We start from the raw sequence: 68,940 nt of genomic DNA, 5'->3' as shown, positions 1-68,940 counted from the left end.
TGTGCAGAGTTGAGCACCTACAGCCTCAAGTGTTTGTGCAACTGCAGCGGTGGGAGCACTGCCCTGACAGGCTCCGGAGCCATCGGAGCATTCCAGGAGGCTGGTGTGCCAGTGGGAGCAGCTGGATTTGGCCGTGTCACGCAGATATGCAGCTTTTCTTCCTTCCAGAGTTCTGAACCTTGCTGAAGAAAATTAATCCTCCCTCATTAGTGTCACATGGGGCAGAGCTTTGAGTGCTCTTTGTCCCTCCAGATGCCGCAGCTTTCCCGTCTGCACTTCAGGGTCGGTTACCTGTGGCCAGTGAACCAAGTCTTGCTTTATCCTGAAAGGAAATTTTCCTGCTGGCTCAGGTTTGGGCATGTTGTGTTGGGCTGTGCTTGCCTGACTGATCTAAAACTGGTTTTGTTTAGTCTAGAGTCATGTGGGGAAGCAGCAGGGCTTTGCCTGGGTGGGTGCCTGTGGTCTCTTCCCTTTCTGAGCTGGGGAACTGCCCAGTGGCAGGACTTTGTTGACAGTGACATGGTTGTTGAAGTTGCCAGTGGGAGACTTACTGACATCCAGGTGGGATCTGCAGCTCTGAGAGTTACTTGGGATTGGAAAACAGGCCGGGGTGAAAATGATACACCCATTGTATGTGCTCTGTGGGGTGGAGTCACGTGCATCCAAGGTGTGTATCTGACAAGATCTGCTCACATCCCACAGGTGTCAGAAGTGACACCTGACCACTGTGGCCTGGAGGAGGTTTAGGGATGTGCTGCAACGAACCTGCTCGGCTCAGTCAGCAGGAGCTGTGGGAATGGGAAACTGCATCAGCTTTCCCTTCCCTAGGCTGCTCCTCATCTACTCCCCTCAGCAGAGACTGGCAGGTGCTTTAGTGTGGGTTGAGGTACAGATACAACTATTCATTTTGGAAATTTTACCGTCCTTCGAACTGGCTTCGCCTGCAGGGATTAGGCTGCCCAGGGCAGTGGGGAGTCACCATCCCCAGAAGTGGTGGATAAACAAGTAAACGTGGCCTTTAGTGCTCTCTTTTAGTGGTGTTTGTTCAAAGGTTGGACTTGATGATCTTGGAGGTCTTTTCCAACCTTTAATGATTCCGTGATTCTGTGGTAGCCATTCTGATAGGAGAGCTACCCTGAGTAGATTCCTTGCAGGAATTTATTGTACCTGAGATTGCAAATAGCTTTCCTGCTGGTGTTTGTCTGCAGTGCTGCGTGTGTTGTATCTTAGCTCTACGGCCTTCTAGGGGAGCTCTTGAGGAGCAGGTCGCTTGGGTGTAGAAGATAGGCAAGGCAGGCTTCCTGGAAGGAGAACATCATCAGTAACTTCTAGTCTTGAAGCACACAGAAAAGTCTGAGTGTGACCGTGGGGAGAGCTGGATGGAGCATAGCTAGTAGGTGAGTCAAGGAGATGAAAGAAGAAATGGAGAAGACTCTGGTTTCCAGGATTTTTTTCTCTGGAGGGTGATGCCAGAGGTGAAAACTAGGCAAAGAAGAGGTAAAAGGCAAGAGGTGTTGAGCGTTCAGTTGGGTGGCTTAGCTGGGAAGACCCCTGAAGGGCAGGGTGGGATGGGATTCTCTTTGAGGGCAGAGGACAGAGTTGTTGGGAGGACTTCAGATGGAGAAGGGCTCTGAAGTGAAGAGTAGGATCAAATCACGGAGAGAAGAGAAAGCTGAGAGCCAACAGTGGTTCATCAGTGATGGTTTGAGAGCTGTGGAGGTGCTAAATCAGGGATATGCAGGGCAGCTGGAAAGCAGTACTCGGAGGACAGCTGCTCCAGGATATTTCTGTGGAACTCAAGGGACACACCTGGGAGGATCAGAGTGCTTGTTGTCTTGGCCAGCCTCAGGCTCAGGTTGTCCTTTGTTTCCCACTGTAACTGTCTCCAGATTTTCAGCGAAGGGCGAGGCTGACATGGCAGAAGAAGCTGTGAATGAAGATGGTTCCGTTCATTTCCTCTGGAGGTGACCTTGTTTTCTTGAGTTATTTGTTTGGCACTGGGAATCATCACCCCACCCCAGAGGGTTCAACAACCTTTGTGCTGGGATCTGAGAAGTCTTTCAGCTATTTTGCCTGGAAAGACACGTGTGTGGTGTGCTCTAAACTACCTGCATGGCAAGGTCAGCGGGTGCTTTTCAGAAGCGAGTGGAAGTACTGCCAAAACAGTGGAATTCCTGTGAGGGCATTGAGGAGTAACATTTTTGTGGTAGCTGATGGATATGAATCATTTTGAAGAAAAGGAAGATTAAAAAAAATGAGGAGAAGTAGTCCTTGTGACAGGAGTGGTAAGAGTGTGCACCAAGCTCGTGTTGGGGGAGTACATTCCTCACAAGTAGATCTGTGCACTTGGGCCAGGGGGATTTGTCCACCTTCTGCAGGTCAGTCCCAAAGCTCCACAGTGCCAGCTCCCAAGTATTTCTCTTGGAAAACATCAGATACACACTCCACACACCAATCCAAGTGCCAGTGTTAAAGCCCTCACCTGGCACGCGAAGGGTGTTCACACAGCCCTTGGGAAACAGCCCTTGGTGTGTTTGTACCTCACAGCAGGTGTATTTTTTCAGCACAACAGGTGGCTTGTAGTGCAGATGATCTCTGAACCACTGATTCTGAATGTTCAAGAAATCCCTGTCTGTCAGGTGAACTCCTGTTGGTGCTGGCAGATTGTTATCCCAGGATGCCAGGTGAGTCCAGCCATTGCCTTTGATCTCAGCACAGGAATTTTAATGAGAAGCCACTGGAAGAAATTAAAGAAACCTGTTTAAAATAAAATCAGCTCTGAGAGCTGGTGTGGGGGATCCAAATGACTCCACCAGGGCCATCGAGTGCCCGGTGAGGAGCCAGCCTGGCAGCTGGAATCTGCAGAGCTGCCACTGGGGGAGTCAGGAGTTCACACCCTGGCACATCCAGGTCCTTTCAACCAGATAAGGACATTCCTGCAGCCATCCATGTGCCCCACACGGTGATGCTTCTGGTAATTGCTGCTCCCTCCCGGGTGAGGAGAACATGTCATTGCTCTGGGGTACACCTTGCAGACATCAGATGGCAATGGCATTGCAGGGAGGGAGGATTTTGGGGGTGGGGGAAACATGTTTTTTTCTGGTGACTCATCTCATTCCTGTAGGGAATTCCTGGGTGTGTCCTGACCTTGAGCCTTGGAGCAACATCTAAGTGCTGCTGAGAAGAGGCTTGTGCTGCTGTGCAGCAGCTCTGTAGCAGGAGGCAAGGTTTGACTGTAAGATTTGGTGGGTGTTTTGGGTCATTTATTGGCCTGATTAGGGCTGTGTGTTGGCTTAGGACTCAGCAGACCTTGGCATGTTCTCACAGGACTTAACTTGATGTCCTGCAGCCAGACGTGGTGGCTTTGCAAAAGCTTCCAATAAGAAGGTTTTTCCATTAAGAGACCCAAGAACTAGGCAGAGTTAAACAAAATAACTCCCCCAAGTGTGTTTCTGCTCCATCTGCCAGCTTCTGTGCTTTCCTAGAGTGGGAGAGGCTGGAGGCACCAACCCCATCTCCTCCTCTCCATCCCTCCTGCCCCCCAGCCCCTTCTGCAGCTCAGGCTCATCCATACTCTCAGCTTCCACCCCGGTTTCTCAAACAAGATGACTTAGTTTAGTTTATTCCAGCTTTTCTTTTTGCTTAGGAAGTTTTAGCTCAGCCCCTTCTGTTGTGTTCCAGTCCCATAGCTTTGGACCTGACAAGCTGGATTATCTCTGTGAGAAACCCTCCAGGATGCAAGAACCCTTTCCTTATCTTGTATCCATGTGGAGCCAAACCACAGAGCAAGCAACCAAACTCCCTGGCTGCAAGTGATCCCCCAGCTGAGAACTTGGTCTGGGGAGATGAAGTCACCTTGCTGAGACCAGTTGGTAAGAGGAGGATCTGTGTGGTTCTGCTCATGTCACCCTGGAGACGACAATGAAGACACCTGGGACCTCTGTCCTGATGTGGGAGAGACTTGGAGCAGAGGCCTCAGCTCTTGGAGCTGTCCAACACCCTCAAAACAAGCATCTTCACTATTTTAATGGTATTTAGGACCCAGGTCTGTGCAGGTCCTAGGCTTGCTCGCCCTACAAAAGCCAATTGCTCTAAGGGTGGAGGCTGGGAGAGGTGGCTCCAATATGTTTGTGATGCTTCAGCGTCTGGAATAGACTTGGAGAAGGCTGGAAGTTGAGTGTGTTTCTGCTGTAAAGCTTGGATGAAAGCAAGCAGGAATCTCCTCTGGGTGTGCCTGAGATGCAAATCCAGTGCTGCAGCCAGCATGTAAAAGCTGTTTCCAAGCTCACCTTGCCCTGGGAGTGCTCAGCCACCTGCCCAGGCCCTCTGTGTCCCACCTCTGTCCAGGCAGCCTTGGGCTGGCGCTGCTGGGAGCACATCTTGGTTCTCCTTGCCCTCAGAGAATCCAGCTGTCCCCTAATCCTTCCTCTCCATCCAAATGGAGCAGAGCTGGTGGGACTTTAAATAAAACTGCCCTCCAAGCCTTGCTTTTGAGCCAGGAAAAACCCAGAGGTAGATACAGCTCTGGATAAACCTTCCCTATGGAGACGGGCTGAGAGAGCTGCGGCTGCTCAACCTGGAGAAGAGAAGGTTATGTGGAGGTCTCAGAGCACCTTCCAGGATCTGAAGGGGCTACAAGGGAGCCAGAGAGGGACTGTTCATCAGGAACTGGAATGACAGAATGAGGAGTAATGGATACAAATTGAAAGAGGAGAAATTTAGGCTGGATATTTGGAAGAAATTCTTCCCTGTTAGGATGGGGAGGCCCTGGCACAGGTTGCCCAGAGAAGCTGTGGCTGCCCCTGGATCCCTGGAAGTGTCCAAGGCCAGGTTGGATGGGGCTTGGAGCAACGTGGGCTAGTGGAAGGTGTCCCTGCCCATGGCAGGGGGTGGAACTGGATGGGCTTTGAGGTCCCTTCCAACCCTTAACATTCTGTGATTCCATGTAGAAAAATTGCCTTGCTGGGGGTGATTTGTGCTCTACAGGGAAAAATAAACTAATTGTCTGTCCTCGATGATACAAATGGGACAGAGGTTGGGAACAGCTTTCTAGGAAATGCTGAAGGACAGAGTGAATAATATGGTTTGATGAAAAGGGCTTGAAGGAATAGGGAAGTGGAGTGACTAAACATGTCTTTGTAGACATGTCAGAAGTCTGAGGAGGGGGGGAGAAAGAAAGCTAGCATGGAAAGAGGATATTGATACCATGGGCATGAGGAGGGAGGATGGTATTGAGCAGGGAGATAGTCAAGTATTAGGTGAGAACAGGTAGGTTGGCCTGACAGGAGGCTTCAGGTTGGTTTTGGGTAAATGTCATGTTTGAAGCTTCTCTTTTTGATGTCTAATCAGCTGTTCCAGGGAACAGCTGGACAGGACACCCCTCAGAAGGAACCCAGGCTTGGTCCTGGCTGATGCACAGGACCATGTATGGACTTAATGGAGAGCTGCTCTGTGCCAGTGACCAAACTGGGCTTGGATCTGCAGTCCTGCTGGGCAGGAAAAGAAAAAGAGCAAAGGGAGGGGGGAACAGGAAAAATCAACCAAGCAAAACGCAAAGCAACCAAAAAAATCCCATGACCTTATTAGTATTTAATCTTGAAAGAGGAACTGTGTGGAAACAAGGGCAGTTTACGGAGAAAAAGCAAAGGGCTGGCAGGTGATGGAGGACAAGCTGTTCCTGGGGTTGCAATATTTGGGCTCTTCAGAAGCAGCAGTCACTAGGGGCAAGGTTGTGTTAAAAACTCCTATGTGTATTTTAAATTTTACACAGGAAGAGAAAGAAATGGCTGAGGCTGCCTCACTGAAGGATTTATAAGAGCAAGGCCAGGGCAGGTTTAGGTTGGATACTAGGAAAAATTTCTTCACCAGAAGGGTGGTCAGGGATTGGAACAGGCTACCCAGGGCAGTGGTGGAGTCCTCAAGGCTGGAGGGATTTAAAGCCATGAGGATGTGGCACTTGAGGACTTGTGGTGGCCTTGGCAGTGCTGGGGGAATGGTTGGACTCGATGGTCTTGGAGGGCTTTTCCAACCTAATCAGTAACAGCACAGGGAAACGTGAGAGGGAGTTGCTGACACCTTCTTTGGGACTCATGGGAGTGGGAAACCTGTGCCACATCCCCAAGGGACCCTTCCATATGGTGCCAGTATAGATTAGCTACCAGATTTTGCCTCCCAAACAAAGGCTATTACAGGACTGAGACAACTGGCCTTGATTCGTTACACCACCACACTGGGATGATGAAAACCCATTGACAATTTCTCTAGTGAAATGATTGTCAGCTAAGTCCATCCTCTCTCCAGGCAGGATGGTGCTGGCAGCTGAGTTAGGGGTCCAGCTGGTCTAGAGAATGCCACTTGTAGCTTGGGTGATGGCAGCAGCTTGGGAGAGAATCAGGGCTATCTCCATGAGAAGCACTCTCAGTGCCAGTGTATCCAGCAGAAATCCCAGCTGCTCATAGCTGTTGGTCTTGGAGAACAAGTGAAGCTTCAGGCGACTTCAGGTCAGTCTCCTTTCCTTCTCTGATGTTATTTTACCTCGGGGGATCTTGGTCCTGTCTGCAGAGACCATTCCCAGCTTTGTTTTGGCACGGCTGGAATATAACAAAGGCTGTGGGTTCTGGGCATAGCTGTGAGTGCCAGCCCTGCTCAGCACTTGGGGAAAACACTTCTCTCATACGTCAGAGCCAGGTTTGGGTGTCTGAGGGAGCTGTTGTGCCCCGGGGGATCCGGAGGGTGCGTGCCTGACTCCTCTGTGCCTGGGATGTGTTGGCTGCTCCCCAATCTCCCCGTGGTGCCAATGTTGGACTGCGCACGCGACTGGAGCCCTGGCTTTTGGGCTGTGGCCTCTGAAGGCTCTCAGCCAGAAAGCTGTACCTGAGAGCAGCAGGAATGCTGCTTCCAAGAAACAGCAGCACTTCCTGGGACAGAACAAACTGCCCTTGTGCTGATGCTGCTCATCGTGAGGTGTGTGGTCGTGTGGGCTGGGACCATCTTTCAGGCACTGGGTGTGACTCTTGGGGATGGTCCTGTGCAGGGTTAAGGGTTGGACTGGATGGTCCTTGTGGGTCCCTTCCAACTCAGCACATTCTGTGGTTCTGTGATCTCTGGGGATGATTTCTCCTCTTTCCAGTGGCCCCCCAGTGTGGTTCATGGACCCGCAGACTGGACGCTGTTTTTCTGCTCCTTGTTCTAACTGAACTCATCAAATACAATCCTGTTCCTCATACCTTAAAAATCACTGCCCAAGGAACTCTTAGAGCACAAGTCTGATGAGAAGCAGCTGGGGGGGGACTCAGCCTGGAGAAAAGGAGGCTCAGGAGGGACCTTCTGGCTCTGCAACCCCCTGACAGGAGGGGGGAGCTGGGAGGGGTCAGGCTCTGCTCCCAGGGAACAAGGGACAGGAGGAGAGGGAACGGCCTCAGGTTGTGCCAGGGGAGGGTCAGGTTGGATATTTGGAAAAATGTCTTCACTGAAAGGGTGGTCAGGCATTGGCAGGGGCTACCCAGGGCAATGGTGGAGTCCCCATTCCTGGAAGTGTTCAGAAAACATGTGGATGTGGCACCTGGGGACATGGTTAAGGGGTGGCCTTGGCAGTGCTGGGGGAACAGTTGGACTTGGTGGTCTCAGGAGGCATTCCAACCTAAAGGATTCTGTAAAAGATTTTGGAACAGCCATCCTGGGGCAGCTCCAGGGTCCTGGTCTCCTCCCCAGCCCTGGTCAGAGCAGGTTCCTGGAGCAGAGGAAGAGCAGGGCAGGCTGGTGCACATCCTTTGATGTCGCTCTTGCAGCCTCCAGCCCTTTCCAGCTTGAATGAAAATTTTCCAAGCCAAATAGTCCTTCTGTTTACCAAGACAGGAATTTCTCTTGCCCAGTGTTCCTTTGAAACCCTTTGTGTGTTCAACGTCCCCAGTGTCCTGAGCTCTGCAGCTCAGCCATTGAGTGAGGATCCAGCTCTTTTTTTAATTTATTTTTTTGAGGTTTTGTTCCTTTTTTGCTCCAAACCTGCCTTCTCATCTCCTGTGACACCCTGGGACATCTGTGTTGGAGGAGGCTGTGGACACAGTCCCCTCTGGAGTGTGAAAAGCTCTGGATATCCCTTGTAGGTCCCATTTTACATGAGGAGCGCCCCACATCATGGACAATTATCTGTACTGGAAAGCCTCAGTATGACTCCCAAACAAGTAAAAAAAAGACTTTAATAATAAAAAGCTGAATGCCTTTGGTTGCACACGCAGAGCCCTGAGTTTTGCTGCAAGAAGGGACTTGTGGATATTGTCTCTGAGTCTATAGAAACACATAATTCTCTCAGAGCTCCTTTGTTCCTCTGGATAGCCTGAGCCATGCTGGGTGTGTTTCCCTAATCTTGAAATCTGTGAGCTTTAAGGAAAAATATTGAGTTAATTAAAACAGTTTTTACATGTATTCTCCCCCCGAGTGTGGGACTGAAGCAGCGCTCACCGAAGGAGCAGCAATCTTTGGCCCATTATCCCCTCCTGAAATCTCTGCTTAATTTGGACCAGAGCGGTTTGAAACTCCGGTGTTTAGGGAATGAATATCCTATTTCTCAATGTGTCTGCTCAATTGACACAAATCCCAGCGGGGAAATCGGGAGCCATAGGAAGGAGAGGTGGGTGGGAGCAGCCGCCACTCCCACGAATATGTTTCCTCTCCGGGAGTCGTTGATGAGATGCTCTGCAGTTGCAGGAAGCTTGAATGCTGCCACTTCTTTTTTATGTTCTTCCTGTGTCCTGCCAGAGTTCATCTGACATTAATTGGCGACAGGTTTGTGTTTTCCTCCAACTCCCTGGAGCAGAAACTCTCCCTCCCCTCCTCTGCTGGTGGCAGTGAAGATGTGGCTCCAGGGGCCTTGGTGGTTGGACCCCCACATGGAGCTGGTTGGACCCTCATGTCCAGCCTGTCGTGTGCCTGGGGCAGATCCCTCCATGTCCAGCTTGGCCTGTGCCTGGGGCAGACCCGCAGCTCCCTGGCTGCCCCAGCCCAAAGTCCATGTCTGGACTGTGCCCAAAGCTGGGATTCGGTGGTATGTGGACACCTCCTCCTCCACGTTCATCCTGGCTCAGCAGCAACCTAGTTCCTCAGCCAGGAGCAGCATCTTGTACCACTAAGTTGGGCTTCTTTCACCTGGCATTGGCATCTGGCAGGTTTCTGTGGCTCCAAAACCTGAGGGTTTCCTGGTTTTCCCATCCCTGTGGGGTCAGGTCACTCCAGAGCCCAGGTTTGGTGAGCTGGTTTTGCTGCCTGTGCCATCCCACCACAGCATGGGTGCAAGGTCTGCAGAAACAGCGCAAAACTGCCAAATGGGGCTTTTTTAGCATTGCTTTTAGTCTACTCCCTTCAAAATCCCGAGGTCTGGAGTCTGGTCCTTATGTGAACACCTCAGTGAGATGCCACAGCAAATTCCAGCCCTGAAGAACTGAAAAAAAGAAAATGAGTGGGCTCTAATAGAGCAAATATCTCAATGAATGTAATTAACAGGCTTTAATGAGTTTGGGGATTTTTTCCATGTTGGAGGGGAATTGTTTTCCTTCACGCGTGGCGCAGATACCGGGAACACGTCAGTCCTTGAGCATCGCCCGGTGCTTGGACAGCCCTGGCACAGGAAATCAGGAAATTGTGTTTGACTGCAAAAATACTGTACTCTCGGATACCGTTAAGTGGCGATTGTTTGGTTTTGATTTCCCAATCTCAAGTTTTCATTCTTTCCCCAGGCAGTCCAGAACCCCCGTGCCCTGGGATGATCCCCCAGCGTGGGCAGCAGGGCAGGGGGGGATTGTGCCCCTCTGCCCCTCAGGGGAGACCCCCCTGCAGAGCTGCTGCAGCCCTGGGGAACAGCACAGGGAGGACATGGAGCTGCTGGAGACAGTCCAGAGGAGGCCCCAAGGTGGTCAGAGGGCTGGGGCAGCTCTGCTGGGAGGAAAGGCTGGAGAGTTGGGATTGTTCAGCCTGGAGAGGAGAAGCTCTGGGGTGACCTGATTGTGGCCTTGCAGTGCCTGAAGGAGCTACAAGGAGGATGGAGAGAGACTATTTCCAAGGGCCTGGAGTGAGAGGAGAAGGGGGAATGTGCCACCAAAGGCACAGGAACTTGCTTGATGTCTTCAAATTGTGTTTCCCCACTGCAGTTTGTCCCTTTAGGTGGCAGCTCCACCCCCTGAGCCTCCTTGCTTTGCTTGCTCAAACAAAGGCAGGTGGCTGATGGTAGGTGAGGGAAACACGAGCGATGTCAGAGTTCAGCCTGAAGGAAATCCATGGATGGGAGCTGAACCCTTTGTGGTGAGGCCCTCCAGAAACAAACCAGCTCGTTTGCCAGGCTGAGACCTGGGCAGGGCTGGGAGAGAGGTTGGAGCCCCTGGCACAGCTCCAGTGACCCTGGGGCAGTTCCTCCACACCCCAGGACGGTGCCACGTGCCCTGGCCAAACAAAGCAGCACCTGTGTGGCAGCACCTGAGATAACACTGACAGGGAGGGCAATGTGGGGACAGCAGAGCAGCGTGGGGTCAGGAGGGAAAGCAGGTTGAAGGCACTTGATTTCTAAGCTTCCAGGAATGTCAGAACCTGGAACAAATCTTGTCTCTTGTCTGCATCACCTGCCGCCCCCAGGTGAGGTGTGGGAGTCCCCAGAGGTGACCTGGCTTTGCTTCCTTGACATCCCTCAGGCTTCCAGTACAGCATTGGGTTGCCTGTCCCTGCTGCTGTATCTGGGGCTGTTCCATTAGAAGGCACTAGATTAGATACTAGGAAAAATTTCTCCATGAAAAGGGTGGTCAGGCGTTGGCACAGGCTGCCCAGGGCAGTGGTGGAGTCACCATCCCTGGAAGTGTTCAAAAAACATGCGGATGTGGCACCTGGGGACACGGTTTAGGAGTGAACGTGGCGCTGAGTTAATGGTTGGACTCGATGATCTTGGAGGACTTCTCCAACCTTAGCAATTCTGTGACCACAGGGAGCAGGACAGTGAGGATGGCTGCAGGATGCTCCAGCCCAGCAGCATTAGGGACAGGCACACCTGGGCTGGGAAGAGCAGGCAGGTGTCACCTGCATGGCCGGTCCATCCCTGGGGACCTCCCTGATGCTGCAGGGGGCCAGGACGCCGTGCCCTCCTGGCATCCCTGGCTGAGGGATGGGCTCACGTCAGCGGGATGGTTTCACGTGCTCAAGGACAAGGCAGAGCTGCCCAACATCCTCCCCATTAAGTTGTTTGGTGATGGGCTGGTTTGTTTGCTGACCAAGATAAGTGTGGAGTGAGCTCAGCAGGGCGAGCACAGCCCTGCACGTGGGGCTCCAGCTGCTGTTGTGCAACCCCGTGTGAATGAAAACAAACTATCCCTTCCTTCTGCTTCATCCCTGTCTGCACCATTTAGTAGAAATGCTGATGGGTCTATTTGGTATTTTTGTGTTTGTTTCTCGGTTTCTTTCTGGCCAAAGTCCGCGTTGCTGCAGACTGTTGGTTAAGCTTTTTCCTGGAAAGCTGTGCCTTTGGGAGAAGAGTGCCTGGAGACAGCTTGGGCTCTGTGCAGGTGTTTCAGAGGAGGCAGCGGTGGGATGCACTGACCAGGGCTGAAATAGGTCCATCTCCTAGGGCCAGCAGGAAAACTTCACCCTGGAAGGCAGAGGAAAACCTAGATGAGCAAAAAACCCTTGTATTTTTTGAAGATGGCAAACCCAGAGGGGAATGGTTTGGGTTTGTAAGGGACCTTTAAAGGTCAGTCCTCCTGCAGTGAGCAGGGAGTTGGACCTGGGAGAAACTCAGGTGCCACTGAGGGTATGCAGGGAGTGCTGGAAATGTTGGGGCTGTGACACGGCACCAGGGTTGGGGTGGCTGCCACCTGCCTGCACCGCGCCCTGCACCACAGCATCGTGTTTGCTGAGCTGCTATGCCAGGATGGGGCAGCTGGGCCCTCCCTGCACCCTGTCTTCACAGGGAGGGACCTCCATCCAGGGAGCCACAGGGGCATGAGAAGACCCTCAGCAGCAGAGGTGAAGGTAAAAGGTTGTCTGCTGGAGTGTGAGGACCTTGCAGTGACCCAAAGCCAGGAGGGCAGAGCTGGGCTTTGCATGGTGGCTCTGTGGGTCCCAGTAGATCTTTCCTTGAAAAATATCACTCTGGATTTTTCACAGAATCATGGAATGGTTTCGGTTGGAAAAGAACTTAAAGATCATCTTGTTCCACCCCCTGCCATAGGCACACCTTCCACTAGCCCAGGGCGCTCCAAGCCCTGTCCAACCTGGCCTTGGACACTTCCAGGGATGGGGCAGCCATGGCTTTTCTGGGCAACCTGTGCCAGAGCCTCACTACACCAGAGCCTCACTACACTTTGAGTAAACAATTTTTTCCTAATATCTAATGTAAATCTCACCTCTTTTGGTTTAAAATCATTGCCCTTTGTCCTATTGTCACTATTTGCTTGTGTAAAAAATTCTCTCTCTTTTTTATACACCCCCTGTAAGTTCTAAGAGGCTGCAAGAAGGTCTCTCTGGAGCCTTTTCTTCTCCAGGCTGAACACCCCCTGCTCTCTCAGCCTGTTTTTGGCAGCTGCTGCTCTTCCCAGCGCTCTGATCCTCTGCTCTTGTCCTCCTCCCATGCCAGGCATTGGTGGCCCGCAGCCCTGGTGACGTTCCTGTAGAGAGAAGAAGGTCTGGCTCGTGTTGAGTCGTGTTGAGTCATGGCATTATCCATCCCTGTTGCCATCCCAGCTTCTCAAGGGAACTGTGAGTGATGTGAAGCGTTTTAGGTGTCTTGTCAGCTGTGGGCAGGTGCTCCAGGTGGGTGGGTGTGATATGGTCGTGGTTGTCTGGGCTTTTGGGTTGGATGTTCCATCTGGGCCTCTCTGGTCAGACCCTCCTCCTGGAGCAGTTTCCTTTTTCCTTCGGCACAGCCCCTCCTAACATGAGCCGTGCTGGATGCCCTGGTTGGATCAAAATAGAACAATGACTTCAAGGGTTTTCCTTTGAGAGTGTCTTGAGGGAGAACAAATGGGAAGGACTCGGATGGGCCATCAGCTCCCCTCCCATCCGGCCGTGTTGGGCCGGGCCCTGTGACAAGGTTGGGTGAAGGGTGAGGTGTGCCAGGAGGTTTAGTGTGAAGGGCATGAGAAGGGGCAGCACACAGGGGCCTCTTGAATCCCACCCCACCAGGGACCACTCGTAGGGAGGAGAAGTCAACAGAGCCCATGAGAAACTGCTGTTCCTCCCATCCTGCTGCCCCGGGAGCAGCTCCTGCCCTGGGCGTCTCTGCTTTGTGCCGTCGGTGGACCTCCTGAAGTCCACCCTGGCTGGGCTGGAGGGCGGATACTCCAGCAAACACAGCCAGTTTGGACTGGGCCTGATCTGGTGCCTGGAGCTGCAGAAGGGAAGCCTGGGAGAGGGATTCCTCTCTTGAAACCCAGAGACCAGCTGAGCCAAGTTGTGGGGAGCAGCAAGCCTCAAACTGGTGGCTCCTCATTAAACCCCAATGTGTGAGGGCACTGCGACGTTCAGGGATGTGTCCTGAAGGGCACGTGCTCCTTCTGAAGAACTTGGGGTCTTCAGGGCAGGATGTTCTGGTTTCGGTCCAGCTGAGCTCCTGTGGGCTCTGCCCTGCTGCCCTCCCATCCTCCTCCTCCTCAGGGAAGCGTAGGCCAGCCTGTGTCACTCTGCACTGTCACCATCATTAGTGGCAGGACCTCACCAAGGGGTGTTCCCGTGGGCAGAGTGAGTTACAGTAGCTCTGGCCAGCACAAGGAGACACCAGCCTGGTGTGGAGGAAGGGGGCAGGACCTGTGGGGCAGGACGCTGTGTTCTTTCCCCAGGCAGTGACGTTTCCCCTGGATGAGCCAGGTGCTTTTCTCCTGCACCTGGCGAGACACAGCTCGCCAGTGGGATCCTGCTGCTGGAGCAGGAGGCACACCAAGCTGGGAGAACTTCCCAGCAAGCAGGGCACGAGCCCAGCAGGGTTTTTAGCTCGTGCTGGAACTGTCACATCCCTGTGTGTTCATATCTCTGGGCGTTGTCAGTCATGTTTCTTTAACCTCAGGTGCCCTCCTGGCTCTGTTTGTTTGGTGAGGAGTGAAGGCTGGGAGGAAGGCTGGTGCCCTGCTGGTGCCCTGCTCATGGCTTTGGCTCAGCTCTGCTCACAAGGATGTTTCTGCATCTCCTCTGTCCCTGATGGCTCCCAGGTCCATGTCAAACCCAGCCTAGGAGCCGAGTGGTGAGGAAAGGAGTTACCATTGGTAGTGCTGGGTGAACTTGGTGTTTGCAGTTCTCCCACCTTTATTTTGGCAGAAGACGGGTCCTGGCAGTCCTGCTGGCAGTGGGACACTTTGTGCCTGCAGCAGGAATGGGAAGGTTAGTGTGCAAAGCCAGGACCATGGGAGGGTCAAGCATGATGACTAGAAGCAGCTCCCTTCCTGTTTTCCAGGAGTCTTTCCAGCTGCTCCCCCAAGCTGGTGCCAGCTTGGCCATGTCCCAGGCTTTCCCTGGTGCCCAAGTTGGGACTGACTGTTCTGCAGATGTTTGTCTGCCCCAGGAGAAACCCCAGGGCTGAACCTCCCGAGGTCTGTGAGACCTTGGCTTGGGCTGCGCTGCAGCTCTGCATGAGGCAGCACGTCGTGGCCTCTGTCCCTGTGCTGGGCAGAACAGGGAGGGATGTGCCCCGGGCCTGTTCCCGGCACTGCACATCTCTTGGCATGCAGGATAACCCTCCTCATGGGCTGGAGCCACAGCCAGGGCTCTGCCTCCTCCCAGCCCTGCACAGGGACTGGGTGCCCTCACCATGGCGGGTCCCGCTGGGCCGAGCCCCAGCAGCTGCCTGGGCATGGCTTGGGGCCACTGGGGATTGCGCTGGGCCTCGTGTCCAGGTGCCGCAGCCAGGGTGCTGCAATGTGCCTGTTCCTGCTCGGCAGGGAATGTTGCTCACCTGCCTGGGGAGGCACAGGCACTCGCCCGGCTTGGCACCGCCTGCCAAGCCTTAATCTCCATTGTTTGACAGCTGGCGCACTGCTGACGTCAATGCCATGGCTCAGGGGGCTTTTGGGGAGGAATGGGCAAGTCTCCGCACACGTGAGCTTGTGGGCTTAGCAGGAAAACATCCCACTGAAACCACAGCAGGAGAGTGGGAGAAGAAGGAAGGACGAGCGGGTGCAGGCCGAGGGAAGACATCGCTCCTTTGGGGCACAGCCCGGCCTCGAGAGTGCCACTGGCTCATGGCTTGGTCGGGGGAAATGCCACCTTATGTGTCCAGCTTGTTGGGAATCACTGCTGGATTCCCTTCCCCTGCCCATGCCAGGGGTCCGTACGTGCCCCGTAAGCATCTCGCCTGCCTTGCTGATCCCTCTCCTGATCCCATGGGACCGGCTCGTTCCGCTGACGAGGGCAGCTGGCTGTTGTCTGTACAGCTGGGTGACTGCTGCTTTGCTCTCATCCCTGTCTCAGAGCCTAGGGAAGAGGTGTGGTTCTGTCCCTTCCTTTATTATGTATCATTAAAGAAGCTGCTCATCCCTGTCCTGATTGCACCAGCTTCAGACATCACTGTCCTGCCTCAAGGGACCCTTTCAGGATGCGCCCTGGAAGCTGTGCCCACGTCACTTTTGGCATCGGCCAACTTATGCTCAGCTCTGCTGCCTTCTTCATGGAGAGCAACATTATGGGAACAACACCTGTATCTCCTGTGGACTGATCCCTCCTCCACACACCCACAGATGCCAAGGGCGACCTGCGTGGGTCTTGCTGCTCTGGGCAAGGCTGAGCATCCATTTTTGCTCCTTGGAGGAGTGGTCCAGGCCCAGCTCCTCTGTGTCTGTCTTGCAAAGCCTCGCTTATCTTTGGAGCCTGGATGTTGCTCTCTGGGGAGTCTTGGCATAGAGATCACGGCTTCCAGGCTGAGCCTCCGGCACTTCTGCTTCCACTCATGACCTTAACGATGCATCCTGATGTCAATTGTTCTCTGAGCTGGAAATCCTGCCCGCTCTGCCATGGGACTCATGCTCCCCAAGCAGTTTGAGGTCTTCAGTCAAGGCAGTCAACCCTTCCTGCAAGGGAAATCACTCTCACCTCGTGGCACGGTGGCAGCAACCCCTGGCACGGGCTGCTCCACTCCCTGGGCTGGGCTGCTCTGCTTTAATGTCCTTAAATATTTTTCATAATATTTTTCAGAGAAAGAAAATAAAAGCAGCAACTCAGGGAATGAGGAGACAAAAGAAGAGGAAGTCAGTAGTAGCTTCGAAGGGATTTTTTTTCCTGGGTTAGAAAGCAACTTGTTGGAAACCGTGCTGAAGCTTAACCTGGGTCACACCTGGGAAGTGGAAAACCATGAAAGCCACCCCAGGTCCTGAGCTGAAAGCCAGGAGGGTCAAAGGACTCTGTAAATCTGCTGCTTCCACTTCTCAAATGTTAGTTGTTTTCCCTCACCCTGCACCCCTGCACACTGCGAAGGAACGTAAGTAACCTTGGAGTAAATTACTCTGTGTCTTGATTAACTTGCCTTTGGTTATGTTTGCACCACTGGCATGGGGCTGTGTTCCTTCCTGAGCACATAGTTTTGAGGCCTTGGAAACTGAAAGTTGGATAACATCCACCAGGCAAGAGTTTTAGCAAAGTGTTTGAGTTTTCAGATCTCTGGGGAAACATATTGACTATTTCTTGGTCCAGAGGAGGGGAAGTAACAGAAGTTGTGCCATGGTGAGTTTTTCTGGGGAAAGCTAGATTTCTTGATGTGATTAGTCAAACACTGTGATTCAGCCCTCCCCCAGCAAATGAGGCATCCAGAAGTATGCAGGGAGTTTCTTTTCCCTGAAATTCTGCTCCAGAGGGTACATGCGGGCTGTGTAACTTAAATTTTCCTCTGTAGAGATAAAAATTGCTCTTGATCAAGCAAAAAAACCTCCTCTGATTCACTTTTCTTAAACCAACATCCTCTTGTGTATCACCTTGTCTTCTTGCCCAACCTCTGTCCATCATCACCCCAGGGGGCAAAACCCAGTGTTTTCTAGCCAATATTCCAACAATATTTTGTAGCAAATATTCCAGCTGAGGCTTCTTGTGTGCACGTTTCTGTAGCTGGAGGTGCAGGACATGCTCCAGCTGCCCAGCCCAGGCTTTGGAGACCCATGGCCAGTTCTGACCATCCAGAAGCAGTTTGAGTGTCTCAGAATAATTAACAAACTGGGGGGAAGTCACCAGAAACACTCCAGAATCTTCCCTAGAAGTCAACTGGGAAGACTTACGAGAAGTTCTGTGCACATCTTTACCAAGATGAGGCTGAACAGGAGATGTGGTTACAAATATTAATAAAAGGTGTTGCTTTCTCTTCTACAGACCTGACCTCACTGCCCCAGTGACCCCGGTGTTGGCACAGGCTGTGATTTTATCTGTGACTTACAAAATCTGTGCTCACCTGAAGCATCAGGGAAGCTGATCCGGGAACTGAGTAATCCTGTTAAAAAGATGCAGCCAGCCTGGGGGCACAGGAGTGAGGGGTCACAATGGAGTCTTCTCTTGAATCCCTGAGCCCCCTTGTCCACTCAGAAGTGGGATCTGAGCTTCAGGTTTTCTTTCTGACTCATCTTTTGAATCCCCTCTGAACAGTGAGGGGGGTAAGCTGCTGCTGGTGCAGCCAGGTTTGCAGAGGCTGAGGGGATCCTGGACTGTTCCCTCTCCAAAACACTCCCAGCCTGGGTTTGGGCCGAGCCTACACCTCCCCCAGGAGGGCTGCCAGCCTTGGTTTGGTCATCACACAGGAGGGAGAGTCACTTAACCACTTCCACCACTGAACAGCAGCGTCTCCTCAGGATCTGCCTTTCTCTCCAAGTCACAGTGGCAGATGTCATCTCCCTGGTGGCCAAGGACTGGTACTCCCAAACCCCTCTTTGAAATTCTGGCTGCCCAAAAGCACTGACGTGCCCCTGGCTCTGCTCATTGAGGAGCTCCCATTGCTTCCCTGGCCTCAGAAGCCACTGATTGTCTGGCCAAGAGCAGATTCCTTTGGGGTCCTTTCAATGAAAAATTGGATATTTTCCATGGAAGGAAGACTGTGAAAAGCTGACATCTGAGAATCCATGGGTTTCAGCTCTTTGTGGGCAAAGCCTGTCCCAGGCTGGGTCCCTCTGCCGTGTTCTGCTTGCACGTTCCAGCAGTTTTGCAACACGCAATTTCCTTTTCCTCGTGCCCAGATAGGGCACAGGGACACAGAGGCAGGGCAGTAGGATGGCAGAGGAGTAAAGTAATATATATAAACAGATTCTCTGGAAACCAGGCTTCTTAGTCCTTCTAATAACTAAAGCTTAGCTTGGTGCTTGCCTGTTTCTCCAAACCAGGGGCTGACAGTTCCCTGGCCTTTCACTTCTGAGAACAGCCTTTCAGGACACTGAAGTCAGCAGTCAAAATGTAATGATTAAGTCCAAGTTATTCCATTTGTGGCTTATTGTGTGGTTTTGAAGTTTTTTTTTTCTAGCAGAGGATGTGTTTTGGAGGAACTGACTTGCTCTAAAAAACTCTCCTCTTTACTCTCAAAAGCAGCAGCTTTCAGAGAAAAAGCGGAAAGTTGGGGAGAAACTGCTCTCCCTTGCTCTACCTGTGGATTTCCTAAGCCCATGAAATGGAGTGGGAAAGGCAGTTCCTTACCCTCAAAAATTGAAGGATCAGGTTGGTTGTGCAGATTCTTGGCCAACCTGGTTTCTGTGAGCTGATGGTGCATGAAAAGCCACAACAGACATGGAAACCTGCTTCTGGAAAAAGTACTTTCTTCCTGCCTTTTAACAACCAACTGCAGGATGTTCCTTATGGAGCCCAAACATTTTCAACTGGCTAAATAATTATGTTTAATTAGTTTTTGTTAAGGTGGTGCCAATCCACCCTTCTCTTTGGAAACTTGCTTAGCTTCTGAAATGGCTCGAAAACAATGAAGTGGGGAAAATATCCTACTTGCACCTCACTCAGTTCCATCTGTCATGGAAAAGAAAGGGACCACCGGCCTCCTGAACTTCCTGGAGAAAGGGATTACCAGCCTCCCTGGGGCTTGCAGTGCCTTTCCAGCATTGTCAAGAGCCTGGAGTGAGTTTAAAATGTTTTGTCTCCATGATACATCTTCATTTTTGTTCTTAAAGCAAAAAAAAAATCATGCCGGGATTGCTCCTAGTCCTCTGGTCCTTCAGGGTTGTCTTCTCCTGGGCTGGATTCCCATGGTGGCTGGTGGCTGTTGGGGTCATTAGCAGTGGTTGAAGGCAAGCCTGGAGCAGCAGCAGTGGATCTGCATCTCCTTCCCTGCTGAGGTCATGCAGGACTTTCTTGTCACATCCCTGCACTCCCTCCCAGCCCTGACCTGCTGAGGAAGAGGAGGAATGATGGGGAGGCACTTTTCCCATAGTCCAGCAAGGATAAGAGCCTGGAACTGGTGGGTTTGCTGCTCTGGCAGCCACAGGTGAGCTGAGCATCTCCAGCAAGGGGTGTGACCACCCCGTGTTCAATGCCTGACCCCAAATATTCCCATCTCTTCATCAGCAACACATGCCCTCCTGCATCCCCTGTGCACTCCAGGGTCAGGTCAGCTGTGTGGGATAAGGCAGGATCAGGCTGGGCAGGATCCAGGATCATGTTCCTGGATGGGGCCACCACTGGCTGATGTGGGGAAGCAGGACCAGAAAGCACTGGAGCTCCATGGCATCTGGGTGAGGAATGTGCCTTCCCTGGCCATGGGAAACCTTTGGCTGTCCTGCTGGGGGACAGAGGGGTTTCCCCTCTCTGTCTGTGTTACATTGTCTGCACAGTCAGGCTGGCATGACCCCAGCTGTGGTGGTGGGTCCTCAGCCCTTGCTTGCTCTGCGACTGGGTCACTGGTTTCCATTTCATACGATCATGGAATAGAATCATGGAATGGTTTGGGTTGGAAGGGACCCTAAAATCCTTCCCATTCCACCCCCGTGCTGTGGCCAAGGATACCTTTCACTATTGCAGGTTGCTCAGAGCTCCATCCAACCTGGCCTTGAACACTTCCAGGGGTGGAGCAGCTACAACCTCTGTAGAAAACCATCCCTGTGCTTGAATCTCTGGTGTTTGATCCAAACTGAATGTGTGTTTGCACTGGTTTCCTCAAATTCTGCTTTTTATTGGTCTCATTTCTGCTATTTTCCATTGGGCTGGAGCACAGCACATTCCCTTTTAACTGAGGAATTAAATCTGGGGACAAAACCTGTGTGGACCTGCACCTCCTGGGTGCACACTGGGTTTGGATATTTCTCTGCTGCACTCCCTGAGTTTCATGCCACATGCTGAATCCTTCCCAGAGAGAATCCTTCCCACAGGAGTTTACTGTGCACAGGTAATGGTGGGAGGAAACGAAACCCAGGATGAAGGTGCCTCCACACCTCCAACTGTTTTACCGACCTGGCAGAGCACAGCCACCTCTTCTCCTGGTCCCAATCCAAGCCCTATCAGCAACAGGAAAAGTTCCCCAGTCCAGGAGAAGCCGTACCAGCATTCCAGTCAGCCTTTCCAAAATATTTTTTGAGGAAGAGCACACACCCTCTGGTTGAGGCCATCGAGTGTCCTGTTTACCTTTCTTTTTGGACGCTGCAGGAGAAAGTGGGAGATGTCCCAGTATCAGGTAGCCCAAGAAGCAGGGAATTACCGACAAAGGCTTGAATAAGCCCCTGTCCTGGTACTTTGCTGAGCTGGGAAGGTGCCAGCAGCCCAGGTGAGGCTTCCTGGGACAGGGATTGTGAAAGAGGGTAAGAAACATCTGAGACTTGGCAGTGTGTGGTGGGGCTGGCTCTGCCGTAACAAGCTATGGCTCTTCTTTCCCTCTTTGCACCCTGTGTGTGTCAGGTTTGCTCTGGGCCATCATATTCTGCTTCTGTGGTATCTAGTAAGTGGGAAGGGACCCAGTGCTGCTGAGGGAAATGTTGGCATGAGAACCCATGAGAGATACCCTGAGCTCCTGGACAGTGTGGCAGGAGCAGGAGAGGGACTGGATTTCCCAGGCTGTTGTTGTGCTAAGAATGAGAAATTGTTGGTAAAAGGACCTCACTGTGTAAATCCTGAGCACGTGAAATCAAACCCCATGTCAGACTCCAGGTCTTAGATCGACACTGTCCCTGTGTGATTCCCAGCAGTGCTTCCAACACCAAACTGACAGCCAAAGCACAGCATCCTATGTTCTCCTTCATCTGGATGGGGCCTGAGCAACCTGGCCTAGTGGAAGGAGTCCCTTTCCAGAGCAAGGGTTTGGAATTAGATTATCTTTAAGGTCCCTTCCAACCCAAACCATTCTGAGATTCAATGATTCTATGATCTGCCTGCAGCAACCCTAGGCAGCTGCAGCTGCACCAAACTCCCCATACAGAGCATCTTCAGAGTGTCCCAAAGGTGGCTGAAACACCCCACTCCCCAGTGCGACCCTAGCCCAGTTCTATTTTCCCAACAAAGGGAAATGTTCCTTCCCTGTGGGAGAGCCCTGGAGCACTCTGGGATGTGCCCACAGGCTCCTGGAGGAGAACCCCCCACGTGGGTGCTGGTGGGAGAAGCGGAGCCCCTCTCTTTTGCTGGTGCCCAGGAGGTGTCCTCCAGGAGGTGTGGAGGTGACACAGCCTGCTGCTCTCCACCCCGGATTTGGGTGCTGAAGGTGAGGCTACCATGGCTCGAGCCCCCAGGAGAGATGTTGGCTGTCGCTCAGCGCTCAGTGAGTGGCTCTGCCTCTTATCTCTGGCGATGGAGGGCTGCAGAACGAGGAGTCCCGGGCAGGATTCCAGCTGGGGATGCAAGCAGCAGGCTGTTTACAGAGCGGATCCTCCCGTTTCGGTGCTGCCGGGCTCTTGAGAAATGTCCCGGCTGACAGGAGGGGGGCTGGCCCCGGGGATGCAGGCTGGAGGAGGCAGGGCAAGCCTGGGGGCTGCTGGCCTGGGCAGCAAAGTCCTCTGCAAAAAGGGGAAGACAGCCCCACCCCCCGCCCTTTCAACTCCTCTGACGCTGATGAGCTGTGAGAAGCATGCCCAGTGTCCTGTATCAGTAGTTATTTTCCCAAAGATCCCTCTCTGGGCCATGGCACACCACTGCTCCATGAAAACCCAGAAACTCTGTCTATCCAGATGGCACCAACTGCATCCAAGTGCCAGGGAACCTGCTGCCTGTACCCACCCCCAATGTTTATTCAATGGGTTGTGTCCATACCGGGCCGTAACCTTCCCCCTCTTCCTTCCAGCTCTGATTAATTGTTAAAGCCTCTCTAGTTTCTACTTATCCCCAGCTTTGCATTGCATCCTTGGTGTCTCTGAAGCATTTTCCTGGCTGATAGGACAGGTTGGTGTGCCTGTCCTTAGGTCTCCCCCCACCTCTTGGAGGGGCAGCAGCATCCAAGCAGCTGCTGCCAGTGGCAGCAACCTCTGCAGGAGTAAATTTTCCTTAATTTAGGTGAGTTAGGAACCTGCTTCAGGATGCATGGATGGACCAAGCGAGATCTGTGCGGCTGTTTGTGGAAGCAGACAGGAACTGGCTTAGCCCTAATTCCTTGTGGCATCTTCCCATCCCACTGCTGCTGATGTGTTTGTGTCCAGACTGGGTTTGAGGCAGTGTCCTTCATCAGGAGAGCAAATCTCCTGAGGGGAGCTGGAAAGGAGATGGGTCTCCAGGTGCCTTTGGCTTTCTCTTAGCATCAGGGGCTGTCAAAAAGGGCAGGCAGTTTGGGTCCCTGGAAGACCCCAGATGCAAGGGCCTCTGGGGGTGGGAGGAGGTGCAGCCTGAGTCATGCGAGAGAGGAACTGTTTCTGGGCTCCACCTATTCCAGATATGTTCCATCCTCTGCCTCGCTGGGTCTAGCAGGGGACAGGGATGAGTCAGGCATTGTCCAGATAGTCTCCAAGGGACAAACATCACACTATCATCTTTCCTTGGCTATCTCCTCAACAACTGCATCCTACATCTGGCCTGGCAGCTTCTCCTCCTGTTTTGTTTGCTTCCTCCTGGCCACAGAGTGCCGGCGCTGGAAGGGGAAGTGCCGACGGTGCCTCTCAGTCTGCTCTACCTAAATTTAAACCACTATTTTTGTCTTTGCAGACTCATTGTGTTTTAAATTTGGAATAAGAGGTCACATGAGGAAAGCTGTTTTCCAATGTTTGGTGCCGTGGTGATGAGGACTCAGGCCAGGACAGCCCCATCATCTGCCCTGCCAGGGACAGGGGTTCGTTTCCCACCACTGTTCCCTGAAGGAGCAGAGAGGAGGCAGGGCAGGATGGGATGTCCCACTTCTCTTCCCAGTTGAGTGTTTCCAGTCAAGAGGCTCTTTCAGCAGCATGTAGACACAGAGATAACACAGGCGGACGCGTTCCAGGAAGCGGTTCCCAGAAGTGGCTTGACTGTTCTCACTGGTGTGACGTGGGCTGATGGGGGACCTTGCAAAAGAAAGAAGAGCAAAGCCAGGGGTCAAACAACAGGAACAGGCATTGAGGAAATGATCCCTCGCTGAAATTAAGGGACTCGCGAGGATAACACGCGTTGGGTGTGAGCCAGAGCTTTTCCCTTCTTGGTGTTGAGGGGAGATCAGGGTGTGGGGTTCCTGGGGTCTCATGGATACAGGAATCTGGGCTGAGTGGGATGAGGACTTCAGTGGTTCCTCACTGGAAGAAGGAAGGGATGACTGGGCAGCCCCCACTGGCATCATCCCAAGGGCTGTTTGCAAAGAGCTCAACAACTGGCCCCAAAAAGGGCGTTGGTGTCCACGAAGCTTTCCCTCATCCTTACTGTGGTCCATTGACCACTCCAGCCAGATGAAGGCAATCCTCCTCAACTCCAGCTCATGGGGAGCTCTGAAGAAGGGAGGGAACTGCAGGAGAACTGTGCAAATCCAAACACTGACCAACCCCCAAGTGCAGCTGTTGGCCTCTGCCATCCCACCCGTACAGCAGCGGTGCCTGGTCCTCCCATCAGGTGAGTAGCTCAAGGGAGTTTCTTCTCTAAAGAACAGCATCTCCTGTCCCTCTTCTTTTGCTCAGGGTGCAGGGAAACTATTTAAAATGCCACTTGCAAGGGAAAACAAGCAGCTTGCTCCCTGAGCTGTCAGCTCGCTCTTGAAATGATTGATTTGGAGTGATCTCCAGTGGACCACCACTGACCACATCCTTTCTGTGCTGGAGTTCAGCCCCCCTTACAGCTCCTCAAGCTCTGTATTGGGATGTCAAAGAGAGCTGGAGTGGGGTCTTCATGCATCCAGCCAATATGGATCCAATTAGTGGGATCTCATCCATGCCCTGGATGGATGCTCTGGGATCCAAACCTGAGGACAGCTCCTCCACCTAGCTTTCAGCTGTCAGACCCAAACAAGGAACACAATGTTCCTGACTCAAAACAATGAATTCCCAAGGTAAGAAGAGTCAACCCTATCAGGAAGAAGACGGTTGGTCAAAGGAGTTCTTTCAGGTGGGAGTGCTCCATCGTGGCTGTCAGAACAATTTACTGACTCCCCTGTAAAAATAAATATTTGCCTCCTTTTCCAGGGTGAGGTTAAGCAGCCGTGGCAGAGGCACACCTGGCTGAGGGGTCAGTCAGTCATTCCCCTGGTGGATGGCTCCAAAACCAGCACTGCTGGAGCATGAAGACACATTATGAGTGTCATCAGAGCTGGCAGCTGCTCCCCAGACCTGTTCAGTGCCTGCTGCTCTGCTCCCTTGTTTGTGTGTCAGCCCGTGGCCCTCGAGCAGCCGTGGACAGGACTGGACTGGGCTTGGCCCAAGGATGTGGTGGTGAGTCACCTCTGCCAGCCCCACTCCAGCGGAGGTGGGGGAACACAAGGAATGAGGTGGTCTGGGAACAGAAGCACCGTCTCCATCAGGGTGTTCTTGAAGGATCATGGAATCACAGAATGGTTTGGGTTGGAAGGGCTCTTAAAGCCTATCCAGTCCCACCCCCTGCCATGGGCAGGGACACCTTCCACTAGCCCAAGTTGCTCCAAGCCCTGTCCACCCTGGCCTTGGACACTTCCAAGGATGGGGCAGCCACAGCTTCTCTGGACAATGACTTCCAGGGCCTCACCACCCTCACAGCCAAGAATTTCTTCCCAATATCCCATTTTACCCTGCTCTCCATCAGTTTGAAGCATTCCCCCTTGTCCTATCTCCTAAAGGAGAAGAGGAATGAAAGGATCCTCTTTCCAACATGTTTGTGAAAGTTTTTTTTCCTTCTATGTTAAAAAGAAAAAAAAAAAGAGGAAGGGAAAAGAGCACATTTTGTTTCAAACCTGAAACTTTTCACATTCATTTAGAATGGGGGAGGAAAAAAAAAGTTTCAGAGTCCTCAGCCCATTTTTGAAAGGAAACAACAGCAGATTACTTTGACCTGAAATGATTATTTAGGAATGTGAGCTAATCCCATAGTGCTCAAAAAGCCATGATCTAAAGGAAATGTTTTGAAATTGTGAAAAGGTAACATTGCAGCCAACCTGAGATTGCAACTTTCCTCTCTTAATGAAGCTTTTCAAGAACAGGGGTTTTGTTCAGATTGGAGGTGGGAGTGGCTTGAGGTTTTTTTGAGCTCTCCGGATATGAGAAATCTGAGACTACAACAGAGCAGGGCTCAGATTTCTCAATTATTATCTTTTACTGTTCTCCTTTCACTTCTTTATGGAAAACTGACAAGGTTTTTGACTTCTCTGCTCTCCTATGCTCCTCTGGTCCCCTGGGCACAGGTCCACAGCCTGTGGAGGAAATGCAAAGAATCCTCCTCCTCCTGTCAGGTAGAAACCAAAAGCTTTAAAGATTATCCCCTGCTGTTTGCCTATTTTACAATTCCAGAGGTCTTGCCACGTCTTAGTACCTTCATTTTCCTAATTTGTTTGCCTTCCCCCAGGCTCCTGTGGCTTCTCAGTCCAAAACGGATCCCACTGGATGCCTTGTCCCTCCATTTTCCCCATTAAGACAGGGGTTTTCATGAGATGTGCCCACGCTGACTCCTTGGATGGCTCTCCATCCCCCTGGATGTGGTGGTGGGATGGCTCTCCATCACTCTTGCATGTGGCTCCATGGATCCCTCCTGCTGAGGCAGGAAGGGCCAGAGGAGAATGGAAACTGTGATGGGATGGTTCCCATGTGCATCAGCAGAAACAAAATGTCATTTCCATTGGAAAATATTTCAAGGTGTTTCAGCCTTTCAACATGAAACAAAGTCTCTCCTTGCAAAATGTCAGTTCCAGCCATTGTTCCAGTTGGACCTGCCTGTTCCAAGGAAAACAATTCCCACTTGCAATGGCTAATGCCGATAGCAGCTCGAAATCAGCCCTTCCCTGCCGCACATTCAGAGTTTGGAGAGGCTCTTGTGATCCCAAACCTTCTTGTTGTTTTGATTCCAGCTTCTCCAAACAGAAAGTTTCCAGGACTTTTTGTACAACGGATAGACTTCACAGCTCTCCATCCTGCCCTGGGTGACGCCCGCGTCCTCCGCTGGGAATGAAGCCTGGGATGGGGCCAGAGCTGCCAGTAGCAAGATATGGCCAAGCCTTCACCCTAATTTTGGGCTTCCAGCTGCTAAATATAAGTGCTGGATGGAACTCCATGGGAAGAGACACCTCCAAAGGTGCTTTGTGTGGGGATGTAAGGAGCATGTGGCAGCGGCCCCTCCTGGGAAGCCTCTGCGGAGGAGGAGGAGGAACGAGGAGATCCAAGTGCTTTGGGCATGCAGAAATGGGGCTGTCAAACCCAATTTCCAGTGGAACTCTACAAAACACACGCGTCAGCAGGGCTTGGTGGCTGCCAAATCTCGATGTCTTACTCAGAGCCGCCTCTGCCTCACAACCAGCCCAGGGAGAGCAGGTTTTATGGACTTGTTTTGGGTTTGCTGCTGATTGAAATGCATGCTGGTTTATGGAGCGGGTCGACCCTTCTGTGATGATGGCCAAAGCCCTCTCACAGCAGCATAGGAATCCAGATGATTTCGAACCAAACAAGGAGTTTTTGTGAAGCTCCTGAGTAGCTGAAAAAGAAAACAGAAAAAAAAAATCAGATAATTATGCAACTTTGTTGGCACTCCTGTTGCCATCATCATTAAATAAATCAATATACAGTATAATAAAAATATTTTGTTGCCTATTAGTGGAGACTGAAGCATTTTCCTTGCAAACACATAACTCTCATTCCATATTTAACAATGCCCAGAGCTACAGGACTTGCAGGAATATGAGCACGATCTCCAGCCAGATATATTGGGAATGAGATGTGATGAATTCACTCTCGTTTATCCTCTTTTTATTGAATTTAACTTTTTTTCCAAAGGGAAGCAGACAAACATCCAAAGTCTAACTCTCCTTAGCACAGCTTCAGGAGGGATCAGATCAGAGCTGTGATCGCTGCACAGCGCTTGGACCAGCTCCTGTCATGTAATGGCGTAAGAATCATGAAAGCTTTTGGGGATTTAATGTTTTTCAGTTTAATTGCCATTCAGTGTTGGCTACCAGAACACTCTGAGGTCTTTTAGAGGTGGCAGAACAGCTTAAGAAAATAATTACCAAGTTTAAAGGTCACAGAAGCTGTGGCAGCCCCTGGATCCCTGGAAGTGTCCAAGGCCAGGTTAGATGGGGCTTGGAGCAACCTGGGCTAGTGGAAGGTGTCCCTGCCCATGGCAGGGGGTGGAGTAAGATGGTCTTTAAGGTCCCTTCCAACCCAAACCATTCCATGGTTCCATGATAACAAGCACCAGCTCTTGGGGAAGGTGAAGATTTCCACTGGGGTGTGACCATGGGCACGTGGGTCTGCCCAGCTCCAAATCCACACAGACCCTCCCAGCCCTCTGCCCCTTCCTGGGCTGTCTATGGGGGCTCTGTGGTCATGTCCATCCCTCTTCTGTCAGAGAGCAGAGACTCATCACCCAGAGTGTGTCACAGCTCACACGTCACCTGCCAGACCTTCCCAACAGAAGGAGGAGGCTGAAATCTGAGCTCTCCACTGGCTCTTTCCCTGGGGAGGCCAGTGCGGCTGGATCACACCCAACTGGGAGCAGCTGCTGAGGCAGGTGAGGATGAGATGTCACCACCTTCTTCCCTGGGCTGGGATGTGCCACCAGCCACCAGCCAGGGTGTGGGGTGTCCATCCTTGAGCTGCTCAAGGTCTAATCCAGTTCCACCTCTCCCCCTTGCAGCTCTACAGCTCTGCTCCCAGGGATTTAGGACACACCTATGAGCAGCAGCAGGTTTTGGTGCTGCTGGATGCAGCTTTCTGGGTGCAAAATAACAGATTTACCCTGAAATCCATTCCAAGGCACAGGAGAGCCTGTAAAAGTCTGTCTTTCCGGAGTGTGTAGGTCCATGGAGATAGGGAGGTTAGGGAATTTTACATAAATATTTGACTCTACCTTTCCAGGCAGCAGAAACCTTGCTTAGGGGCACTGTTTCTGAAATATTTACTGACTGTGAAGTTTATTGGCAGTGGGCAGAGATAATTTAGATTGTCTCATAGTGATCACTTGAAGCAAGTTCAAGGAAATGCAATCCTGCTTTGAATGGCTCTGTCAGATCCTTGTCTGCCTCCTTTAATTGCTTTTCCTACAGGATACTGATGCTTTAGATTGCAAATCCTTCGAGGCAAAGACTGCCTCTTTGTTCTGGTGTGCAGAACACATCCTGCAGGGAAGGCCGGGGCTCTGGCCTGGCTACAAACCTCTGGTTGTTTTAAATACTGTGCTCAGAGAGTGCCAGGAGGGCCATGGGGTCCTGGCTGGCACAGCCCTGCTGGGGGCTGACCCTTGATCTCACAGCACCGAGGGATTCACGTCATCTCCTGCCCTCCCAGTTGCTCTTGTTTGTGGCGTGGCAGTGTTTATTGTGCATGCAAATGCCATGCAAATGACTGTATGGGGAGGGTGTGGAATGAATAATCTTCATTCCAATCTCTCACCTCCTCCTTTAACCAACCATCAGTTTCTTCTCTGGAATGTGCTGAGCTAAAGGCCTCAAACGTGACACCTTGGGGTTGGCATCTCCAAGAGTTGTTGGGGAGAAAGGAGAGGTGGGGAAGGACAGAGAGGATGGAGAGTTGGTTCTCCCATGAAAATAATCCATGCACCAGGTCACCTCCAGTTTGATTGAAGAGCCTTTGGTGTGCTATGGCAGGGATTTAACTGATGGTGAAACTCAAGTGTTCTAAGAAAAAACAAAATTTATTTGAAACAGAAAAGGCAGAGGAAAAAAAATGGCTGTTTAAGAGATATGAAGCACCATCACAGCTCATTTAAAAGCATTTCTTCCACTCCCCTGTTCACTTACAGTGCTCTTAGAAGTGGAAGAGCTTCTGCTTTCCTCTCTGCTCTTCTTAAACACTCACCCTGCCAAAATCCCAGCCTCCCAGTTCCCAGGATCTGCAGCCACCCTGCAAAGCCTGCCTTCCCATTTATTCCTCCAGAATGCACCTTGCTCCTGCCACTGCCCTGAAAGAGGTTTGATTGCCTGGGTTTGGATGTGGGATGGAATTGCTTGATGTATTTATTAGTCACCTTCTCCTCTGCTCCAGGCCAGCACAGCTGGCCATGGCAGAGATGGTTTAATGCTGACACCCACCTCTGCCAGCACCTCCAGAGGAGCTCCTGCTCTCCCAGCCCACCTTGGCCTCACTCCTAATCTCTGGCTTTGCTGCAGGGCTGGTGGTGCCTCGGACGGAGGACAGGCAGTGTCACCTCCCACTCTGGGGCTCAGCTGTTGTTTGTCCCTAAAGAAAATCCCCTGTGGACCTCTCCACCCCTGTGGTGCTGGTGAACCACGTTCCCCTCACTCTCCATCCCCAGGAGCAGGTCAGGCTCTGAGCCAGCCAAGCCTGTTCTTCAGGTATGGCTTTGTACTTCCCTCTGAGCAGTATTTCTGCTCCAAATCAAACACATTTTGCTGGCAAATTAAACCCAGCCTGTCACGCTCTGTAATTCCCAACCACAGGCTCTGGCAGGAACTGCTGATGCCCCTCCTGTCCTTGCTCCCCGCTGTGCCACCCCACCAGCCCTGGGGAATAAGGGGGGTTCCAGGGGTGGGTTTGACACGCTGGTCTGCACCCCCAGGGACTGGCTCTGGTAACATGGCTCTGGTGTTTTTAATCTGCATTCCCTGAGCAACGTTTGTACTTGCAACTCCAAAACCTTCCAGGAGCCCAGGGGCTTCGTGTTTGCTTCCGCAGAGGCTTGTGCTGTCCTGGTTCTGGTGTGCAGCAAGGAAATGGGGGGTCATGTGGCTCCTGGAAGCTTGGTTTTGAGCTGTGTGAGGTTCCTGAGTAAATAGAAGAATCACCTTTTCCTCTCTGCCTGATCCTGCTTGTGATAGCAGCACCCACAAAGCAGGAGAGCCGGCGTGTGATGGGTGATAACCTCCAGAGCTGCTGGTTTTATGAGCTCTGTGTAGGGCTCTGATCCTGCTCTTGTTCCTTCCTCTCTTGCAGAGCCTCCCTGGGTCTTCCCACATGATGTGTCTGTCCACCCTCACATCTCCTCCTGTGGTCGTAGGATCTTTGCTGCTATGTCTGAATGAGTAAGTTGCTTGGATCACACATCACACCCTCCTTCTGCTGAGCTAGGGGCTCCTGAGGTCCAGTCCCTCTCCAGCTTCTAGTTTTGTCCAAGGCCAGAGGATTTCCCAGCTGGGAGATGCATACAGGCTTCTCTGCTATCGCTGGGTCACACAGAGCCTCCAAAGAGTTTGGAAGGCAGCTGAGAATCCACACCTTTGGATTTGGGGAAATAACTTCTGACCTAGCAGGAACTAGGTTCCTCCAGCTGTTTGACCACACAGTTCACATTTTTCCAGCTCCAAGATAGGAAAATTAGTTCCTTGTTCCAGTGTTCCCTAGGGTCTGGCTGTCTGGCTCCACACCATGGATGATGCTTCAAGCAGGTCTGTGTGAAGTGAAATACCGAAGCAGCAGCTCAATGTCAGCCCTCAGACACTGACAGGGAGGCTGCTGGGAAAGAAGCACTTTGGATGGGGCTTGGAGCAACCTGGGATAGTAGAAGGTCCCTGCCCGTGGCAGGGGGTGGAACAAGACAAGCTTTAAGGTCTCTTCCATCCCAAACCATTCCATGATTTCTATGATTTTAAAGCCCAGTGGGCAACTAGTCATTGAGAAGAACAGGTCAGGGATACCATGGAGAAAAACTGAGGTGTTTCAGTCTCTGCGAGATGGAACCCAGCTGGTGAAGCAGAGTGAGCCCTCAACCCAGGAAAGCATCACTGCTTGGTAGAAAGAAGTGAGGACAGTGATGTGGTGGAAGAGTCTTCTCTTTCCTCACTGTCATGTTTAAAGAGTTTGACCCAATCTCCTCCCCAGCAGAAGGGAAGTGGCTTTAGAGAGTTCTGATGTTCTGTGAGCACCCCAAAGTAGGACCTGTCTTGGATCCTGCACAGCTGCACCAATGAAAGTCCACTGAAAACATGCCTGGTGGGCAGGTTCAACTGGTGGCTTGTTTTGGGTGGGGGAAAAGGTTGGGTTAGAGGATGAGCTGGTGGGGTACGTGGAGAGCTTGGCTGGAGTAGCTGTTCCCACTCAGCAGCACAAGGCGTTCTCCTTCCAGCCAATGCCTTGGCCAGGGCAGTGTGGCCACTGTAGGAGGAACTCATTTCAACTCATTTCAAAGGCTGAGGCAGAAGCACAGACCCAGGAGCCCTGTAGAATGAATCAAACCCTGCTGATGTGGGAATTTCCCTGTCAGTCACTCAACGTGAACCGTATTGCCCTGACAGAGCATGATGAGAAGAGTCTGAAGCCCAGCTCTCCTCCCCTTGTCAGCACCACTGTAAATCACTTTCCTCCTGTGCACTCCTCTGCAGGATGAGCAGTTCCTTGCCAAGGCTGTAACCCTGTGGGAAGGAAAACGCAGCAGAGAATCCTCAAAAAGTGGCAAGAATCCCCCATTTTCTCACCTGCAGCTCGTTTTGTTGCACAGTCTGATGCCCACAATTTAGAAGGAATGTCAGTGTAAGAAAGCTGGAGACGAACTTGTGTCCAAGAGCTGGAGTTTCTCTTCCAGTGGGATAAAACCTGGGGAGATGTTAGTAGTGCTCTCTGATGGTCAGAGATGACTGGACTTTTAAATTCAGATTTGTTAGCTTTTATCGTGTTACTTACTATAGCTATTTGAGCTACCAAGGCTTGGGCAGTGCTCCCTGCTTGGGAATGGCTTCTCCTCTTTCCAATTGTGCCAGTGGCCCCCCAGTGTGGTTCATGGACCCGCAGACTGGACGCTGTTGTTCTGCTCCTTGTTCTAACTGAACTCATCAAATACAATCCTGTTCCTTGTACCTTAAAAATCAGTGTCCAAGGAACTCTTAGAGCACAAGTCTGATGAGAAGCCGCTGGGGGGGCTCAGCCTGGAGAAAAGGAGGCTCAGGGGGGATCTTCTTGCTCTCTGCAACCCCCTGACAGGAGGGGGGAGCCAGGGAGGCCAGGCTCTGTTCCCAGGGTACAAGGGACAGGAGGAGAGGGAACGGCCTCAGGCTGTGCCAGGGGAGGTTTAGATGGGATATTTGGGAAAATGTCTTCACTGAAAGGGTGGTCAGGCATTGGAACAGTGCGCCCTGGGCAGTGGAGTCCTCATCCCTGGAAGGATTTAGAAGCTGTGTGGATGGGATGTGGGGACATGGGTTAGTGGTGGGTTGTCAGTGCTGGGGGCCTGTTGGACTCAATTTTCTTGTGGGACTTTTCTGACATAAATGATCCCAGTGGGGAAATGGCATCCAGGTCACAGAGGGGTTCACCAGAATCTGATTCTCTTTTTACTCACCACAGCCTTTTGCTTCCCCTTGTAGGGTTTACTGACCCCACCACAACCAGGTATCCAACCCCTTGGTCATGGGGCAACAGGGTAGGGGTGTTCCTTCCCACAGACTGGTCAGGCATCTTCCCTGATATGTTTTGCTGGATGGAGACATATTTGTAGGGAAAAGCTGAAGTCAGCGGACAAAACATCTGCAGCATGGAGGTGTTTGTTATAACAAAGTGAGAGTCATGGGCTGCTGCAGAATAAACTGAGCACAGGAACGGCAGTGAGTGTGCACTGCCTGAAAAATTAGGTCAGTGGAACGCTGGGCTCACGGGGAGGGTGGGAGAGGAGTAGAGATGTTGGTTTGCTTGAGCTTTTCTTTGGTGAGGCTGAAAGTCTCCATCTCTTGACATAGAATGGTGCATAAAAGGCCTTGGCTAACTTTGATAGGGGAAGAGGGTCTCTTCACATCACGTCCTCACCCCAGATGTGGCAAATTTGGGGATTGGAGTGGAAAAGGAGAGATGGAAAACCAGGATGCTTCTATTGCCACCCCAGGGCTGATGACACCCACCTGTCCAAGGACAGGCTTAGGAAATTGGGAAGCTGACAGACAAAAGTAGCTCTTTTTATCTTAGCAGTGCTGATTTTCCCACTGCCCTGGGCCTGGTCAGACCCCAGGGGTCCTGCCCCGGGGGTCCTGTCTTGAGAGGGTTTGGGCAAGGCAGGAGGACGGCGGTGCCCGGGGAGCCTCTCCACGGGTACAAGGCACCCTCTCCATGGGTACAAGGCACCCTCTCGTGGTGAGCGCCCACGGAGGAGCCTGGGCAGGGCTGAGGTCGGGGGGTGCCCACTGAGAGGGGCTCGGCCCCTCGGCATCATACACAGGGACCCGCCAGCCTTCCCGTGGGGAAACCATTCAGGGGGCTGGGATGGATTTCTCAAGGCTCAGGACACACCCAGGCTTCTCACGGGGTCCCCCTGCTCTCCCCACCGGCTTTATGGAGGGGAAGGCGATAATTTTGACTAAACGCTGGCAGCTGCCTCCCTTCGGGCAGAATCAACTTGCCCTTTCAGCCTCTGACGTGTTTCCCCCCTGAGAGGAGCCTGCAAAATAAATCAGTACTTTGCTTAAACAAAGCTCCGGAGAGGCGTTGGTAAAAGAAAAAAAAAAAGGTGCTCAAGAGCTTCACAAATGCAGCTTTTTTCATGAAAGAAAAAAAACAGGAGAAGTTTCTTTTTTCCACCACAACCCCTTAACCCAGGGAGGGATTTCTCTCCACCCAATTTCCCCCTCCCACCACCTGGGCGCCAAATCTCAGTTGCTGAAAGGTGCCTCCCCTTCCTCTCGCCCCTTCGGAGGCGGGGGGGCGGGGGGGCGGGGGGAGGCTTTTAACTAAAATCCCAGTGGCTTTCCCTGCGGGAAGGCTTCATTGCTAGTGCCGTTTCCTTGTCCAGCCCAGTCCTGCAGCCCGGGCCGTGAGCACAGCGGTGGGTCAGGGCTCTGGGTGCCCCCACGGGTGGGCAAACACCGTCCCACAGCCCCAGCCGTGCGGGGGTCGCCGAGCCCTCGCTCCCACCTGCTCCCTGCGCTCTGCCCTTCGCTTCCTGCGGCTTTAAAGTTCCCTCGGTGCACAAAGCAAAAGAGGGAGGAGAAAGAGAAAGCGTTTCATCATCGCTCCCCGGAGCCGACTTATAAAAACTTGGCGCTCACGCTGCCTGGCTCACTCACAGCCTCGGAGGGTTTTCGGCACAGACCGTGCGGGCAGCGGGACAGGCCGGACAGGGACGGGAGCCCAAGCTCAGCCCAACTACTGGGGGCTCCCCGGGAAGCCCTCACGATGGGAGTCCACGCCGAAGCTGGCAAATCCCCAGCTGACATCCCCAAAAGCTCCAGCACCTGCTCCCGGAGTATCTTCTGCAACATCAAAGTAAGGATGAGAGACTGGCAGGGATGCGCCGCGGGGAGGGAGGAGATGCTTGTGCGGGTGGTGACCCCAGCCCATTCCACGCGTCCCCGCGCCCCGCGTTCGCACCGCCGGTAAAACGAAGGCTGTTTGATGATGCAGAATTTGAATATCAGCTCCTGGGGCGGTGCGGGGTAACCCCGTCCTGCTCGGTGCCTGGGAAGGGCTGAGGGGCTCGGTGGGGTTCACAGTGGTACCCGGCACTGCACATGGGTGTTGTACCCCACGGGGCAGCTCACTGTGAGCTTCCCCACAGCGTCCGGTACACGGTGTGCTGCTGCTTAGGGAATGATTAACCACATCCTGGTGTGAAAAGAAAACACTGCCCTAGAATAACATGGGCTTGCTCTAAAAACTTGGTTGAGCAGAGCATTTTGAGTGACAGAAGCAAAGGCTTGGCGGGTTGAAGTGGGTTTTCTGGCGTTGGCTTCCCGGTTACTCACCTGCTGTCATCTTGAAGCCGGTCCCTGCCTGAGCTCCAGGCTCTTGAGCTCATTGCCTGCGTGTGATAAGACGGGTCATCCCGGCCACGTGTCACGTTTTACACCCTGCCAACCATCCTGATTTTGCACCACCCATCACCCCGTCTTTCCCCCACACACACTTTTCGGCCCGTTTCTGGATGTGCACCGAGGCTGCTGCACGTGCTGGTCCCTGTCCCCGGGGCATTTGCCTGCGTTGGCCAGGATTCCCCTGGGGCAGGGGGGATTTTCATGCCTCCACACCTCAGCATCCAGAGCAGCCGGGTGCAGTTTTGGGGAACGGCAGCTGCCCGTGGGCGAAGCAGCTTTGGGGACATGTGAGAAGCAGCCAGAGGGCAGGACCCCCTTGTGCCGGTGCTGTGGTGGTGCCTAGGGCTGGGGTGTGATTTCCCACCAGTGTTACTGGGTCCGAGCCTGTGTGTGATCCAGGGAAGGGTTTGTCAGAGCTTTACAGCCGAGCATGTTCTCAGGATGTGTGGCCATGGGTAGGGCATCACAGCTGGGATAGGTTTGGAGTTTGTTTGCCATCCATCTTCCCTCACCTTCCATGGAGGACAGTGCTGCCCACTCCTCCCTGGGCTGTGCTGTAGCCCCCGAAGTTCTGTGGGGATGCTGTAGGGTACCATGGGGATGTTCCCAACTGGCTCCTTCTGGGAGATGCCTGGGCTGGAGGCATCATCCCAGATGATGTCTTCGACTCCTACATCCCTGAAGGTCCCCACTGCCCAGGCTGGGCTATTCCAGCAGGTGACTTGATGGCACTTTTTGGCTGAGGGCACCAGGAGGAAGAGCTTGAGGTCACCCTGGGTGATTTAGGGCTGCCTCTGGCTACATTGATGTGCCTCTGGAGGGGACTGGTGACCTGCTCCCTCCTCTGCTGGAGGTGCAAAAGGTGGCCTTAACCCGCTCCGGGCTGCTGCAGTAATGACCATGACTCTGGGTGAGTAAAGCCACCCAAAAACAGAGCCCTTCTTGCAGTTCATGCTCTTTCCTGCAAACAGGCACAGCTCCCTTCAGCTGGCAGCAAGCAAAAATAGCCTGGAGCTGAGAAAACATTGCCAAGCCCTTTTTCAGGATGTCGCACTTCAGCATTAAAAATAAAAAGCCCCAACAAATACTTGTTAACCCATTTGTGCATCCCATGGGCAGCTGCAGGGCTGTGAGTGCCTCAGGAGCAGGGCTGGGTGCTGAGCACCCCACACACCCCAGGGCACTTGGTTAGGGCTCTGTCTGGGACCTTCCAGGGGAGTTTGGGCAAGGGCAGATGACTTGGGGGTGTCACTTTGCTGGTGGCAGGAGCTCTGACAGTGCCAGGATGTGCCTGGCTGCCTGTGCCCACCAACTCCAGCTCCAGTGTCTTCCTTCCAAAATTAGGCCAGGAGCCTGGAACACCCACCGCTGAGGCAGTCTGGGGGTCCTCAGAGGTGATTTCAGAGGGAGAGGTGGTGGCCCATGTGGGGAACATGTGCAGAGTGACCCCACAAACTGGAGACACCGGCAGGGACCCCCACTCCCACCTGCCCCGGTGGCTGCAAGTCCAGCTGCACTGAGGGAAAACCAGCACCTGAAAGAAAAAAGCTTTAAAAATGCTTTTAAAACTCTAGTAACTTCTTTTTTTTTTTTTCCTTTTAAAATTTCTATGTTAAAAAGTGCTTTTGGTTTCAAGAGTCAACAGCCCAGCACTGGCGCCGTGCAAGCGTGTGAAGGAACAGTTTGAGCTCTACCCAAACATGTTTGTTTGCATCAGGTGGATGATGTGCACCATCTGGGACGGTGGGGAGTCGGGACACCCATCCCTCAGAGAAAAATTCTTGCTTTAAGAGCAAATGTATATAAATTGACAGGCAGCAACATCCCCCACTCTTTCCTGACTTGCCTGCTCTTCCCGTGCTGTGACATTTGTGTTAAAAACATATATATATATATTAAGAAAAGAACTGCTTCTGGGTAGGAAAGCATAGCCTGTGTGCACTATCAGTCCTCCCAGCCCCCAAGACAGAGTAGGAAAGCCAAGTGTCTGAGTGGAATTTCCAGGTTTGGGAACTTTTGGAGGGAATGGTTGTCAGTAGGCACAACATGGTCAGCAGTTGGGTTTGAAGGGTTTTGTAGCTCTTGTTTGTACAAGAAGCTGGGAATGGTGGATTATAAAAAGGCTTCATCCAGCCCCAGATTTTGTGGGAAGCTGCTGGCATCACCCCCTGCCCAGATCCAGGTGCTATAAAGGTGTTTAAATTAGTCAGACACAACATCCTCATATAAGTGATGGCAGTTTCTGGTGGGGACAGTATTTCCAACACAACAGAGTTCCGTACTTTAAGCAGGCTTGGGAGGCTGTGGCTTAGACTTGGAAGTCTTAAGTATGAAGCTCATATTTAATCCCTAAAGCCACTTGTCGGGACCACTTTCAGGGTGCCTTTTGCAGGGCTTGGGCCAAAATAACCAATTATTGTTCTGTGCAAAGCACCTCGTCCCTCCATGTTCCCTGTGAGGGGACCACTGGCCCCCTGGACCAGTTCCCATCACTCTTGAGGTGTTTTCCAGCACTAGACCGGTTGCTGCTGATATTTGGAGGCATTGGGAGCACAGTGGTGCCAGGGATGGGCATCAGGGAGGGAAAGGTCGTGGTGGACAGGGGTGGTTTGAGGGGTTCTGTGGGAGTTTGAAGAGTGGGATGGGGGTGGCAGTCATGGACTCGCTGCTTGGGATGCAGGAGCAGTGCAGCAGCACTTTGGGAGGCAGTGCCCTGTGGATGTGGCCCTGGCTCAGATCCGTGTGGTTACAGCTGATCTCTGTTCCCTGCGGGAACCTGGCTGGTGACAGTTCTGTGTTGTTGCTGAAAGTTACTCTCAGTCACACGTGGTATTTAATGACTGGCAGTGACACCACTCGGGCTCGGTCGGTGCTGATATTCCCGGGCCCCACCCGGCTCAGCTGGCAGCGTGTTTGCCGTCGGTGCCCTATCGCACCTGGAACGAGCCCAGAGGTTGTGCTTTCAGTTTGAGTGCCCACTCCGAGGGGGTAGGGCTGCTTCAAGCCCTCGGGAACTTGTTTGCCTTGATTCACACGGAGAGACACAGCAGAAGGGAAAAGGCCTTCAGTTTTTTGGGCTGGGAGGTGGCTGCCGAGCGCTGTCCCCAGTGAGAAACATGGAGCATCCCGGTAACCCCCCAGTGGTGGTGATGTGTGATGATGAGACAATTAGAATTGATATTAGGGAGAAATTCTTCCCAGGGTGGGGAGGCCCTGGCACAGGTTGCCCACAGAAGCTGTGGCTGCCCCATCCCTGGAAGTGTCCCAGGCCAGGTTGGACGGGGCTTGGAGCAACCTGGGCTAGTGGAAGGTGTCCCTGCACATGGCAGGGGGTGGCACTGGATGATCTTTAACATCCCTTCCAACCCAAATCATTTCATGATTTCTATGATGAGGAAGGACAGCTAGAGCTCCCAGGGTTGTGTTGACTGGCACTGGGATTTGGGGGGCTTGGAGTTGTCCTGCTCAGCAGATGCAGGATGAATCCAATCTTCAGGTGTCACTGCCTGTGCCCAGCGTCACTGGGGACACCAAGGACCTCACAGCCTGGAGGAACAAAACAGGTTTGAAAGGTGGAGGAGAGGTGGATGGTTGGTCTTTTTGATACCCACACATGGCCATGGACCCCATCAATGTCCCCCAGTCCAGAGTCCCAATGATGTGATTTAAGCCCATATTGTCCTTGGTGATCCTGGAGGTCTTTTCAACCTTAATGATCTTATGATTCTATATCTGTCTTGCCCTTCCAGACATGCACTGGAAAAGGATTATTTCACAGGAGTTCTCTGTTTACAGAGCCTCAGATATTTTGGTTTCTTTGCCTTTACTGTCTGTTTCATGGTTTTGAGCTATTTTAATTGACTTTGGGATCCCCAGCAACATGACAAGGAGGAGAGCTTTATAAATATCTGGTGATTTAGAGGAGCTGGACTGGTTTCAGCTGGAAGCTGGCGAGCTGGAGAGTGCAGGGGAGCAGCCTGAAAGTGTTGGGAGTGCAGGCTTGTTTTCCATGCCTCTGGACTGCCTGGCATGGAAAAGGAAACAGGAGAATAACAGAGAATTATTCTCACTTATGTCAGCCAGAGATAATCCAGGAGAGTTTAAAAGCCCTAGGAGAGGCTTAAATTGAGTGTTATATCATGGCAGGAAGAGGAATGGAATGGAAGATGGTAGGAGAGGGGACAGCAGGGTTAATAGGAGACTGTGGGCTCCCAGAGTGTGATAAGGCTTTAAAGCATCCCAGGGTAAAGGTGTTGGGAACAAGCAGGGAGCAGCGGACAGGAGTGGGGAGCTCTCCCCTCCTTGGGGAGGCTGGATCCCTTCTGCAGAGGAAACAAGGAGCCCTGCCTTTGGGTCTGAGGTCCCAACAGCAGCAGGGCAAGTTTTTTTTGTCCCTTCCTTTGAAGTGACTAAAGGAATTTGCTGAAGAGTGTATTTCAGAAGCCTGGAGATGGACCAGTTGTGCTCTCATATCCTGTTGGAAAAGATTATGAATTGTTTTGTTTAGCAAGGACAGAAGATTCATCAAGTCATGAGTCTGGAGGCTGTAGGTTTGGAGAGGGAAACACCAAGAGGACAAAGTCACTGTTGATTAGGGACATTGATTTAAGCAAAAAAATCAAAGCGTATTCTAATACTGGGCACTGTTCAGGGAGAGATGTTGGATTGGTTGAGTGTTTGTACCAAAGAAACAAGGAGGGTCCTTAGGACAGGTGGGGTGGGGAGAAAGACCTGTGGTGATGGGAGTCTTCCAGCATCAGACAACAGAGGTTGGGTTTGGATGGATCCCACATTGTGTTATGTCTGGTTTTAGTGGGATCAGCTCCAAAAGGGAAAAACCACCTGGCCTTCACCAGCAACGCCAGCAGCGGGATAAGGAAGAAGATGGGAGAGAGGCAGATGGCAAAGCAGGTTTGCAAGTTTAGTGGGATCAAGGTCTAGGAGACATGAAACAAGGTAATTTTATGAGAGGCGAGGTGGTTCGGTGCCCAAACACAAGCAAGGAGTGGTTAGCGTAGATAAGATTGTCATGAGCAGAGTGGCAGAGGAGTGATGCTGATATGGAGCATGAGGCATGGCCGGGGCGCCGGGCGGGAGCGGTGTTTACACACGCTTGTGGGTCAGGGAAAAGGAAGCCAAGCTGGAGCTGCCGCCTTCAAGGAAACTGGAATTGGACCCTGATGCACTGTAACGAAAAGAGACCTTCGGAAAAAGATGAGAGAGCAAAGACCACCCAAACTGCGGGAGGGTCGGAGGCTGCTGAACGCTCTGCATCGTATTTTGCAGGCAGTGTTTTCTTGGGAAGCATCAAACCCTCACACCTCCCATGCTGAGGGTCTGCCTCAGCAACCCTCTGCAGCCAAAAACCTCCATTCTGGGCAAAGCTGGGCTGGCAAGGACCTTGCGAGGGCACTGGGATGCAGTGCTGGGAAATCCCGTGTCTGCGTTTGCTGCAAAAAGGGCAAATATTGTCTTTGCTCGTGACAACTGGGGGCTGTAAAATGTGCATTGCTTGGCAGTAGAGAGTCATCATTCCAACATGCTTCAGGCAATCCCTGATCAGTTTAATTTTTATATTCTTCTATTATTTGCAGTAGAAATAACATTTGGGAGCCAACTTCTGCCGCTTGGCTGAGCTCAGAGGTTCTGTGCTGCGGGACAGTCTGCATGCTGGGTGTTTGATTCCTTCTGTGGGAATGTTGCTTTTTTTTTTTTCATCTTTCATGGTGCTTTTAGGTCTCTAAATCCAGGCAGCTGCCCATAGGAAAGCGATGCCGAGAAGGGATGCATTTCCCTGTTCTTTCCCTTTCCAGCTGAAATATTTCTTTTGCACTGAGTGTTCTCAGCTGTCCTACTGCAGGAGAGTCTCCCAGTGTAGTAAGAGTTGATCATATACAAGCTCTAAAATAAACAGCTTGTCTTCTCCCTTTTAAAATTTTGGGGGTATTCTTATTAATTCCTACAGTTCCCTCCTCCCTTTTCTTTTTTTTTTGTCTCTTGGAAGCTTAGGAGATTAAAGTAGAAGGAGCTTTCAGACGTGGGCAAGTTGGGATCTCCTGGCTTTGGGAGGAATGCCTCCTGACTTTGGGAGGAGTGCCTCCTGACTTTCCACCACAGTGAAACAATTTTAGGCTCTCTGGAGCCTAAAATGCAACTCCAGTAGTGCCATGTGTAGGGAAAGAGCTAACAGAGCATCCTTGTTCCTAGTTCTTTTCCAGGGTTTACCCCAGCCAGATTAATTTTGCTCTGGGCAATGTCCTACCTTGGTGTCATCAGTCACCTGGGGCTGTTTGTATATGTTCTGTGAGGGACTCTGCTCCCCAGGCAGTCTTTGTGTCCATCTAACAAAGCCCTGGCTCTTTCCATCCACACTGCTGTGGGAAGGCTGTTGGGCACAGGGATTAGCACCAGTGTCAACAGCATTTCCACCTTTTTTATCTCCAGCCAGGCCTGCCAAGGGGAAGACACTGAAAAATGAGGCAAGAGATGACTTTGGACATGAACTGGGGAAGCAGAGCAAGAAATTAACCCTTAACTCCCTCCTCCAGGTGGCAGAGAGGAAGAAACAGTGACCATGCTGCATGTAGCAGCATCTTCCCAAACCCTTGGTCCGTGCAGAGCACAGCCAGACTCAAACCCACCTTGAGGGGTTTTCTCCTGGCTCCTGGAGGAGCCTCCTGGCTCCTTGAGTCTCCATATAGGTGTTTCACCTTCATTTCACTTTGAAATGAAAGGAAATCTAAATATTTGTTGGACACATCTCCTCTGAAGGAGGCTTGGGTTGGGATTGACCGAATGGTTGCCAGCTCTCCTTGGCCAGAGCATGGAAGGACCAGACCCCTCTGTTCCCTGCAGTAGGGTGGGTTTATCTTCCTTTGGAAAAAGCACTGCCCTGGGAGGTGTTGGTGCCCATGAGCTGGGTGGGGGGAACAGCCTGTCTGCCAGGGACCTTCCCCAGGAGTTTGTTTCCTTTTTAAACGAAGCTCATCTTGGAAAGGAGTCAAGCGTCTTGTATAAACAGCCTGGAGTCAGGATTTCTTCGGCGCTCCGAAGGAAGTGTGGGGATAATTAAGAGGGGATTTTGTGTGGGGATGCATGTGGGTACATGCCTTTCGCCTCTCTGTGCTGCTCCTTGGCTGTCTGCAATTGCTCCTAGCCTGCAGCCTCCAAAATCCACCAGGCTCTTATGGGAGCATCTGCTCCGGAGGGTCAGCACTTGGGAGTGTCCCTGGCTCCTTAACCTCCCACCGTGCCTTCACCCTCGCCTTGGCTTTGCGTCAGCGAAACCACCCGGCAAACTAGCTCGGCTCTTCCTTAAAAGCCCCTTTCTGTCATTAGGGAGGATGGATTGTGGCAACTCCGTCCCCTCCCAGGGCTGCTCGGCGGGTGCGTGGGGTCAGCACAGCACATCCAGTGCTCTGCAGCTGGAAAGTCCAGGTCGTGGCTGATTCCCATGGACCAGCGGGTTGTGGGTGGTCGGCATGAACACATGGGGATGGGAATGCGTGGGGAGAAGGACAGGGATGGGAAAGACCCTTGAGGACCTTCAGGGGGACATGGGAGAGTGGTGCCCCCATCTCCACCAGACTCGGGGTGTTCACAGGCTCCTTCTGGGGAGCCTTCCAAGTAATCACCTCTCCCAACAATTTCCACTCAGAGCTTCAAGGTTTGGGCTGTCGTTATTTTAATTAAAACTGAGTCTGCTGAGTGCAGGGGAAGTCTTAAATCAGGCACAGCTCTCACCTCCAGACAGTCGAAGTGCATCTGGGAAAGCCAAGCTCCAGCTGCACAAGTCCCAGAGCAAAGGCTGTTTTGCTTTGCTCCAACTGTTCTGGGTGGCAGCTTCTTCCCAAGGAAAAAAATCTCCCCTGCCCTTCCCATCCCATCCTCAGGCCTCTTACATCTGAGGGCCGAGGCTGCTGTGTGGTCTCAGGGTGGGATGGATCCCTGGAGCATCCTTCTGGCTCTGCTGCCTTTCCAGTTAACTCCACTCACAGGAGCCAGATTAGAAGGACTCATGGGCAGGGGGAAGCAGCCACACCCAAAATATTCCTCTCCCTTCATGGATGCTCTCCAGCTGCATTTTTCCCACCTTGCCTTCCCTCGTGGGATGGGGAGCAGGCAACCCCAACCTGCTCCCAGGCACCTCAGGATCCAGGGCTCCATTTTGTCCATGCCCAGGTTATCACCAAGGCATAAACACATCTTGGTTCATCTCCTGCCAGCTCTGCCTTCTCCCCCCTGCCCTCCTGACCATGGCTTGTCCCTCTCCTTTCCTGCTGTGGTTCCCATGGTCCTTCCATATCCCCAGCTTCTCCCCGTCACCTTCCAACTCCAGCATTCTGGGATGTCAGGCTGCCTTTTCTCCTCATCTTCCCTTCCATCCTTCCATTCTCTCTCTCTCCAACATTTCATCTCTCTATCTGACCTGGGATTGGGCTGACATTTGCTGCCCTAAATTCAGCCTGGGTGATCCACCCTCTTCCCTCCCTGTTTGTAAACAGCTCTGCCTCTGCGACTGACGCCTCGTACCGGGAGAGCTCTGCCTCCAGCTGCTCTGCAGCTAAAGAGGTCCCTGCCACTGTTTAGCTGGTGCTTCCTTACCCCAGAGACTTCAGCAGGGTCTGGCCAGAGCTGCAGGAACATAAATTAGTGTTCTCAGGCAACAAGATCCCTCCTCCAGTTCCCATCCTCGCAGGAGTCACCTCTCTGCTCCTGACCAGCCCCTGGTGATCCCAGCTCAGGGCTGGGGAAGGGGAAGGTGGTGGATCCAGCTACCACTCACAGGACCGTGTGTTGGGATGGGGTTTTGAGCGTGGGAGTTGATAGCTGGGGGGTGGAGAGGTCATTCTGCTTCAAGAGTTCACTGGAGATATTTCACTTCCACTTTGTCCCTTTCTGGGAGGATTTCCCACGTTACACCCATGTCACTGCTCTGTGGCTTTTTGTCAGGGCAAAGTCCCAGCCTAGGAATTTGTTCCCTCCTGCCTGGTTACCAGGCAGCCAGATGCCAGCCAGACGCCAGCCAGACGCCAGCCAGGTACCAGCCTGTCTGCTGTCACCCCTCTGAGATGTGGCTGGGAAGTCTGTGGTGGCAGTCTGTCCCTGTGAGCCTTCTTTCCTCATTTTTGGGGTGTTTGCCTTTCTCCTTCGACTTTCCTGTGGTCTCCAGGTTTGTTCCCAGCCTGCCCTTGCACTGTCAGGACTACATTTTCTCCTTCCCTTCATCTCCATCCTCTTGTCTCCTCCTGTCTGTCAGCATCTCTCCTATCCCTTAATGCTTTTAGATACCCAGCTGTGTCTTCTGGCTGGAGCTCACCTCCCTTGCAGGAGAAGCTTCCAAAGAAACCATCTTCTTGCCCACCTTCTACCCAAATTCTGCCACATTTGCTGGACCTGGCATCCTCCTCTGCTCCCCAAAACACCGCTCCACCCACCTGTGGAATTTGCATCCTCCATGTTGGGTGGACAATTTTGGTGTTTTTTGATTTTTATTTTTTTTTTTTTTTATCACTCAAGGGGTCAGGGCTCCTGGGTGCTACCACCCTTCCAAATAAGGAGTATCCCTGCTCTCCTGGCCAAGGGCATCAGGAATTTGTCAGGCCTGCAGTACCTTTGATCCCCCATCCATCATCCCGCACTTCCTGCCGTTATCTTTGTGGGACACTCTTCCGGTATTCAGCAAATATTTGATTTCCTATGAATTTAAAAAAAAAAACCTTTTCCTTTTTTTTGTTTTATTTTTTTCTTTTTTTTAACGATTCTGAAATACTTTTGGCATCATGTTAGAGGCATTTCATTCCAAGAAAAATAAAGGAAAACTGTTCTGCCTAAATATAGATCAAAAGACACTGGTGAGCTGCCTCTTACATCCCCGACTGAGAGTGCCTTCCTCTCACAGGCCACCCGGGTTCTTTGGACAAGGTTTCTGCCCTGCCCCCTAAACTCTCTCTATTTTCCCTCCTCTGCCTCCATGCAGCTCTGCTCCTGGCTCGGCTCACAGCCTGGCTCAAAGGAAGATGCTGTTTTTGGAATACTACAAAGGTCTTCCAGTAGTGAGACCATGTGCATATTTCATCCTTTCCCTCTGGGGATTTTAAAGCCCTTTTTCAGCTTTCTCTAGTAACAGCCCTTGGAGCAGGGTCTGTTAATTGACTTTACAGCTGAGTGAACCCAAGGATGTTCCATGTCAGAAGTACAGCCTTTGGCCAAAGCCAACTCGAGTCCGCTCCCGCAGGGTGTGATCACCAGCAGTCATGTAGCAGCAGCCAGGCACTACAGCCTCAAACGGCCTCCAGTGGTGCATGGAGAGGTTCAGATTGGATATTAGGGACAATTTCTTCACTGGAAGAGTGGTTAATCATTGGAATGGGCTGTCCAGGTAAGTGGTGGAGTCACCATCCCTGGAAGTCGTCAAAAAACGAGTAGATGTGGCACTTTGCCATATGGTTTAGTGGCCATGGTGGTTCTTGGTCAAAGGTTGGGCTTGATGATCTTGGAGACTTTTTCCAACATTAATGAGCTTATGATTCTGACAGGGTTCTCACTGGCATGGCACGTTTTTTTTGCCCACAGGTGTTTGTGCTGTGCCATGGGCTTCTCCAGCTCTCCCAGCTCCTCTACAGTGCCAACTTCAAGAGCAGCCTCACCACCATTGAGAAGCGCTTTGGGCTCTCCAGTCTCTCTTCAGGTTTCATCTCCAGCTTGCATGAGGTAACTGGGAGTGGTCAGAACACGGGGGGCACCTTCCCAAAATAGGCTGTCAGAGTTGTTCACACCCAGTGCTTCCTTGGTCATGCCCACGTGTGCTGGATGAAGCAGCTGTTGTTGTGCACTTGGACACCTCTTCACACTTCACTTCTGCTCTACCACCTGCCAGGAGGGTGAATGTAGGGTTATGTGGTGATGGCCCTGTGGCCAAGAGCTGACTTTTACTGGATATAGAATCCCAGAATGGTTTGGGTTGAAGGGACCTTAAAGTTCATCCAGTTCCAACCCCTGCCATGTGCACTAGCCCAGGTTACTCCAACCCCCGTCCAACCTGGCCTTGGACACTTCCAGGGCTGAGGCAGCCACAGCTTCTCTGGGCAACCTGTGCCAGGGCCTCCCCACCCTCATATTTCTTCCCAATATCCCATCTAACCCCACCCTCTGTCACAGTTTAAGGCAAGTTGCTGAGCTGGCTGAGGATTTCCTCACAAACCCTTTCCAGTCAATAAATCCTCTGGAATAAGTTTGAACATTCAGATTGTCAGGAATTGTATCTTCCTGGTAGCTCCTCAAGGCCAACTAGGAAAAAACATGCAGGGGGAGACTTTATTTTACTTTCAGAGACAAAGTGCTTGGTGGCAGCTCACCTTGCTGATGAGCTCCCTGGTGAGCACATGGGGTGCTCCATCAGGAATCTGGGCACTAGGAATCCTCCTAGGTCCTTGGGGAAGTGAATGGTCTTACCTTAGCCAGCACCTACATTTGGGGTTAAAAAGACTGTCTCAGAGCCTACTGAGACTTCCTACTGGCTGTGACTTCCAAGCCTGTCCGGAACAACAATCTTTTTGCATTGGTGCCTGCAGTAACTCCAAGAAAAAACCACGGAGAGACAAGCAGGGAAGCCCATGTAAACATAAATAGAAAGTTTTCTTAGCCATACATAGAATCATGTGTTGGAAGGGACCTTTAAAGGCCATCTAACCCAACCCCCTGAAATGAGCAGGGACAGCTCCAACATGCCAAAGTTAAAATCATGTCTTGTCCCAAGCTGGGAAAGCCCTTGAATGGTAATTCTGTGGTGTTCACCCACTTGCCTGAGTGAGCTGAGTGATTTCATGGCTTTTTAGCTGATTGCATCTGCAGTTGCAAATGTCCAGAGTCGCAAATATTTGCAGTGAGCTGGACCTTGTAGCTGCGCTTGTGTCTGTTTGAGTCATAGGAATGGAGGCAACACCCTTCATTTCTTGATGTGTTTTGTAGGAAATGTTAGTTTGTGTCACGCTTCTCCCAGGTAACAAGTGACAGGACAGGAGGAAATGGCCTCAAGTTGTGCCAGGGAAGGTTTAGTTTGTATATGGGGGAAAATTCCTTCCTAGAAAGGGTTGTCCAGCCCTGGCACAGCTGCCCAGGGCAGTGGTGGAGTCCCCACCCCTGGAGGGATTTAAAAGCCATGTGGAGGTGGCAGCTGGGGACATGAGTTAGTGGTGGCCTTGGCAGCGCTGTGAATGATTGGACTTGATGATCTTAGAAGGCTTTTCCAGCTTTAAGGATTCTGTGATTCCTGTGGGGTGGGGGACAGCTGTGGGTACTGAAAGAAACCCCGTGCAGACCACAGGGAGGCTGTGAAGTTGTTCATGACAACAAGGGATGCACAGAGGTGGCAGAAGCCAAGGAGGTGCCCTGCTGGTTTGAGGTGAGAAGGGAGCACTGACTCGCTGTGAGTGTGCAGAGTGGAGGCTGCGCCGCTCCTGCTCTGTCAAACACCACGAGATAACAGAGCTCTCCACCCAACTGGGCACAGTTATAAGGTCTTAACACCCTCTGTGATGTCTTCTGACACTTCCAGATCGGCAACGTGGTCCTCATCATCTTCGTCAGCTACTTCGGCAGCCGCGTGCACCGCCCGCGGGTGATCGGCGTGGGGGGGCTGCTGCTGGCGCTGGGGGCCTTCCTGGTGACCCTGCCACACTTCCTCTCGGACCCCTACGAGTACACCACGCTCAGCACTGGTAAGGACCACGAGCTGTGCCACCACAGAACCACCTCTGGGCGCTCTGGGCTAGGGTGTGACTGCCCAAGGAGAGGGGTTGTGTCCAGTGCACACACGATTTAGATACAGTGTTTTGGGGAGAGACTTGAGGTCAGCATTTGCTAATTAAGCCTGAGTTCATTATGTCTTTGAAACCCCTTCTGAGTGCGGTAGTTACATGTGGGATCCCTTCTGCCTCTCCTGGGTATGTTATTCCAGCTGTGCTGTGGAATCAAATCATGTGGATTCCAAATCATGGAATGGTTTGGGTGGGAAGGGACTTAGAGATCATCTCGTTCCACCCCCTGCCATGAGTAGGGACACCTCCCACTAGCCCGGGTTGCTCCAAGCCCAATCCAGCCTGGCCTTGGACACACTCAGGGATGGGGCAGCCCCAGCTTCTCTGGACAACCTGTGCCAGGGCCTCACCACCCTCCTATGATAGAGCAAAGATCTCCTGTCCCCAGGGCCTATTCTGCTCTAGCCTATAAGCCTTATGATCCACACTAAGGAAGGCTCCTGGTTTAACTGGGCATGCTTTGGGAACAAGCTCAGATGTATGATGACACTCTATTTTCTTTGCTGAAAGACTAATTAGCATCACCTGCATCACCAGCCACAAGGCTGGCTTTGGCCTTTCCTAAGTGACTTCAGCACCTAGATCCTTGGATGCCGATGAGCCTTAGTCTCCTCAGGGATTGCCACCTCCAAAAACCAGCTCTCTGCTGGTCCCCATCCCCAAGGCTTTTGAGTCGGACAGTTTGGAGAGTAAATCAGGCATCAGATGCCAAGTTTTCCAACAGCTTAAATTCATGCACCAGGCTATGAACAGGTCAGGATTTGGGACAGGGGCTGCTCTGACTGTGAAGGAAACAGGAGGAAGGATCAGATATCACCCTTCTCCCTGCCCAGAGCTTTGTGAGTTTTGACTCAGTGTTTATGCTCCATATGCTCCCTTGTATGGGTAGTTCTGTGCAACAATAAGGAAACTGGCCAGGAATTATATGGAGAATGAGTTGGTCAAATAATGCTGATACCCTGATTGACTGGTGTTAGATTTGTGTACAGCCATGGAGGTATGATTACAATCAGGAACCACTGAAAAGGTTGAAGGGAAGCACCAAGAACTGTGTTTGACCCTAAAGTTCTGCATGTGGTGCAATTCTTGCAGAACAGCTTCACTAAATTGAATAAGATTAGAGGATGGACTGTGCAAAAATAGACTAACAGGGCAAAGATATTGACATTATGAGGATTGCTGGGCAATGGAAAAGAACAAATTAACCCTGTCAACAGCCCATGAAGATGCTCCAGGCCAGGCTGGAGTTTTCACAGTGGTTTGGAGCAGGTTGAAGACCTCCCCATGGTCTTCAGAGGACTGTTTGAAGAAGCAAGAACCATGTTTTGGAAGGAGCCTGAACGAGGAGGGCAATGGAGATTCAGGGACAGTGTCCTCAGGCAAGCCAGGTCACCCCAGAGGGCATCACCCCCTGTTCCTACTTGGGTACCACAGGGGAGCAAAGACCACAGATAACAAAAACCAGCCATGGGTTAGGTTTGCCCTCATTAAACTGAGAACTCCATGCCATGAACTCTAAAAGTTTGATTAAAATCACAGCCTGGTTGTTTGCTGCCCTGACCTCAGTGTAATACTCCAAAGGAAGGGCAAGGCAAGGAGAACTGTAAATAAAATGAGCAATCCATCCAAAATCCAGCAGGTTTGGAGAGTCCTGCTATTTTGGGATTTAGTGTGGGAGGAGGCAGAGGATGTGCCCAGTGTTGTAATGCTCACTTTTCTCCCTTTCAGGTAACAAAAGCCAGGGGCAGGCTGAGCTCTGCTATCCAGAGAATAAGTTTGTGTGCCCAAACACCACCCGTGACCCTCAGAAGGAGGCCAACAGCATGTGGGCCATGATGGTCATCGCCCAGCTGCTGGCCGGGATCGGGACTGTCCCCATCCAGCCCTTTGGGATATCCTACGTGGACGACTTCGCAGAGGCCAACAATTCCCCTCTGTACGTTGGTAAGTGGGACCATTGCTGTGTATTTTGTCTCCTCCAGACCTTACAGGTGAGATATCAAGGTATTTATCTGGAGAGGAACCCATGGACACAGATTGAGCAGCCAGAGAGACTCAGACAAAATCCTCCCTGATTAAAAAGCCAGATTGTCTCTCCCCTTGACAGTCAGCTGTTCTCTGTAGGGTTATGTTTATGAAGTGGGTGATAGGAAGCCAAAAAATCAGGGCAAGGAGATGAGATGGATGAGCTGGGACTTCTCCCTTGCATTTATGAGATCTTGTGCCATTCATGGGGGAGAAAAGTTGCAATGAAAGCTTCTCAGAGACCATCTCCTGTTCTTACTGAGCATTGATTGGTCATATTTTAGCCAGCAATATGATAGCCTGCAAGAGCCCACTAACGCAGGTTTTGTATCAAGGGTCCAAAATCAACACTTTTGCCATGGAATTGGTCCCTGCCCGATGTGGGCTCCCAGGCTCAGGAGGAATTCTTGATTGCAAAGAGAGAGGTCCTGGCTTCCACATCAAATTGTGTTTTATCTCCTATGAATTTCAAACCCCATCTGGTGCTGACCTGCCTACGTGAGCTTTGAGCTCAGTCCATAAGTTATTTAAAAGCCTGATTCCTCCTGGTGCCAAACAATGTCTTTAGAGCAGCCAAAGGTGTCAGAGTGATTTAGGAGTCGAAAGCGGATGTCCCAAAATAAGGTAAGCACTAGAGGAGAAGGAAAGCCTTTGGAACTAAACTCCCAAGGACAGGCTTTGGACAAGCATTGGAGTGCTTGGCAGGGTCTCCAGACCCTCCCAGGAGTGCTTTGCTCTGGGAAAGTTCTGCTGCACCACCAAAGAGCACTGCAGAGTCTCACGTGTGGGTAGTGCTCTCTCCTCTCAGCTAATTGGGCTGGTAAAAGCAGGGACAGAATCATAGAATTCCAGGATGGTTTGGGTTGGAAGAGACCTTAAAGGTCATCTAGTTCCAACCCTGTGCCACAGGCAGGGACATAATCCACTAGACCAGATTGCTCCAAGGCCCAAGCATCCTTGTCTTCCCCCTGTAGTGAGGGGGTGCCGTTCCCATGACCTCTGAGTGACATCTGAATTCCCAGACCTGTAAGGAAAATGAAGGAAAGAGGACTGAAGGACCATGAAAGGTTCTGAAGATGAAGAAAATGGGACTGGTGTGTTGTGTATAATACAGATGGTCACTTCAGGGCTACTGGAGGTCCAGGTTGCCTCAGTACAAGATAAATGCCATCACCCTGAGTCTGGTTTCATTTTATGGCTGGTGTAGTTCAAGACACTGTTTCCTTTTGAATAGTTTAAGAATGTTGTGCAAGGAGGTAACTTGGATCCTTTCATTCCAAATGAGTCAAAAGGAAACGTTCTGACCTTACAGGTTGGGTGCAGGTTGTCTGTTTTGGAACAGGATGGTTCAGCTGGACCCAGGGTGGTCTGCTGGCCTTTTTGCTCTCAGAATCTTTCACTTCTCCTGATGTTTGCACCAAAGGTTTTTGCCTGTATTTGAGGACTGGGATGGGTTTGTTTCGCTGGCCTCCTGTAGGAGGTGAAGGTCTCCATCACCTGTGGGAGCCCAGGACGCCACCGTCCTGCTGCTCCCAGGGGTTCCTCACTTTGTCCCAGTGGATCACAGATATTCACGGTGTAGCTGACAACTTTTAGTGTCCCAGAAAAACCTTGACTGCAGCAGAGCAGAGGGACTTTTTCTGCAGCAGCTGCCTTCCCCCTCCTGTTCCTGTTAGATAAACACCACCTTCAGTGGCTGAGCAACGGGCACCTTCTCATCATCTACCAGGTGCTAAAGGGTGGTTTCTCCCCTCTGTATATAGTACTATCATTCCTGCCTCACCTGGGAAGACAGAAGCCATATTTGCATTGGAACTACTATTCCCTGCTCACACTGGCTCTCTCTGCTCCCTTTTCCCAGCCATCCTCTTTGCCATCGCCGTGTTTGGCCCAGCTTTTGGATACTTACTGGGATCTGTGGTGCTCCGGCTATTCGTGGACATCGGGAGGGTTGACACTGGTAAGTATTTCTCAAGTAGTGATGGTCCTAAAAACCTCCTGTGAGTCAGAAGGTCACTGTGAAACCAAAGGTGACAGAAGCCACCAGTCCTGTGACCTGTAAAACGCACTGCCATGGAAAGACCACATTCCTCTACTACGTCATCCCATGAAGAAGGATACAGGTGGTCTTGAAGCCACCACTGAAGCAGAGGCCTGTGGTAGGGACAAGCCCAACTCATGGTGCTGCACTGGTTGTCATGGCTGGGTCTGCCCACTGCCACCACACTGAGGAGGTATCACACGACCCCAGCACGGTGGTGGAGAGGAACAGGGACAACTGAAGCATCCAGGGATGGAGAAAACAACTATAGGGCAACTGTTGCCCTGTGGATATATGGGAGGCTTGAGTCTACTCGTCCTCTTCCCCACCACCCTTCACCAGCATCGGCAGAGAGAGAGGGACCAAGCCGGCGCCACCGCAGGGATAATTTTGTTTATCAGTGGCACATGCTTATTATTTCTGGTAACTTAATCACTGAAGAATTCTCCCCAGCTCCATCATTTATGTGGCTCTTCCTGTGTTTCCTCAGAGAGATCAGAGCCTGCCTGACATTTTTGTCCGATGCCTGATAAGAATAACAAATGAACCTGGGCAGGAAGCTCCAAAAAGCCTTGGCCCGCTCCCCGTGGCGGCAGACGGATTTAGCAGCTTCTGCCTGGTCACTCCATGATAATGTCCGAGCTCCAGAGTGGAGTGGTCCTGTTTGGGGAAGTGGGACGATTGTTCCAGTGGGAAGTGGTCTCCTCTCCTGCCACACCCTGGCACAGGGCTCCCACCTGGAGCCTGCCGCTGGTTCCTTCCAGCCGCCACATCCCGGCCACAGGGAGCTGTGGGCCCCATGCCAAGCCAAGCAATCTGTCAAACCTCCCATGAGCATCTCTCAGCCCAACCCAAGGATGTCTCCACTGGAGACGGAGCAGCTCTCACCTTCTCCTCCCGTTTCCTGAGAAGGCGCCCAGGGTTTCGTCCACTCGGATATGGGGCTCATTAGCAGCGCTCGTCTGCCGGCACGGGGCCTTCCCTTGGTCTCTGCAACCACAGAGTGACTGAGCCTGGAACAATGGGAGAGCAATTTTTTCCAGGAAAGTAGCTGTGGCCTTTCCTGGTCCCTGTCTTGGCTCAGCATCCCTGGCAGGCAGAGTGTTCCAAACCCACTGTATACTCCCAGAGGAGGAGGATGGAGCTGGACCCTGTAATCGCCGCTTGACGGGCTGGCTCGAGAGGGGAAGAGCTGAACCTGTGCCATCAGTGTGCTTCCACGATGACTAAATCCATCCTCCAGCCATCTGGGAGGCTCAGCACAGTTGGGATGAGTGGCTGTGCAGGGTCCTGGCCAGGGAAAGGAAAACACAACCAGGGCTGGTCTTGCTGCCAGTGTCGGTGGGAGCTTCCACCTCTGTCCATTTGCTCTTCCATGCCAGTGGAGAGATCCTTGGGCTGTGCCCACAGGGACCCTTTCTGTTCCACCAGTCCATATTTTCATGGACATTTGCCCCTTTTACCCCTGAAACTCTTATAGTGTGTCCTTGTGTCTTGCAGCGACACTGCGCCTGATGCCAGGGGACCAGCGGTGGATCGGGGCCTGGTGGCTGGGGCTGCTGATCTCCTCGGGCTGCTTGGTGCTCACCTCCATCCCTTACTTCTTCTTCCCTCGGTACATGCTGAAAGGAGAGGTGAGACCTCATCTCCATAGGCTGGAATGACTTGGAGGCAGGGAAGCGCTCGGGGAGGGAATACCTGTCCCTGGGGGGGAGGGGAGGGGGGCGGAGGAAGGGAGCCCAGCAAACCTTTCCACTAAAACAGATTTTAAAAGATGCAAAATTATTAAAATTTCTCATGTTGGTGTTTTCAAAGCCAAGCCCCAATCTGGTTTTGTCACAAAAGTAATTGAGTTCTGGTTTGAAACTGTTTAATCATCCATTCTTTAAAGGTCAAAATCAAATCCAAAATATTTCATGGTTATGGCTAAAGGACTCACGAGACCTGAGCTGAGCTGACTCCAACTTTCACTTTCAGACTTTTTGCACAGTTAAAAGAGAGGTCTTTTGCCAGGGTTCAGGAAAGGAAAGCTTTCCAACTTCTTAAAGCCTCTCCAAGCAGGAAAAGCTGTCTTGCCACTCTGCTCAGGGGCTGCAGTGAAGTTTGAAATAGTTCACCCCTTTAGTCATAGAGTCCCAGAGTGGTTTGGGCTGGAAAGGACCTTAAAGCTCATCTCATTCCATCTCCTGCTATGGGCAGGAACACCTTCCCCTAGCCCACGTTGCTCCAAGCCCTGTCCAACCTGGCCTTGGACACTTCCAGGGATCCAGGGGCAGCCACAGCTTCTCTGGGCAACCTGTGCCAGGGCTTCACCACCTTCACAGGGAAAAATTTCTCCCCAATATCCCATCTAATCCTGCCCTCTGGTAGTAGGAAGCCATTCTCCCCTTGTCCTGTCACTCCATGGCTTGCCCAAAGTCACTCTTCAGCTCTCTTGGAGCACCTTTGGGCTCTGGAAGGGGCTCTCAGGTCTCCCTGGAGGCTTCTCTTCTCCAGGCTGGACACCCCCAGCTCTCCCAGCCTGGAGAAGTGCTCCAGGCCAGGTTGGATGGGGCTTTGCTGTGATTATCAGGCTTGGCTGGGGCTGAAAGGCACCTGGGACAGACCCTGCCCCTCCGCAGCCTCGCTGCACCCCAGGATGGTGCCAGCCACCCATGGGTGCTCCCCTCTCACCACAGCCTGCCCCTCTCCCCTTCTCCAGGACCGGAACGGGGAGGCTGGAATGCTCAGGAAGATGGAGACAGGGGCAGCTGAAGAGACCTCCCTGCTGGAGTTTATAAAAAGTAAAGGGCTGGCATGTCCAGGCAAGGGTGGGCGGGTGGGGACCTCCATGACGGTGATTTCAAGCCGAGGGGTGTTGTGTGGCAATGCCAGGGCCAGCTCTGGCACCATCAGGGCTGCAGCATGCCCTGCCCTAAGGGAAGGGGGATATGGCCTTCCTCTTGCTCTAAGCAGTGCTGACGTCTGTGGGGCCTGAGCTGTTTTTGATGATTGGTTTGAGGACCTTAAAATGGTGTGAGTGTGCTGGAAAGGGGCCCCAGCTCCAGGGGTGGGCACAGGGCTACTGGCGCCACCAGCCCCCCCCTTCGAGGAGGTCACCCCACTGCAGCTGACACTGCTCTGTTTATGTGTAGCCAAATTGGGCTTGAGAGGGATGCCAATGGTGAGGGACCAGATTAATGACTCCCTTTATCTCCATGACGATTTCTTCCCAGATAAAGGCCCTCCTCTCTCCTTCCCTCTCCATCCACCACAGTCATATCCTGGAGCTGCCAGCTCCCTCTTCTCCATCTCAACGGGGTTTTGATGGATGATGCCGGCTCTCCCCAGCACTCTCTGCTAATTAGAAAAGCTCATTAGAGACCAAATAAACAGAGCTGGTCCCAAGGAGCCTGGAGTCTGTCTGCCTCTGCTGACAGAGCTGGGGGACACGATGTCCCCCCAGGAAAACACTGTGTTCATCCATAATCCTGCCAGCTGCCGAGACACATTCTACTTTCCCATGGCCGCAGACATCCCCAGCAGATCATCATTGTCCCACAGACATCCTCGCTGGGAACAGCCTAAGGGTGGGGTTTTTTTCCCAGTACAAGTTGCTGGTGTGAGGATCACATGGCTAAAAGTAATTTTTTCTGCTGTTTCCACATAGGATTCCCGAAGATCTTCCTCAGGCTGCTGCTCAACCCCCTTTTCATCCTCCTGGTGCTGGCTCAGTGCAGCTTCTCCTCGGTCATTGCGGGTCTGGCCACTTTCCTCAACAAATTCCTGGAGAAGCAGTACGGTGCCTCCTCCTCCCAGGCCAACTTCCTCATAGGTGAGCACGGATGGAGGCAAAAAATACCCATCAGCACAGACCCACCCTCCCATATTCCCCAGAATTTTTAAATTCTTGCAGGAGAAGCCACTGGAAGCTCATTTTTAAGTGAGACCTGGGGTTCACCTTGGGGTGGTTGGTGACTTTCCTGGCCTGAGGTTTCCCAGCTGCCTTAGGCTGCCTTGGATAACAGTGGGATCTGTGGGCTCTCCCAGCTCCCATGAGGTCCACACAGGCACCTCCTGCACATGGAGGGGTGCTGGGCAGCCAGGACCCCCCCTAATGCCCTCATTTCCCTGCAGGAGCCGTGAACCTGCCGGCAGCAGCGCTTGGGATGCTCTTAGGAGGGATCATCATGAAACGTTTTGCCTTCTCCCTGCGGGCCATCCCCCGCTTCGCTGTGGTGGTGCTCATGTTCTCCATCCTCCTCTGCCTCCCCATCTTCTTCATGGGCTGCTCCACAGGGCACATCGAGGGCATCTACCCCCACAGGTAATGCAGGTCGCTGGGCTGCTCCCAGCTCCCTGTTTCTCCAGCCCTTGTCCCGCTTGTCCATGGGGAGGGATACACGCAGGTGAAGAGGCAGTGCTGCTGCTTGCTGCTTGATCCCATTGCCTGGAGTTGATCCATGCAATTCACAGCACAGAGAGCTTGGGAGGTCATTTATCCCTGATTTTCTATGCCAGACAAGCAGGATGTATTTTTCACTCTGGATTTTTAGGGGGAAATTAGTAATATTAGTGCCTGTGTCCACATCACCTCATGCGCTTCCTGTGTTCGAGCTGGACATCACCTTTCTCGGCACCTCAGTGGATACTTTTGACCCTTACCATGACTTTTTAAGAGAAAAATGATATTTAGATACCACCAAGGCTTGATATCAAGTGCATTGTGCTCATTTCCTAGCGGAAATGCCAGCAAGGGTTAGGGTTAGGGTTTCTGGTGCCATTTTCCTGCAGGGATGGAGCAGCCCCATCCCACCCTGCCCAGGGACAGCTCCCTTGTGCCACATTCCTGCAGGATTCCGGCTGTGCCACTTAGCAGATGCACACCCTCAGGTATGAAGGAAACATAGCACAGATCACTGGATTTGTCCTCGCTGTCATCAGGCTTGTTTGGGAATGTGCCCACTTCCAGTTTGTGTCTGTGTGGTGTTTCCAGCTGGGGCTGTTCGCACAGCTGCTTGTGCAGCTCTGGATGGAGCCCAGGTCCATTTCTCCAGGAGTTTGGCCAATTAGTTTTCAGCTGGGGAGGGAAGATAAAAAAAAAAAAAAGGAAAAAAGAAGTGTGTATTTGTTTGGAGACATAACATAATTCCTGCGACATTCACTGTACACTTCCAGAGGTACCTGCGGGGATCAGGGGCTGACAGGAAGTCAGGCTGCTGCTGGCAGTGTCCCAGTCCAAACAGGAATGGGAAAACTGGTCAACTAGTAAGAGAGACTTTTATTTTTCTTCTTTCTCTCCTATTTCTTAATTTTTCCCCCATTTTTCCCTCCTTTTTGGCAGTACACTGAGTTCCCAGCAGCAGGTTAAGGAGCCGAGTGGGTGCCACTGCTCCAAGCACATCTTCCACCCGGTGTGCTGGGAAAACAAGGTGGAGTACATCTCACCCTGCTTCGCTGGCTGCACCAGCAGCACCATCAATTCCTCCAACCCCAACCAAGTGGTGAGTAAAGCACATAGTTTGCAAAGCAGACTGAACCTTTGCTCGCTGGGGACAGGGGAGTGACGCTGCAGGAACCTGACAGATGCAACAAGGGGTGGAACCTTTTTGGCACTGTGTGCTGGGAAGTCTACCAGGGAGCTGGAGTCCTGGGAAGGTGCCACGGACAATTCCTGGGAGTCTGCTTGGAGAAACAGGGATGATGGCACATCCCACTGCAGGATGCCATGGCTGTGGCCTTAAAATTGGAGCTGATGCTCTCATTGGTCTCCTGCAAAGGGCTGCGATCCGATGCGTCACTAAAATCCCTGCTCTTGGCTTTAGGAGTCTTATGTCTGTTCTGTTCCAAATGTTTTCAACAGATCTACAAGAACTGTTCCCAGATCCCTCCTGGGAAGGAGCTGTACTCAGGCTCCTGTCCGCTCAGCTGCTCTGACATGCTCTTTCCTGCCATATTCCTCATCTCCTTCGCTGCCCTGGTCGCCTGCCTGTCCCACAACCCCCTCTACATGATGGTGTTACGGTGAGCACTGGGTGTGGGTGGGGGCACACAGGAGTCACAGGGGGGAGTGTGATGTTATGGTTCCCCATGTTGGGATCCATGGGATGGTCATAAATGTGCAACCAAGTCTTGACCAAACCCAGAGCCAGTACCACCACTCTGACCTCCCATGGCTTCTCCCCTGCAGGGTGGTGAACCAGGACGAGAAGTCGTTTGCCATCGGCGTCCAGTTCTTACTAATGAGGCTGCTGGGTGAGTGTCCATCTCCTAATGAGACTGAGGGGAGCAGTGAAGGTTTGCTGGAGCCCCAGGAGGTGTTGAACCTCGTCAGGGACAGCAGCCTGACTCCGTCCTCTCTTCTCCCAAGCCTGGCTGCCAGCCCCAGCCATGTTCGGAGCGCTCATCGACTCGTCCTGCATCTACTGGCAGCAGCAGTGCACCCAGCGCCGGTTCTGCGCCTACTACAACAACAACTTCCTCCGCAACAGGTACCCCTGGCACCTGTGCCCTGTCCCCCCTGGCGGCCTTGGGCACAGGGATGGTCCCCAGCTCAGCTTGGGGCCAGCTGGAGGTGCCACATCCGGACATGGCATCTCCCTGCTCTTCTCCCGGCAGATACCTGGGGCTGCAGGTGGGCTACAAGGTGGTGGGCACTGTCCTGCTCGCCCTCATCAGCTGGAAGGTGAAGAGGAGCAAGGAGTACAACGTGCAGGAGAAGGCAGCGGGGCTGGTGTAGCCCAGGGACTGACTCCACACCCCACCATGCACTGCCAGTTCTTTGTCTCATCTGGGTTCGTTTTACCTTCTTTCAGGAGCAACTTCACCTCAGCAGCTCTGAGCTCCTCTCCTGCAGCCCAGGGCACCGCCGTGCTCCCGGCGAGGTGCCAGCCTTGTCCTGGGAATGGCTTCCCCCGGGCTCTCCAGCTGCACTTGCCCATCACCCTGGGGAGGGGGCAGCCCCCCAGCAGCTGGACCAGGAGGTAGAAAGAGGTTGGAACTCGTGGACCCAGAGAAGTGCCTGCTGTGGGCGATGGTCCCTGTTCCGGCTTGACATTTCCAGCCAGGTAGTGCCTTCCTGGCTGGGACAGGAGCAGGGACGTGGCTGCCAGCCCTGAGGGACTGCCTGGTGTCCCCCCACCCCTCGCAGAGGTCAGCATGGACACCGCACACGAGTTGTGACAAGTATATCACAAGGGGTTTGTTGCAGAACATTTGCGGTTTGTTGCTCTTTTTATTTTTTAAATAAAGGTCACTTTTCCAACTGTGGTGGTTCCCTGGTCTCCCCCCACCTCCTGAGCTGACTCCAACAGCCAGGCAAGGCAGGGGGGATGCTGTGCTGAATCAGAGAATATTCTGGATCATCGAGTCCAACAGAAACGGGGCTGCAAGCAGCAGCAATTTTTGACCTGAGGCTCTCCCCCCACTTTGATACATTTCTTGGCACAGACAATTCTGGTCTTTGCTTGCTCGAGCTGGTGCCTCAAAAGTGGGACCATGAACAAAGAAATCCCTGGGCAATTATTCCCTTACAACCTTCATTCCCCCTCCCTCACACGACAGTCCTGACCAACAGCCATATCAGGGGCTGGGGTCCTTCCCACTCCTCCTGGCTTCACTGTTACGGTACCAAACTGTTGCTTCAGCCCCTGAGGTGGGTTTTGGTGAGGGTTCAGTGTGTTCTGTTACTCCACGCTGTGACAGGGTTGTTACAGTTCACAGACCAGGATCTATGGGCTGTTTGCTCCAGCTATCAATTTTTAAGTAATATTTAAGCTGCAGCTTTGTCTATTCTAACTATTAGTAACGATTTTTACTATTATTAATGATCAGATTCCCCAAGTTCCCCTCTGATCCATCTCTGACTGACACAGCACAGCCATGTGGTTCAGTTAAAGTTCAACCTGTGGCCCAACAATTGCAGCTACTTATGTCAAGCACTGAAGCTACTTTTAAATCATATAAATTCTACACTGGAGAGGGCTCTGGGCAGGGTACAATGGGCTTTGGGCTTTCTTTTAGGAGTTTTCTTGGGTAACTGTACTCAGCTCCTGTCCTTATCCCATTGCTATGAGAGGCAAGGCATTGTTCTTTTCCCTGTGCTCTTGGCCCTGCTGCATCTGTGCTCACAAAGGGAGTCAAGTGAAAGGGCAGGAGAGGTGGATTTGCTCTGGATCAGCAAGTCTCTATGAAATTGAGGTCTGTCCATGCCCCCCCTCCACCTGGCAGATTTTCCCTAAACACCCTTGGAAAACATCATCATCAGGATGATGTCCAGGCATTATTATTTTTGCTTTTCTTTGCCTTTCAGCAACCTCTCCTCCACTGTCAGTTGGTTTCTGCTATCCCAGATCTCACTGTGCTCATCGATCTCCTCCAAAAATATCTACCTTTTCCAGGGGGACAATCTGGAGCACAACCCATAGCAAAAAACATTGACCAAAAGAGCTTTAGAACACAGTGAGAGCCTCAATCCCTGCAGACGTGTGAACACAGTTGGAGCAGAAGGGACTGAGTTTATCCCACTGTCCTGCCAAAGCCATCCCAACACACCACTGCCAAGCTGCAGTGGCTGAGGAGCACCATGTCCGGCCAGCACAAAGCCACTGACTAGGAACAAGGGCAGAAGAGCAAAGAACAAAGCACAAAGCTGACTGAGGGGAAAAAAACTCCAAGAACACAACACTCAAGAGTTTCCAGTTCTGCCCTTCTCCCTCTCCTTCAGCCTCTGGGGAAAAACAGCCCCGAATATTTGACAGGCAGGTCATGGAGTGAGGCCCAAAGAACACAGGGAGCTCTGCAACAGCTCCAGCATGGGCAGTTCTGGGAGCAGCTCCAGCTCAGCCACACAGCCCTGCAGGGAAAGTTGAGCCATCTCACCCAGCTGTGAAGCCATGGGGTGCCACAGTCACCTCCATGGCACAGCAGTGGTGCTCTGTCACCTAAACCACCACGCCCTGCAGCTGGCTGGGCTTTTCCCCGTGCGTGTCAGCAAAGAGTCTCCCTTTAAAGTTTTTCAGTCATTTTTTTGCTATGTGATTGTCAATTTATCAATGAATTTCCCAATTCTCTAACATTCAGACTAAGGTGCATACACACACCCAGAAACACCCAACCCCAAAGCCCTGTGTGTGCAGAAGAGGATGCTTTTTGACAACACAGACCTGGCCACGGAGGAGGAAGGTTGATCCCAAACATGCTGAGCAGGAGCAGAGCCCCATCCAATTGGATCTGACACCACCGAGAAGGGCCAAGGCAAATACACAGACTAAAGCAAGACTTGAGAACAAACCTTAAGCAAAAAAAAAAATTTATTTCAGGAATACTTTTAAAAATAATAACTTAAAACCAACCGTGGTCTCATTGGTACCTTTCCATCCCCCTTGCACAGAGGCTGGTGCTTGGCCTCTACTTTTCAAGGAGATGCATCTTCACAAGAACAACCACCCAAAAACCCAGCAATTTTTTGCCCAAAACCATGGGCACCATGGATTTGAAGCAGGCAGCCTTGGATCTTCAGCTAAAGGAGCTCAAAGCATGACAAACATGTTCTGACAAGACTCTGGCTGCAGGAAATAGAAGAATATAATATCCTTGGTAAATATAACCCTCCCCACCTCCTGTATGGATAGTGGAAGAGCTACTGGGTTCCTGAGACTAGAAATACAAGGATCAGCTTTGTTATGGGCACAGGGCTTTGGGAAGGCTGTTCCTGCTCTTCCCAACACTTGGTAATGCTACAGGGAAACAGGGAAAGCCCCAAAGAAAAGAACACAACAGATGAGCTGAGCGATGGAGGAAGCACCAAACTGGAGAGGAGGGGTCTCCAAAGGACAAAAAGAGTCTGCCAGGAGCCAGCCACTCCCTCAACTCTAAAACAAGAGAAAGCCACAAAAAAAAAAGGGAAAAATATTCCTGCAGTAGGACACTGCAATGTGCAATGAAACACAACCTGGGAAAATCTCCCATTTCTTTCCCCTCTTCCTTAAGTACCTTCCTCAGGAGGAGGAAGCACACCCATGTGCTGGCAGGTCCTTGATTTTCCCTCTCACTTTGCCACAACTGGTGATTAATTACACATCAAATAAGACCTTCCTGCAGCCATTGGAGCAGGAGGCAGCAGGGGACTGCAGGACAAATGCCTGACGTGGGCAGAGCTTACACAGGATGCAGGTTATGGATCTAAAATCATGCTCACCCCACAGTTTCAAGACACAGCCCTCAGCTAAAGAACAACTCCCAAGAGCTGACCAAGAGAGGAAATCACCAAGGACATGGGCACAGGGACTAAAGCAGAGCAGCCAGCCTGGTTTGGGCACTCCACAGACCCCTCCAGCCCCACAGAAATGGGGCTGCACCAGTTTGGAAGAATGGAAAGGTAGAGACAAAGAGGAAAACAGCCTTTTATACTCTCCTCAATGCTTGCCCAACTGAGGGAGCCTGTGCATCAGCAGTGGGAGGCTGGGGACAGCAGCCCCAGCCAGGAGGTGATCAGTGGCTCTGAGAGGCAGCGGGGTTGCAATGCTAAATCAAGGCAGAAGAAAGCACAGATTTCAGTCTCTAAAACCCACCTAGCACACTCCTTCCTAATTTGCTTGGCAACTACCAAATGAAAAGCCTAAAGATTAAGGAGAAACAGAAGTCCAGAGGGTCAGCTTCCCAGAGGAGGACAAAGAGGGGAGAGGATAAAAACACTGCAGTGTGAAGAGAGAGAGGAAATCACATCAGCAATTGTCATGTCACTCCCAAGCCCATGAGCAGCAGAGGAAGACACCATAGTCCTCAATTCCAGCTTCAGGTTCCTCTTTCTACAGCCAGATGAGATTTAAGTGCTCCAGACTATCTTCTTCTCTTCAGCCCCCAAGTGTCCTGCCCCCCAAGCCCCGCCCTTCCCTGTTCAGGCGACCTTCACCAGCCATTTCTCCAGGCCCTCCAAGTCAGCATCTCCCTCCTCCCCCTTGCTGCCCCGAGCACTGCACTCCACGAATTCCACCTTCATAGGCAGCTGGGAGAAGTCGAAGTCCTTGCCCTTCTTGCCCAGCTGGGCAGGACCCCCTGAGCTGTCCAGGCTGGTGGGGGCTGCAGAGCGGGTCACCCGTAAGGTATTGCTGCAGAGAGAGAGGGGAGAGGGTCAGGAACTGGGAACCAGGGGAATACTGTGGCTGCTGAGATGCTTGGGATGCAGCTCTGCCAGCAGGATGCAGCCACACCAAGGACAGAAGGCCCAGGGCTCTGCCCTGGGAGGCACAGGCAGGAGCTTTGGCCACTACTGGAAGTCACAAGTGCAGAGGCTCAAGAGAGCAAGACAGGCAGGAGGGCACTCAAGGAGAGGTGCTTGAGCAGGTTTGGTTTTGCAATAAACAGCAGCACGAGTCAGGTGATGATGTCCTCAGCTCAATTTCCCCACTGATCACAGGAATTACACAAGATTTAGCCTACAGTCCTCAGGGTCTGTGCCAGTTTAACAGGTTAACTGGGAAGGGAGAGGCACCCATGGCATCAGGGATGAGCAGGATCCCTGACACAGCGCCTGGGTGTGCCAATCTGGGGATTGAGAGGGGGATCGAGTGCCCCCACTGCTCCCATATATTCCTTATTCACAGAATGGAGCTAAATTAAAGGGGCAAAGGGAAATAACACACCCAGAGTTCAGGAATAAGTGAGCAGACACTTCCTTGTGTTCTCCACTCATAGACATCTGAGTATGGCAGCTGCCAGGGAAGGATGGCAGCAACCTGCCAGCCTGCAGGAATAACAGTGGTAACAGGGCACATGTGACCTGCCTAGAAACCCAACATCTGCACACAGGCAACTGGAAAATGCTCAACACCAGAACCAAGCAATGCTTATTTCCCTGCAGAACGTGAATATGTGGCAACTAATTCCTGCCTTAAAAACAGGAAGGTTGGATATTCAGCCTGGGAGGGAAACCAGCACAAATATCCCTGCTGCCATCTGCTGGCCAAAGGGGTTATTGGATCACGGAATCATTCAGGTTGGAAAAGCCCTCTAAGATCATCGAGCCCAACTGTAAACCCAGCACTGCTGAGCCCCCAGACAAAAGAGACTGCTTTTTTGCCACCTGAACTCAGACATGGCTCAAGGGAGCTCACCAAGCACTGAGGTAAGAGAAAAGACAAGAGGAGAAGCTCAGAGGGATTGAGATCCCATTCCATACTTACAGCTCTTTCTCCAGCTGCTGTTGAATAAGTTTTGCTGATTTTGCCATTGTGACATCTAGAGAGAGAAAAGAAAAGGAAATCAGCTCTTTGGCTTTCTGTCAGAATTCAGAATGCTGGCTCCCCCTCCTAAAGCAAGGCCAGCTCATGCTGTGCAGTCACCAGAGCTATCGGGACAAGGACAGCTGTGCCTGTGTGGGATAAGGGATGTTGGAGCTTTGGGATCGCAGACAATGGGAACAACAAAACAGCCTGATACAACACAGGGATTTAATTCCTTCTTGCTGGGCAGGGAGCTGCTTCAGAGGACGGGGTTTGATGCCTCAGCACTCCCACCTGTCCTGGCACTACAGAGCTCCACACAGCGCCTTTCACGCAGGGCATGTGGAGCCACGAAGGCCTCAGGCAGCTCCTGAATTAGTGCACAAAACAGCTACAAAACCCAGACCTGATGCTGCCCAAAAACTTCAGATTGTTACAGGGGGATCCACACTTCCACTGTAAAAACTGTGCGGATCTGAAAATCGAGTCCTTTTCAGTAACTGGGTGTTCCTGCTAGTCCAAACAACTCTTGGCAGCTAAATGACTGGTTTCAACATTGAAGCTGCTGAGAGTGTAGGAATAGTTCATTATGCTCAAGCTGATCCTATTTCCTGCTGCCTGGAGACTGAGGAACAGCTCTGCTCAAGCAGAAAGCACCTGCCTTACTTAAGCCCACACGAAGAGCTGTAGGTCTCTCAAGTGATGCTAAAAACGCTCCTGCTGAGTAGTCTGAGTTTAAATCTAAATTCCAGCCTTCACTTCGCTGAAATCCCAGCTCCTACAGAGTTCAGCACCCATGGCATGAATCCCATTCCCTGTGGGGCTGGATGCCAGGCCCAGGCCAGGGCACCTTGCTTGTTGCAGGCGATGAGCAGCGCGGGCGCGTTCTTGAGGACGGTGCCATCGACCAGGACCTGGTACAGGAACTCTGCCACGTCCTTCACCTCCCGCTGGAAGGCCACACTGTCCACCACAAACACAATGGCTCTGGGGAGAGAGGGAAGAAATGTGCTGGGGCTGCAGCTCTGTATCCATCTTCCCCTGCAAGAATTCCAGCCTGGGCTGATATATTTGTTTCCGTGTCTGATCTTGTCCAACCCAAGTGTAGGGCAGCAGCATTTCCTGGCTGAAACACCCCATGTCCAGCCCCAGCAGGAATTCCTTCCTTCTCTGCCCCAGGGATATTCCACATCCCCCAACCCTCCCCACTGCAGCTGGCGCACTACAAGCACAGCAAAGTAAGGAATTCATGGTGTGATTTTTGGGATTGTCCTGTGCAGGGTCAGGAGTTGGACTCGATCCTTGTGAGGCCCTCCCAACTCAATATATTCCATAAAAGCAAAGCAAAAACTACCCTCCATTACCCCACAGCAGAGCTCTGACTGTCAGGGCACCACCAGCACAGCTCACAGCATTCCCAGCACCAGCACTTGGTTTATCCCTTTCCAAAACATCCCCTGCCCCCTGGTGCCCTGCCAATCTCCTCCCCGTTACCTGGCTGCAGCCTTGAACCTCTCCAAGAACTGGAGCCTCAAACTCTCATGGCCTGGAAGGTCGATCAAGGTCACATTGGTGCCCTGGGAACAGAAACAAGGTGTTACCCCCATCTGATCTGGGGGTGCCTGTGATCACGGACTGGGGAAAACCTGGATTTGTGTCCTGCAAATATAGAATATAAACCCTCTGAACCAAGTTACCTACTCCCACACTGCAGGTCTCCCTAAGTACACCAAACTTCGCTGGGAATAACACAGAAGTGCCTTTGCAAGGGACTTTTTTTTTTCACCTGAAAGCTGCAAATGTTTCCCTTCCCACAGCCTGACAGCCAAAGCCAGGGCATGAAAGAGAAGGAATGGCCTAGCTAGGTCCACGTCACTGCTCTCCAGATAAGGCTCCTTGTTCTCCAGAGTGGAGGGAACACTACAGGAGACCTTCCTGCCCACTGCTCCTGGATTTTAATGGAAACCTTGTCTATCATTTTAAAAAAAAAAGAAATGCCTTGCAGCATTCCACTACCTCTCCCCCTCCAAATGCTTGTCTGCTCAATCTTAGAGACACAAAAATGAAAAAAAAAGCGCCCTTTACCAAGTTTTTAACCTCATTATCACCACTCTTAGTGAAGATTGACAAGAAGTCACACAAACACCCCCTACTTTCACGATTTCCCAGCAGTTAAGGTGCACCCAGCAAGAGAGACTTTTCCAGAATGAAAGAATTGCCGTAAGCTGAAAACAACCAGGTCTGTGGCAGTCTAGGACCTAAAAGCAACAAAATCCTTTCTGAGACCACATAAAGTGCAGCTGGAGACTCTGCTTAAGACTGATAAAGCTTTTAATTTCAAGTTTTTGTCAGAGAACCAGAAATTACTACCAAGAAAATAAGGCAACCATGACTGAACAATGCCCCTCAAAAATCTCCCTCATGCTGCCCCACCAGCTGTGGTGTTCAACCAGAAAGATTTCACCGTTTGAGGAGTAAAGTAAAAAGAACCTGCCCTAAATCCCAGCATTTCCCTACTTTCTTCACGTGCACTGCCTGGAAAAATCCTGTCCTGCACCCGGGGCAAATTGGGGACTGAGCAGCAGAAAAAGATCAACCCAGGTTTGGCACAGGGAGCAGGAGAAGGCAGGAGCAGCCCCAGACAATTCCAGCCTCACTGTGCACTCACCTTGTCCCGGCTGACCCGGTATGTGGCCGAGCTGTCGGTGATCGAGGTCTGGGTGTCCCGGTATCTGCCCGACAGCAGCTGTGGGGAACAGGCAGTTCTCACAAAAAGGAGCCTGAGAGGCTTAAAAAACACTCCAAGCAGTGTCCAGGCTTTGAATCACTGGCATCACCTTTAATCTGCTCAGAAACTGGGATGGTCTGTGAAGGGTAAAGGGCTCCAGAGACCCGATCTCAGTTTACATGCAGGAAATTACTGCAAGGGTCATTTCCCCCAATTAATTAAAAACTGTGCTCCTTGCATTTTCAGACTTTTCAGAATGTTCTGAGCTGCAAGGGACCCACAGAGATCATCCAGTACAACTCCTGGCCCTGAACAGACACTCCAACAATCCCACCATGTTCCTGAGAGTGTTGTCCTTGAGCTCTGTCAGCCTTGGGGCCATGACCACTGTCCTGGGGAGCCTGTTCAGTGCCCAGCCACCCTCTGGGGGAAGAGTCTTTCCCTTATACCCAACCTAAACCACCCCGACACAGCTCCAGCTCTTTCCTCGGGTCCTGTCCCCGTTTACACCGAGCAGAGATCGGAGCTGCCCCTCGGGGGGAAGCTGCAGACCTGGATGAGTTCAAGTACCCAAAAACCTTTTGCTGTGACAAATTCGAAACAAAACACCATTTCTTTTAACACTCCTTGGTAGACAAAACCCGGTCTCCATCCCTCTTTACATCTCTAAAATCACCTTTTTAAAGGTCTCAGTAAGAGAATAAAACCCGATCTAAAGAGAGCGCCTTCCCCTCTGTACGAGAGATGCCGGAGCCGGGCACCCCCTCCCCGCTCACCCGCGCGAAGAGCAGCGTCTTCCCCGCGTCGCAGAGGCCCAGCAGCAGCACGGCCTTCCTGCTGCTCCTCCTGCCCTGCACGAACCGCCAGATCACTGCGGGAGAGAGGAGGCGCAGGAGGAGGATGAGAAGGGGACGCCCGAGCCCGCGTCCGCCGGCACCGGCGCCCCCTCAGCGAGCGTGGCAGGCCCTGGGGCGGGGGGAGAGAGGGTTCCCGCAACTCACGGAAGGTGATGGCGACGGCGATGAGCGCGATGAGCACAGAGAGCGCGGCAGGGCCGCTCAGCTCCCCCCGCAGCGCCGCCAGGTCCGGCTCCAGCCCGTCCGCCATGGCCGCACACGTGGCCGCCACAGCACTTCCGCTTCCGGCCCCGCTGTAGGGCGGGAAGGGTGGGCGCGGGGTCTCATGGGGGTTGTAGTTCCCCCGGGAGACCTGGGCGGGCTGAGACTCGCCGGGGGACCCGGAATGTTGAACCCGGAAAAACACGGAATGATGGAATAGTTGGGGTGGGAAAAGCCCTCCAAGGTCATTGAGTCCAACCGTTCCCCCAGCACTGCCAAGGCCACCGCTATCCCATTTCCCCAGGTGCCACATCCACATGGCTTTTAAATCCCCCCAGGGATGGGGACTCCATCGCTGCCGTGGGCAGCTGTGCCAGGGCTGGACAACCCTTTCCAGGAAGGAATCTTCCCTTATTTCCAGTCTAAACCTCCTCTGGCACAGCCTGAGGCCGTTTCCCCTTGTCCTGTCCCTTGTTCCCTGGGAGCAGAGCCCGACCCCCCCGGCTCCCCCCTCCTGTCAGGGAGTTGCAGAGCCAGAAGGTCCCCCCTGAGCCTCCTTTTCTCCAGGCTGAGCCCCCCCAGCTGCTCCTGCTGCTCCAACCTCTTCCCAGCTCCGTTTCCTTCCCTGCACATGCTCCAGCCCCTTGGTCTCCTGCCCACCTGGGTACACCTGGGCTTGTGTCCAGCCTTTCCCAGCTTTCCAGCCTCTCTGCCCCAAACCTGGGCTGTTGTGACCCAAAAAGGTACAGCCCCATTTGAATCAGAGATCAGGAAGCAGAGCCAGGCTTTTCACGCTGGTGCAGGATGAAGAGCAATGGGAATGTGTTGAAACCAGAGAGGTTCAGAGTGGGTGTGAGAGGAATGTCCTCCCATTGAGGGCTGCCAGGCAGCGGGACAGCC

General features: G+C 52.2%; 2 protein-coding genes across 2 annotated transcripts; one reads left to right on the top strand and one right to left on the bottom strand.

Annotated features, from left to right (window-relative positions):
* Positions 1-34,532: 34,532 nt before the first annotated feature.
* SLCO2A1 (solute carrier organic anion transporter family member 2A1) lies at positions 34,533-59,424 on the top strand. The gene is made up of 14 exons (XM_027650527.1): positions 34,533-34,622; positions 45,746-45,883; positions 47,727-47,889; positions 49,717-49,932; positions 51,875-51,973; positions 53,555-53,688; positions 54,756-54,837; positions 55,704-55,868; positions 56,171-56,360; positions 57,378-57,537; positions 57,897-58,057; positions 58,224-58,288; positions 58,404-58,524; positions 58,652-59,424. Exons 1-14 carry the CDS (start codon positions 34,533-34,535, stop codon positions 58,770-58,772), a joined length of 1,905 nt encoding a protein of 634 aa, XP_027506328.1. The 3' UTR covers positions 58,773-59,424.
* A 1,902-nt stretch (positions 59,425-61,326) lies between these two features.
* SRPRB (SRP receptor subunit beta) lies at positions 61,327-68,109 on the bottom strand. The gene is made up of 8 exons (XM_027650528.1): positions 67,984-68,109; positions 67,759-67,853; positions 66,923-67,000; positions 65,749-65,831; positions 65,105-65,241; positions 64,216-64,270; positions 62,808-63,141; positions 61,327-61,999 (listed from the first exon to the last, which is right to left on the bottom strand). Exons 1-7 carry the CDS (start codon positions 68,087-68,089, stop codon positions 62,931-62,933), a joined length of 765 nt encoding a protein of 254 aa, XP_027506329.1. The 5' UTR covers positions 68,090-68,109; the 3' UTR covers positions 61,327-61,999; positions 62,808-62,930.
* Between the last annotated feature and the right edge of the window lie 831 nt (positions 68,110-68,940).

This window comes from Corapipo altera, unplaced genomic scaffold, assembly GCF_003945725.1.
Source record: "Corapipo altera isolate COAL_440 unplaced genomic scaffold, ASM394572v1 54, whole genome shotgun sequence".
Classification (NCBI taxonomy): domain Eukaryota; kingdom Metazoa; phylum Chordata; class Aves; order Passeriformes; family Pipridae; genus Corapipo; species Corapipo altera.
This window is presented reverse-complemented; position numbering and strand designations above follow the sequence as displayed.

What these genes read in the sequence shown, in the direction of transcription:
- SLCO2A1 (XM_027650527.1), top strand. Translation starts at nt 34,533, where the DNA reads ATGGGAGTCCACGCCGAAGCTGGCAAATCCCCAGCTGACATCCCCAAA. An exon ending in CAATTCCCCTCTGTACGTTG is followed by an intron (nt 49,933 to 51,874) that starts GTAAGTGGGACC and finishes CCCTTTTCCCAG; the next exon opens with CCATCCTCTTTGCCATCGCC. An exon ending in CCAGGCCAACTTCCTCATAG is followed by an intron (nt 55,869 to 56,170) that starts GTGAGCACGGAT and finishes ATTTCCCTGCAG; the next exon opens with GAGCCGTGAACCTGCCGGCA.
- SRPRB (XM_027650528.1), bottom strand. Translation starts at nt 68,089, where the DNA reads ATGGCGGACGGGCTGGAGCCGGACCTGGCGGCGCTGCGGGGGGAGCTG. An exon ending in AGACGCTGCTCTTCGCGCGG is followed by an intron (nt 67,001 to 67,758) that starts GTGAGCGGGGAG and finishes TGTTCCCCACAG; the next exon opens with CTGCTGTCGGGCAGATACCG. An exon ending in CAGCAGCTGGAGAAAGAGCT is followed by an intron (nt 63,142 to 64,215) that starts GTAAGTATGGAA and finishes CTCTCTCTGCAG; the next exon opens with CAATACCTTACGGGTGACCC.